This window comes from Onychostruthus taczanowskii, unplaced genomic scaffold (genome assembly GCF_017590055.1).
Source record: "Onychostruthus taczanowskii isolate IOZ18803 unplaced genomic scaffold, ASM1759005v1 scaffold18, whole genome shotgun sequence".
Taxonomy (NCBI): Eukaryota; Metazoa; Chordata; class Aves; order Passeriformes; family Passeridae; genus Onychostruthus; species Onychostruthus taczanowskii.
In genome coordinates, this window is record NW_024499017.1 from 5,012,596 (window position 1) to 5,080,758 (window position 68,163).

The 68,163-nt window shown below is 40.4% G+C and overlaps 3 protein-coding genes across 5 annotated transcripts; 2 read left to right on the top strand and 1 right to left on the bottom strand.

Annotated features, from left to right (window-relative positions):
* Window positions 1-8,656: 8,656 nt before the first annotated feature.
* On the top strand, window positions 8,657-20,929 carry LOC121333991 (galanin receptor type 1-like). The gene is made up of 3 exons (XM_041400846.1): window positions 8,657-9,368; window positions 10,238-10,303; window positions 20,574-20,929. The coding sequence occupies exons 1-3, from the start codon at window positions 8,661-8,663 to the stop codon at window positions 20,889-20,891; spliced, it is 1,092 nt and encodes a 363-aa protein (XP_041256780.1). The 5' UTR covers window positions 8,657-8,660; the 3' UTR covers window positions 20,892-20,929.
* Window positions 20,930-22,785: 1,856 nt separating this feature from the next.
* On the bottom strand, window positions 22,786-25,437 carry DDX28 (DEAD-box helicase 28; the record flags this gene model as incomplete). Its single annotated transcript, XM_041400845.1, is given in 6 exon segments — window positions 22,786-24,436; window positions 24,438-25,062; window positions 25,065-25,310; window positions 25,313-25,396; window positions 25,399-25,417; window positions 25,420-25,437. Coding segments are annotated over 6 exon segments (1,869 nt in total), but the record flags the coding sequence as incomplete, so codon positions are not given.
* On the top strand, window positions 25,032-40,487 carry DUS2 (dihydrouridine synthase 2). Of its 3 annotated transcripts, XM_041400844.1 has the most exons (16): window positions 25,032-25,158; window positions 25,481-25,620; window positions 26,520-26,565; window positions 27,188-27,279; window positions 28,089-28,132; window positions 28,818-28,878; window positions 29,971-30,018; window positions 30,613-30,678; window positions 32,259-32,329; window positions 32,725-32,811; window positions 32,917-33,085; window positions 33,986-34,107; window positions 36,707-36,850; window positions 37,997-38,084; window positions 38,715-38,788; window positions 39,981-40,487. In XM_041400844.1, the coding sequence occupies exons 2-16, from the start codon at window positions 25,498-25,500 to the stop codon at window positions 40,216-40,218; spliced, it is 1,473 nt and encodes a 490-aa protein (XP_041256778.1). In that variant the 5' UTR covers window positions 25,032-25,158; window positions 25,481-25,497; the 3' UTR covers window positions 40,219-40,487. The 3 variants fall into 3 exon arrangements, with proteins under 3 accessions (XP_041256778.1, XP_041256775.1, XP_041256776.1); XM_041400841.1 differs by lacking the exon at window positions 25,032-25,158 and having other exon boundaries at window positions 25,228-25,620; XM_041400842.1 differs by lacking the exon at window positions 25,032-25,158 and having other exon boundaries at window positions 25,228-25,620; window positions 27,191-27,279.
* Window positions 40,488-68,163: the final 27,676 nt, after the last annotated feature.

Consider the following 68,163-nt stretch of genomic DNA (forward strand, 5'->3'; position numbering starts at 1 on the left):
ATGAGCCATACAATGAGTTTCTTCTATAATTTTATTCCAATAACCCTGGATTAGTGTTAGCAGCTGTTTGTGTATTATAATTCTTACAATGTGGCATTTGTGATGTGCATCCTTCCTGCAGAGTTCATCTGGCAGGACTAGTCTCTTGATAAGTATCCCAGGAGCTATCTTTATTGTCCAGAATGTTGATACACAGCTGTCTCTCCCTGATAATAGCTATCCCTCTGTTTATAGCATGTTTTATTCACCTCACACATATTTTGGAGCAGGCTGAGATGCTGTAAAATAACTGCAGCACTCACACTCAAATCAGCTGCTGTCAGGAGGCAGAGGGATAACATTATGTGTTGGAAGTACTTTTCCCACTAGGAAGGTTTGTTCCAGCCCAGAGCCTCTTCATTAATTTCAGCACTTACACATCCAAACCACTGATAGATTTTACTGCCAGCACAGATTGGGCAGTAGATGACTGCAGCTGGGAAAGTAGGACTTTGCACATGCAGATGCCTATTGCAGCAGCCATTTCTAACTGCAATTTTGTCTTCTGTAAAATTCTTCTCTTCTACCAGCTCCTAGCATCAACTACACTACATAACAGCACTTTAGAATTTGGGATGGATATAGTTTTGTGTGTCAACCAGCATCAAAACCCCATTGCAATTGCTTAGGGACAGGCCACATTAACATAGTATTGAAAGTCCTGCTTATCAAGTATTCAAACTTGCTGTCCTACCTCTATTTGAAGATTACAATCTCCAGGGCAGTCAGTTTAGCATTTCTTGAGGGCAGGTATCAGTGTTTTAATTAGAAAATGTTACAACATGTTAGGAAGAGGAAATCCTGTGTATCAGGATTTCAGTTTGCATAAAAATAGCAATACAGGCAGAATTAACTATTGCAAATTGAGTTCCATCTGTTTCTTCTACTCATCACAGCATTAGTTTCAGGTCCTAAAATGAAGTGCGTTCACACTCAGAGGGGGTGGTGATGGGAGGTCCTTTGGTAATTTTAATCTGTTTAAATCAGTGTGGTTGCAACATATTTCTTAGATGAGACCATATGAGAAATATTCATCTTGGGAGATCAAAGAGGTTAAAAAACAAGTCAGTAAAAAACTTCTTTTTGCCATGTTGCTCTGCTTTGGGGGTGCCTGAAGCTGCCCCAGTTTCATGAATAATTTGACCAACATCCTGAAGGCAGTTCAGAGGGTGCCGTACACTCTCAGGACATGAACACACAGAGCCACATCAACTGGCACCAGTTACCAAACACTAAAGAAACAGGAAGTACCAAGACAAGTTACTCTCTTCACAGAGGAAAGCTCTCACGAAGCACATGAAGATATCACCAAAGATCCTTAGATGAAATCTAGAGCTGAACATTGCCTATAGCTGAAAGCAAATAGTCCAAAATGAATGCAGATACCTTACAGGATGAATACAAATTAGTACTATTCTGACACCTATCAATGTGCCTTGTCAAAAAGTTTTTTTAAAAAGTTGCTGTGGATTCTCCTGGCTCAATACTATGACACAATTAATTGCTGTACTTTCTTGGAAAGAAAGATGGAGAAACCAGCAGTGGAAAAAAATAGCTGCAACAGCTTATCTAGTAATTTATATTATGTTTATTTTAAAATAGCATTAATATTTACAATTGATAATGCCCAAATGGCAAAGCAAACCAAGCAAGGCTTCTGTTTGTTTAGCTATACACTTGTTCTACAAAGGTGTCAGGTATCCAGTATAACTCGTTTGATTCAAGCAAGGTGAAAGTTCTTGCCACGAGGTGGCAGGAGCTTCCCCATTAAAATAATACCCAGTCTGTGATCTGATAACAGATTGCTAATTGGCAGGACTGGAGACGACTTGTGAGAAGCAGGATGTAAACCAGCTTGCTTCAGAGAGGTGGGCTCTTTTATTCGGAGGTTGTTCCCCCATCCAAGGAAATAAAAAGAAAAATCTTTTTTGAAAGGCAGTTGAAGAGGTCACAAAAGCCTCAAGAACAACACAAGTTGTTGCCTACTCAGTTTAAGAATTTTATCTGAAAAGGCTTCCAGGAACACTTAAAAAAGAAAAGAGAGGGAAAAAAAAAAGACTTTCATGTTTAAAAGCAGAATTGTCAAAGCTCTATTTCTGCCACTTCCCACTTCAATTTTTCAGGAAGAGCAAAGCCATTCATTTCTATTTAAAGCAGCTGCTGCCCTTGTGGCATTAGGCACCCACAGCCAGGCAGGGCTCCACTGAATGCATGTTTCCTGCTTAGCACAGGTTTCTGAGAAGAGCCAATCATTTTGGTATCAATGAGAAAATCCCATTTAGAGCAAGTATACTTAGCTTCATTTTTGCCACCTAATAACGGGTCCATTTTTTTCCTTTGTGTTTCAAAGACTTTGCTTTGAGTTTTGGAGGGATACCTAAAAATTGCCATCCTTGCCTGACGTGGTATCCAGGTAATCCTTGAGCAAGGCCTGATTTCTTATTCATTCCTATATTTATGAGCAGAATCTCTCAACCACTTTTAATTGCAAGGATATTAGAAGAGTGTAGGTTCTTATACCAGCTTTCTAAATAATCACTTGTGTGCCAGTCTCTTCCTGAGCAATTCTGAAAGACTTAAGCAATGACTTCTCTTTGCTGTGTATCTGCAAACACCTGTGCTCAGCACACATACAGGTACTGTTTATTTTCCTACCTCAGAAGCATTATGAAGCTAAATGGAGCATGGAAATAAATTGACTGGTTCTGTCTCTTGTTCAGACTACATTGAACAAACTGGAAACTAAGTGAAGTTGCTCATTCAGACTGTCAGAGACTTTCAGAAAAATCTAAAATTCACTGCAATTGTTTTGAGTTAGCTGACTCAGAATCTGACAGGAAGCACAATCAGATGCTTTTAAACATTCAGAGCTGTATGGAAATAAGATATCCTAAGTATTTTATTTTAACGCAAGTGTTAAGAAACTTCCAAGTACTTTTGTCTTGGGATGTTTTTATTAGACCAGAAAATTTATCAACATAGGATCCATTATTTCTCAATGATCCATTATTTCTGAGGTGTTTTTTCTCAACATATTGTGATGCTTAATAAGAGGTTTCTTTAATTGAGGAATTTAGCAGTAATTTCAATGAGGCAGTAGACAGAAATTTGCCGTGGTTCTATTGGAAAGAGAGCTCCCTTGCAGCAATGAGAGCAAATCACCATGGAAACTTTTTGCTAAGATGGTATTAAAGCACAGCATGTACACTTACATCTCTCCTTTTGTAATAGACAGCATTTTGTGATACAGTCTGGAGTGGCTGAGTAAAAGGGTTATTTGTACATGAGGCACCAGGACTTTCCCAGAACTGTTGCAGGATTTTGTCATGCTGCAGAGCTGGCCAGCTGACAGCACACCTTGTTACACATAGAAAAGTGTTAAGAGATGAGTGGACGAGTGATTTCACTCAGTTTGGTACAGTCAAGCTGATACACACACAGGGAAAACAGATTTGTGAACAGACCTTAAATCAGTTTATCACCATAAGAAGCTAACTAAATGTTCTCATGTTGTCACGGAATGATCTGCTTTTCAAACCAGGATGGACCAAGCTCACACACTCCATTGAAGCTGTAGTACCTCCTTACCTTCCTTCTCATAAACACCAGGTCTGGTACTGAGCAGGGAGCAGCACCTCTCCAGGGTGACATTGTGCTCCTGGCTCCCACAGCACAAGCGTGTCTCAGACCCTGCCCTGGAGTCTGGCTGTCCTTTGCATAGAGGCACAGATACATTTATGAATATATCACATCAGGACCCACATAAAGACATCTTGTTCTTCTGTGTTAAGGCCAAACTGTGAGGGATCACTCACATCACTTTGTCTCCTCTGACTTCACAGAAGAGCTGTGCACAAAACCACAGGAGCACACAGGAAGAGATGCATTGTCTTGAATCTGTTGACATAAGCCAGAACACGTTCCTTATTCCCTACAGAATACTAAACAAGTATCTACAAGCATCCTGTTTTGAGGTTCATTATGGTTTTGACATATTCCTATCCTAGTTTTATATGAGTCTGCCAACACTGTATGCCAAACAGACTTCTCTTTTTGTAACTTTTTTCCAACATAATTTCTGTTAGAACCAGAATCATGATTTTTTACTCCGTTGGTCACAAATGAATAACAAACTTTGTTAAACAATTTTGCCTGCCTTATCAAAAATTATAGTGCAGAAGAAAGTTTGGAAACAGTGTGGATATAATGCTTTTGGCTGTTTAAATGAAGTTGTTCTATTTTTATTATAAATTATAGGCAAGGCAAAAGGAATTTGTAGGGCATTTGTAATCAGCTACCTGTCCAGTACGGACAACACAGAAAATCATGTGAGGACTTGGTGGCCAGAGTGAGGTACATAAGTTCAGTTTTGATCCTTCACTGAAGAGACTCAAATGTTACAGTTGACAAAAGGTGAAGGATTTACTTATTTCCATCATAGCTCCTCCATGAGCAGGGCTACCCCGTACAGCTTGGCTGGGGGCCTGGTGGACAAGTAACTTCTAGGGGGATGAAGATTTCAGTTCCTTCAGGAGCTGTCAGAGGCAGCTCAGGAAAAGGATTATGTGGAGATGGAAAGGAATTGAATCTGGGCTCTCGTTTTTGGGGACAAATATGCAGAGCAGTCAACAGGACCTGGTTCTTCTCCGGGGGTCACACTTCCAGAGGAATGGCCACTGCACCTTCTCTTTCCACTCAGGATCACAACTGGAAAGGGCTGGCATGAGCCAAGTGCAAAGATTTCTGACCTACCACTGCTTGTTTCCCAGTTGCATCCAGGTAGCTCATTAGTCAGCTTAAAGGGCTTTTCAGCCTGAATCAGCTTTTCAAAAAGCACCAAGAGCTGCTGAACCTAAAGCCACAAACAGGCTTTTGATCTGGATGTTTGTTTTTCTTTAAATGGATCTGAATCTGAGATGTAACCCACATTCTCCAGAGAGAGAGAACAGTGTGACAGTAAAGTTCTTGCTTGCTGTTATGCTTCAGTACCCTCCTTCCACTCCAGAGTCAAGAGGCTTGGAGAGCTAATGCACAAGTATCAAAAAGCTGAACCATGACTATCAAAACAGTAGGAGTGGTTTACAACATACCTGATATTCAGTGCAATTAGGAGCTGAAGCACCCATTAGCAATCAGAAAATGGACAAATTATTTTGTACCTAGACAAGCTAAAAATGTTACCATTTAAATACTACTATTTAATATTTTGGGGGTTTTTCCCCCCCCACCCTTATTCTTAGGGTTGACATTCTCCCACCCTTCTCCTTACCCTGGGACTGCAAATTTGTTCATAGAGGTCCAGTACTATCCTCTCTCAAAAAGCCACATCTAATGCCTGTTTAGTCAGGGATGAATATCCAATGCTTTTAGCCCAAATCAACTCAGACAAAAGCAAGAGCATCTGACCTCCAGTTTATTCTTGATCTTGATCATCAGTGATGGCTGCCAGATTACTTTTTTTCCTCTCACAGAGATTATTCAGTGTCCTTTTGCTACATCCTCCCACTTGTGTTTAAATATTTGTTATCTTTCTCTAAGAAGCAACAGAGTTTCTAAAGAACAGCAGAATTTTTACAGCTGAGATATTTCATGCAGCTCAATCCACAGGGCATTAATTGTTTCAAATTTCCAGATGAAAGAAACACTGAATTTTAAAATATGACACATAATGTGTGTGTTCCCAGCAAATCAGACACTACAGGTTCGCTTGCTGTTTATGCTCCTGTACTTATTCAAGACTTGACCTTCTGATAGTTGGACTAATGAACAGGTCTTATGGCAAGTATTTTGTCTTGGCATGGTCAGTTCCCTTCTGACTGTATTTGGATTGGGAATTCTCAGGGATAGGAGATTTCTCACTGTCAAAACCAAATGATTTAAAGCAGTGGAGAAGTGGCACAATATAAAAAACAGAAGAAGAAATATTTTCCTCTGTGAAACTTTTGACTGCCATGGTAAACATACGTTCAGGATAAGTTTTCAGCAAAGCATGTAAATTAACACTGGAAATGACTTCCTTGTGAGTAAGGCCAGCCAGGAGTACTTCCACACCAGCCAAACTACATTTGAAATCAGATTTGCAGCATCTCAGTTCCCTAATGAAAACAAGCTGAGTTCCTACACATAGGTTTCTGGATGTCTAATTCAGCAGGTGACTGCCACTTTTTATCCAGAATATTCACCTTTCTTCCCCCTGCCCCAGTTATAACACTTTCACAGAACTGGAATATTCCTTCTGTAAGAATTTAGGTAATTGATTTTTTTTTTTAATAAATTGAAACAATTCTATGATCTGTCCCTCCTCATTGCCAAAACTCTGCTATTTTCTGCCCATATTCTGCTTAACATGCCATGAGATCTTTCAGATCTGCAAAGCTGTGTTTGTTCTGCAGGTGACACATACAAGCAATTCTTAAATTCCTGCCTGCATTGTCTCAAATCCCCTGCAGCAGAAACCACACATTCTGCAGTTTTTATTGTTTTTCTCAAACCCACTAAAAGACTAAAATGCATGTTCTCATTTGCTGTGATTGTTACAGGTTCTTTTTAAATAATTCTTTCTGGTATGGCTGTCCACTAAAGAAAAGAGGAAAAAACAAAACCACAAAAACCTCAAGCATCGAAAATACAAAGATAGCCATTGAAATCACTTTCAATAGCCTTTTCTAAAATGCTACATGTAGCATATGAGTAATATGACAAGAAGTAACCTTACAGTGGTCACATATTATCACAAAAGGAAAAAGGAAAACATATTTAAGTTTGACGATTTAAGGGGGTGGGGAGTGGGTGTGCATAAGGACGAGAGAGAACCACAGCAGGCAGAGGTGAGTGCTGAGCTGACAGTCCTTGAGGGAAAGAATGGAGCTGCCCGAAGGCGGCGAAGGAGGCGAAGTGTCAGCAGATGGCACTCGGGCTGCAGCGCAGCCCCACGGCTTGCAGAGATCCCAGCAAACACACAAAACATTCGGGAACTGGGCGACTGAGCGGTGTCTGAGGTCCTGGGCCGCTGAGAGGTGTCTGAGGTCTGCAGGTGGCATCAAGTCCAGCCACGACTATCTGCTCATGACAAGGGGAGATAATTTTTTCCACTGCAGCTCAGACATCTTTCCCTCCCTGGCATCACCCTGTAACTACCCCAAAGCTGTGAGGGAAATAAGGGATTGAACTCCAGATCAGTTTTAAGCAAGGGCATGATCAGAGCAGGCTACAGAAGGCAGCACTGTCATCTCTCAACAAGAGCTTAAGAAAAAAATCACAAGGCAGAGCAACTCTCAGTTCCTGAATTTCATTCCTAGAATTAAGGGGCTCCCCCCAGTCAAACCCTCCCATTCACAAGAGCCAGAGGTGCCCCACTCTGACCAAGTGCCTGGAGTTGTAACCACTGAAAATAGAGGTGGGTATTCTTTTCAGGCAGCTGTGCTGCATCCATAAATTACTGTGTGCAGATACTGTTAATATTTGTCTAAACTTTGTTCCTTCCTCACTGCCTGAAGAATCTCTCAAGAAATGAGAGGAAACAAACCATTAGAACTAACCTGCTTATTACCTTCCAAAACATATGTGCTGTTTCTATAAATAAGCATTATAACCACAGTAACTGAGCCATTAATCTTAAATAAAACTTCTGTTTAAAAAAACCCCAAACCTGTCTCTGTTCCCTGACAGGGAATAGTACAGCTGCTCTCAGCTACTAAGACTGAACATTTCCTTTTCCAGTGCAGATGCTGTTGGCATTACTGGGCTGAACCCAAAATGTCTTCGAAGCTATATCAACAAGGTCCATGAATATTCAGGCACTAAGGAATTTGGGCACATATCCCAGAAGTGGCAAGACCCAGTAGTGAATCTAAAGCTCTCCCAGCTTTTTGTGTTGGAAACACTATTTATATGGCTTTATGCTCTAATGGGAGCATTGAAGACTATGAAACAAATAAACAACTAAAATCATTCTCTGCTGATTAAAATAAAGTGGTTTAGCTTATTTTTCAGTCTTATACAGCCAGTAACAGTTCTGCCCCTCACAGCACTGCACACACTGTCGTTCAGCAGCTGCTGCTTATCCATCCCTTTGGACGAGAACTGCTGCTTTGCTCTTCCCCCTCGTGAGCAGTAATGCATGGGGACAAAGCTGGCCAGGGGTTGTTTTCTGAAGGGCTCAGGTCACAGACAGCATTTGTTCTCTCTGCCACAGCTCAGGGTGGAGCTGGGAAAGCAGGTATGACAGGCACAGATGAAGGCAGTGTGGGAGGGAAGCAGAAGAGGAGGAGCATGTGGAAGCTGAGCTGCTGCTGCTCCGCTGCTGCTCCAAGCTCCCAGGGCAGCCTCAGCCTCTGCTCTTCTGGCACAGACTTTTTCTCTGCCACACCAGCACCAACTGCCAAACCTGGATGTCACCTCTTGGAGGACACAAATTCCTCAACTCCTTTTTTTTTTGCCAGTCTCTGGAATAAACTGAGCCAGAGACAGAGAGAACTCAGAAGAATCACCTGAAGAAAATTACTCCTCAAAGGAAAGACACAACATTGGAAAAGGCAAAAGTTCACCTCTGGCCACCCCTACCAAACACAATCATAGCTGTCAGCAGTCAGGGCTGCAGTGACTGTTCCTTGCCTGGCTCCATGGAGGAGCAGGAATACAACTTTGTGCTTTCCTTTGGAGCCAACACCAGCAAGTGCAGCCTTGAGACCAACCAAACAGAGGCCCCAACATGCTGGGCAGGAGCAACCAGGGGCGGCCCGGAGGTGGTGATTGTACCAGTGCTTTTTGGGTTGATTTTTCTCCTGGGAATGGTGGGAAACACGCTAGTGTTTGTTGTTTTGGGGCGTCTCCGGCCCAGGGGACGCCCATCGCGCAGTGCCACCAACATCTTCATCCTGAACTTAAGCATCGCAGACTTCTCCTTTCTGCTTTTCTGCGTTCCCTTCCAGGCCACCATCTACTCCCTGCCAGAGTGGATCTTCGGCGCCTTCTTTTGCAAGTGGGTTCACTACTCGGCCATGGCAACGATGCTGGTCAGCATCTTCACCCTGGTGGCCATGTCTGTGGACAGATACATTGCTGTGGTCCACGCCAAACGCTCACCCTGCATCCGCAGCAAGCGTAACGCTGCCCTCGGCGTGGCTGTCATCTGGCTGCTGTCCCTCCTCATTGCCATCCCCGTGGCCCAGCACCAGGCTCTCATGAGTGGCCATCAGCAGGCACCCAACAGCTCTTTCTGCTGGGAGCACTGGGCAAACGGCTCCACAGCCAAGCAGATGTACAAGATTACCATCCTGCTGGTGGGATACCTCCTGCCCCTGCTGCTCATCACCTGCTGCTATGCCAAGGTGGGTGCCAGGGATGGGAATAAAGCTTAAATGGAGGGAAAGATCCCAGATCTTGGTGGCTTGTGTGTGTACACAACTACACAGCCAACCCTTTTCCATATCCTCTACTGGGACAGAATACTTTTTTTTAGGTGGGGGGAGGGAAGGAAAACAGAGAATGAAATTACACCAGCTCGCAGAAAGGATTACAGCTACCAAGATTACACAGCCTGTCACCCAAACCCCCTAAAGACTCTTGCTGTTTTTCATATTTATCATTTTGTTCTTTCTAAATAACAAACGTTTGCTACTGGCAAGAGGAAAAACCTATGAAGGGATAAACATTTCCAGGTTATTGCTGTGCTGTAATCAGGTTTCAAAAGCTACATCTAGATATTGTTAGCTGAGAATTGCCTAGAGTGCTCCAACACTCCTTATGACCCTCCCTCTGGAGGGTGACCCACTCCTACCACTGCATTTGTTTGTGCTGCCTCCAGGAGTGACAAAACAGTCCCCCCAGGGTACAGGACTGACAGCCTGCTCTCTGCCCATGAGTATCATCAGCCTAGGGAATAAATGAAGACAATCTAAGGCTCAATATAAAATTCAAAGTCCATCTGAAAACTCCTGTGGATCTTAGCATGGTGCCAGCTGAGCTCTTAATATATGCTGAACTACTGAAAGCCTAGCAGTTTTAGTGCTCTTTCCAAACCTTTTTTCTTGAAAGAGAAATTGGAGAGCTTAGAATTAAAAATTTGAAACACCAAATTCATCTTTGAATCATGTTAAAACAATTACTTCAAATTTTTGGTGTTTGTATGAGGAGTTCAAGTAATAATACACAAATTTCAATTTCCTGTTCAATATATTGCTCCTTTTTTCCCCCCAAGGTTTTATACCATCTCCATACGAAAGTAAAGAACATTTCCAAGAAGTCAGAGAGATCAAAGAGGAAGGTAAATATCTTTGGTTTAATCTGTATATTGACTATAATACAATAGATATACCAGGTTTATAAAGAAATCAGCCTGCTCTGTGCTGATTCCAGCTGATTTAGAGCTGTTACAGTTTCTGCCAGTCCTTTTTGCCTATGAATCCTAACCAGACTTAACTGTATATGTAGTTTCTACTGGTTCATTACATTCACAAGTATACACTCAGTTTTGTTTGCAATATACTTATGACAACCAATTCGTAATTGTTCTTCATAATTCTTGCACCTACACTGTCTGTAAGGATACAATTCAACAGGTATTTGCAATATTATCTCATAACACAATAACTGTCAAAGTTATAATACACCATAAGCAATATTTGTTAGACAGGTGTTACTTACCCTTTCCTCTCAGAGTGTTTTGAACGTTTTATGTGTTCATCTAACTTCAAGTAGGTTCTGATAAACATTCTTTTCACCACTTTTTCTAAAGCAACACATTATGCAGCAATGAGCTGCTGTGTATTGCCTGCTGCAGGAACACCACCAGTCCCAGATGGAACAGACTACCTTGAAGAACACTGTGTCTTATTTTGCCTACTGACTTTTTGATAAATGCTGATGCTGCAGCAGATAAATTGTGAATTACAATGTCAAAACCAGGAGCATAATTTCTGGATCAATAGTGTAGACTACAAGCAGAAAGCAAAGTCAGAGTTTTGTGTGTTTAACAGCTACTATGAGAAAAGGCAACCAAGATGTGCTGGCAATTTTGATAACATAAAATGCAGCAAATAAAGTGCTGAAAAGAATGACACTGTCATTCAATATAGAATCATTTCTCAATTTCACAAGTTTGAAAAATTGCTTTAGGTCTCAAAATTACCAAAATATCCCTAAACTGGTTGGTTTAAATTTCACTCCAGAATTTCCTTACTTATGTATGAATGGCACACTACCCATTCGGTTGCTAATTTTTAAGAGAATGCTACCTTCAGCTGAAAAGAACTACTGTTACTTTCCTGTAAAGAAGTTAAGAATTTCATTTATTACATTTTTCAAATGTATCCACTTGTTTTATTTTCAGATTTGCTCTGTAGAGTTTGATGAAAAAATAGCTCTACAGTTTTTTTCAGTCTCAACTTTTGGTATTAGATATTGCCAAGAGGACCAATTTTAAAAACACCTTTGATTTTACCTTTTCAAACAAGTTAGTGGCACTTCTTCCTCTGTCCCCTTAGGTATTTCCCTGGCCATAATTATGAAACACCTAACAGCAATTCTTGTTCCATGTAGCACAGTCAGACCTAGTTAAATAGGTGATCCTTTCAGATAGAAGAAAAACTAAATACATTCCTCTACACACACACACATCATCCTTCACAACATGTCTTCTTCCAGCCCTGTCTGTGTAGAAATTGTCCATCTAGCCTTCCTGCATGCCAAACATCTTCTTTAGTGTACTTACTTAAAGGTTTTTTTTGTTGCAAACACTACTCAACCTTTCTTAAGGAGACTTCCTTGTGTTGGTTGCAGACACACTCAATTCTTGTATATGCTTTCAAAGTATACTTGAAACACTAGAGTGAGAGTCCGTTTTTTAAAACACATCTTTGTGAGAACACTTTGCTTTAGAGCCTAATGGGAAGCTCATAGATGGCTGTCAGGTCTGTTAATCTAGCTTCCTTCATATGTACTTAGTTGGTCCACTTGTGAAGGTAGTTGTGTTTGAGTTTAATTCATAAACTTCATCAGGGATTAAGTGAACAACTTTTGCTTATTTAACTGAAAAATGTTTGACAAATGAATCTTGATCCACATTTGGAAGGTTAATTTAGTAAATACAGAACACTGAGTTTGTTCTGAAATAGGTGTGACTTCAGTGCCTAAACCCTGATTGCCTTGAGCTATGAGAGAAAGTGTAGCACAACAGCCAAGTCTTCCCACATGAGGTGATAAAATTGCCTGAGTCACACCTGTTAATTCACAGTGTGCATCTTCACCAAACTGATATGGAAAACAAGATGTCATATTCATAAAAAAGAGGATAGGCTGAAATTATGGCCATGCAGTTCCTGCTTCATTCCTATAATTTCAAGAAAACAGGGCATTTCAGCTACTATCCTCCATCTACCTCTAAGAGATTGGGGGTTGGGTTTGCTCTTTTTGGGTTTTCCCCTTTGAGTTTGGTTTGGGTTTTTTTCTGTTTGGTTTGTGGGTTTAGTGTTGTTTTGTTTTTAAACAGTTAAATAGCAAATTTTGCAAGCAGCTTTTTGCTCTAATCTCCCAATGCTCATCTGGACTCCATACTTGAGTTAAGGTCTCAAAGGAATCAAATTGCAGACTCAGAATCCTTGTTGAACAAGATTTTCCAGTGAAACCATTGCCAACATTACCACTGCAAACAGTTTGCTCTGTCACTCAGCATTTCAGAAGCGATAAGAAGTCTCCTCAAGATTGAACACTTCAAGATAAAGCATAGTTAAGAAAGAAAGCAAATGACATATAGCTCAGGGAATGGTCTTGCCATAAGCAGCATTTCACATGCTGACTGGAAACACATTGCTATTATTCTCCATTACAGGCTGCCTCTGAAAAAATAGCATTACCAGGTAAGATTTTTTTTAAGTGTCAAGGCCTATTTCAGGATCTTTAGCTTTTATTGACCTTGCTGGAACCTTGGTGTAATACCAGTCCCTCCTCCCTCCCAAATCCTATAACACTGATAACAGGCAGAAGAGACATCATTCTTACTCACATTGTTTGAGCCACAGAACACAGTAAGAAGCATTACTGGGACAAATCCAAGTTAAAGCCACCTGAAAGGTCATAGAGGAGCTGGTATTTTATCTGCTCTTAGTACACCCTGGAAATCTGGAAACAGCATGTGAACCTCAGTAAGACAAACATTTACAGAACAAGTGGGACACTGCTGGATGCAGACCTAAGGTGATTTCTAAAGACATGATGATGGCATGGCCAAGTGAACAGTCCCAGTGCTGTGTAAGCATGATTTTCCTAGCTGCACTGCTGTAGCAAAGTAAGCAAAATAATCCTGTATTTAACTGACTTGAAGTATGTGAAGCATATTACTGGAGCCCAGGTACTTGATACTGTACCTCAACCTCCCCCTTTAAAGGTTATAGTGTACCAGTAATTTGTACCTATGCCTTTAAAATGAAAAAAAAAAAAAAAAGAAAAAAAAAAAAAAAAAAAAAGCCTTTTTTGTTTAATAAATCAAACCCATGGAAACAGGAGACAAAGCATAATGAACTGCAGTATTAGGAATTCATTTTTCCAAGAAGTCTCTTGCTTGATCCTCTACTCCTTTCTGCCTTTTTGTGCCACAGCATGGTTCCCAGTGCCTGCTCCCTCCAGCAGTGCTCCTTCCCTCCCTGGTGTGTGCTGCCTACTCCCAGCAGAGCAGCACCTGCTGCCCAGAGCCCTGCAGAGCTGCAAAGTGTGTGATAACTCTGTCTGTTATCACAGGATGGAAACAAAACCCAGCTAGAAGTGCAAGCAGGGGTAGGGGTTTGGCTATCCACACAGTTAAGAGGAACTCTGACATATACACCCACAGAGTGGCACTGCCACCCCATTTCCTCTCAAGGAGGTCTTGTCAAGAAGTTCCCACCATGTGCTATATGAAGCATCTTCTCTAAACAAAAGTCTCCAGCCTTCATTTCACCAGGATCTGAAGGCCCAGCTGTTGTCTCCCAGACCACGGTGCCACAACATATAGCTGGGCTTTCAGTGTGGGTTTTATTTCCTGTATGAGGTTTGCAAAGTCTCTTTTCCCTTCTCTTCCATTACTGGGGATCTTTCTACTGTCTGTCTCTGTCCCATTTGCCACAACATTGTACTCAAGGTCTGTTACTTAATGACATGTAGGAGCTAAAAGGACAGCCTAAGAGGGCCCTGGTTTTTAGGACAAATTACTCATGGGCAATGTTTAGACCCATTATTGTAAAGTCAGTTACAACCAGATTTTGTTTGAATGGGTCCAGTTTATGAATAATCCAGAGAGCTCTGGCAGCTGTCACCCTCTCCAAGTCTCAGTGTTCAAACATCTGCTGAAAAGAATAAGTTTGTCTTTAGCAGAATCCTACATATACCATACAGGCACATATCGCAAAAAAAAAAAAAAAAAAAAAAAAAGAAAAAAAAAAAAAAAAGAAGAAAAAACAACCAAAAACCACAAAAACAAAAACAAAAACCAAAATCAAACAAAAGGTTTTGTGTTAAGCTTTTAAGTTACAGGATGGTTATGTTCAAACAACAGCAACCTTTTCAATTTATGCACACATGAAACTTTGCAAAAAATTTCCCTTGCACAAAGTTTGCTGCATCCTGACTTCACATTCCATTATCAGAAGAATTTGACCCTTAATTCAGATTCCCGCTTTGAAATGTTTATATAACTTTGCCATCTACATGTCAAATGTTGGACATGCTCAATTTAAAGTGTTTTTCCAAATTTAAAGTGCTTTTCCGTTTGTATCATCTGTGCATTACAGCAAGGAAGATGGTTAGAACTTTTTGCATGCCTAGGCTGAAATTCTTCATGATGAACTAAGACTGTGCCTGCAGAAGAGAGACATGACTGGCTGCTTCCCCATTTAATGCCATACTAGCTGTACAAGTTTGCCTGCCTTGAAAATCAGATGCTGGGATGCTGCAGGATTCTCCTTTGAAGTTTTGGATAATCGTTTTTTTGAGGCCAGCCAGCAAGACCACATGCTAAGAAATTCTGTGCATCCCTCTATGACAATGAAGTATATTTCAGTTCTGTTACCTCTTTTCTCAGCTATGCAGAGTACAGCAAGTCTGTAATTTGGCCCCAAAGAAAGTTAACAGTCCCTGTCTGACAGTGTTGCAAAATGTTCCATAAGAGCCCAGCCCCAGGAACTCTGAGCTTACATCTGCCTTAAATAAGATGATTTAATGACGGAAATTAATGCAAACTAAGGTCTAGCATGGCCCTGTGGTGTTTTACTGGCCTCTGGAGCACACCAGGGTTCCTCAGTGTTTACTCAGTTCTGTATTGTGCATATTTAAAGAATAAATAATGAGCTTTGCAAACTGAACAATCTGAAATTCTTTTCCAAGTTTAAGAACGTGTCTGGTGATGTGAATTTCACAGCTATTTTGCAAGCTCCCTTGACAGGATAGTAGGAGCTGTGGCACCTTGAGGCCAAAAGCTTCAATTAACAGACTAAATGAGCCACTTAAAGATAACAAATTAGTGCTATGCTTTTCTATTGATTAGCTACAACAGAAAGGTGAGCCCTGCCTGCCTGGTGGGTAAGCAAATCAGCTGTTCATTGCTTCCAGAGCTAAGTAAACACAAAGCCACACCGAGTTTATTTGGGACACTCCCTGGAGTGCTGCACTTTGAAGGTCGTACCAGAGCCTGAGGTAAAAGATACAGAATTCCTTCAAGGTAGATGGGTATTCCTGAACATCTTGGCCGAGAGAGGCAGATAAAAGTTGCTCTGTGACTGCTTTCCTGTAGCTGAACGAATTATTTGGCTACTGTTCATGCAAATTGAAGGTTTTCATGTAGACAATGAACGTGATGTTCCAGGCCTTGGCATTTGAACAACAGTAAATATAGCAAAGGAACATGGAAGATCCTGGGATCCATTGAGCAGAAGAATATAATTCAGAAGTATCATCCTGCACATTGTTTGGTTAACAGGAGCCCAGGGCAGCAGGAATTAAGAGCATCATTACTAATTAGGGAGTAATAGAAATATCACAATGCTCGTACACATTTATGAATAGAAAGTAAATAAATTTCAAGGGCACCAACAGAGAAGATTAGTGGCATAATCCCAGAATGAGAGATGTGCAGATGAGCAGCTGGAACACTGCAAGCAAGCTGCTGGGAAATGAAGAGTGCCTCTTAGCACATAAAGCAAGTAATCAAAATGAGCTGATAACATCTGAAAATATATTTACTTCAGTCCCTCCTCTTCTTCATGACATTCAGCTGCCACCTCTGGCTCCAAGAAAGAAAACAGAACAATAAAAAGGAATACTTTCAGCGTGCACTGAAGAGTAGAATTAGACTCAAGTGTAATAAAAAAAAAGAGCAAAGGGGAACAAGAAGTTCTTCAGTAGTAATTAAAAGATGTGTGTGCTCTGAAGTAGAGACAGCTGCTATCCAACATTTAAGCTACTAAAGAATAGGTATGCCATTTTCTAAACATTTTGCATTTATCACTTAGCTATGGGAATATTTCTGGAGATCAGACTGTGCTTGGAACCTTTCTGTTAGAAATTTATGTGCAAAGAGGAAAATAATGTTTGCAAATCCATCAGGGGAAGTTAGATTTGCCAAGAAAGCAAACAAGAATGTGGCACCAGGAGTGAAGGAACTGGCAGTTTCAGTTTGCATGCTGGCTCACAGCTGGACTCTGAGCAAAGGGATGTTCTCCATTGGGTATCCCTGAATGTAAAGCCACAGAAATTGTCTTCCTCAGAGGTTGTAAGTTCCTCCAGCAGTACAGTGGTATACTGCACTAAGCCACATGTCTTTCCTGGGCACTGACACTGGGTACCTGCAAAAACAAAAGCTTAAGGCACGTGGGTCACTACACAGTTTCTAAGTCTTCACTACAGTAAATTACAAGATATGGTGAAGTCTGTAACTCTAGTTCAATGAAGTCTGGGGCAGTAAAAATGTGCACCAATTGTCTCTGAAACTTTAAGGAAAAGAATCTACAACTTAGAGACGAGCATATCAGGAGAAAAGATTTATCAGTAATTCACATAATCAGATATCCTCCTATAAAACAGTAATAAAGGAAGTGTCAATTGTAATTTGGTGATAAGAGAGTGTGGAAGAACTGGCATAGGCTTCTTTATGCTTCTTCATTTAGAATTACAGATGAAAAAAGGAGGAAAAATAATCTCACCATATTCAGGAAACAGCAGTTGTCTCACTAATGAAGCCCAATTTGTCTGCAAGCCAGTACTGTTTAATAAAAACCTAATTGAATGTTCTTTCCCATTTCTGTGTGGCTGAGGTACACAGTAGAAATGGATGGTCTGATCAGCTCTGAAAAATGATGTGCAGCTGGGCTGTCTCCAACTGGGATGAAATTAGGAAAGTGACAAGCCCTCTACCCCTCTAGACTGTTCTGTCCACTTTATATTTTAATCTCAGGAATGTTTATTAATCTAACATTCAGGTGGTTCTTCCTAAAATGTGTAAATCCATGGAATACTTGAAGCATTTGAATTAATACAGGCAATCTTAATTTTGCCCTTGACAAGGTGCCTGACAAGTTGAAGCAAGAAACTTCATTAAAAGCTTATCAAGGACAAAAGCTCTAAACACAATTAAATGTTAAAGACTTCATCATCCTCGTGAATGAGGTATCTCGCCCAAAATGTTTTTTAAACACATTTTCCAATGCTTTTTGAAGGATGGGGAAAGGCTAAAAGCAAGAAATAGCTTGTCCAGGGCCAGGAGGAAAAGTAATCAAAGGGCAAAACTGACAAAAAAAGGCTGGAAAATACAAATGAGAGGCAGATGACCTACAAAGATAACAAATGAATAAGCAAGTAAATTCAACACAATCTGCACACGACTGATGATCAAAAGTTCATCTAATTATCTGACAAACAAAAATATCTCCTTGTCTTTGTCACCATGATATTGATTCACTGTATAGCTTCAATGCACTTTGCCTGTACAACAAATACACTATAAGTTACATCCTGGAGCTGCTTGCAAGACTTCTAGGAGTAGTAAGAGAGACTTAAGTAGCCAGTAGTGGCCATTGTACAGGTCTATTATGGACCCAGAAAAATTTCAGTCAAACCAGAAGGTTTGCATTAAGTGGGGACAGCTTGATCAACAGTAATGCAATAACTGTGCAAACTACCCCAGCTCATGGAAGAAGCTCAAACAGTACACAAACTATTTGGATCAGTTCTTCACAGCTGGTCACAGTCTACAGTAACAGTAGTTTAAGCTACAGCAAAGTTACCACGCTAAAATCCAAACAGTGTTTTGTTTCAGTTTCCTCTGTCTTAACTACATATTCCTTAACTTGAAAAAATAGACACAACTTCCATTTCCAAAACCTGTTTCTTGAGTCATGAATTATGTACCTTAATGCTCTAGTATTGTCTGTGTTTTCCATCTGCAAAATCCCAAAAAGCTGGACCCCAGAAACAGCTTTGTGCTATTACACAGCAACTGCAAACCCATTGTGTAATACTCAGCCCTACGTTACATGCACTGTTTGTTATTTCACAATGGGGGGGGGAAGCTAGATATATAAGCCTTATTCAAAAGCATATTTCAGTGCTTGTAGCCCCCTAATTTAAGCAGATGGATGTTATGAAAGGTTGCCTGGGTAACAAGCCTAAGCTACTTAACATTGCTAGAGGGTAAAGAAGTAGCACCATTATTGCTGGTGAAAGCTAATGATGGGACCTGTTTATTAATAATTTTTTTGGTACCCATCATACCACAGCGGGTGAGCCAGACCCCACAAGACCACTAGGTCTGTGTCTTTCAGTGTCATCAACTTGTAATCATTCCAGTCTATTTTTGAGGACATCATCTGGCTCCCAGCACGGCTGGTTTGAGGACACTTGGTAGGGTAGTTTGTTCACTCTTAGGGGAACATCATTGTTAGCTCAGCTGTCTGACAACATTCTGGTAGGTGAAACAAGGAAGCACCTGGAGCATGCCAGGTACACAATGAACCTACAGGTTATTGCCTTTCAAAGTTAATAGAACCTTATTTGAGAGATCCATTTGACAGAAATCCCTTTTTTTAAATTGTATTGTAGTCTTGATCTAACGTAATAACATCTTCCTTGGAGAGGTTAATGGTTTAACTAAATGTAGCCATGATAACCACTGACTAAACAAATTTCTGTTCACTAGAAAATTATCATTTTTCTAGGAAAGAAACTTTACACTATTCACTTGAAATCATGCAAGGGAATTATTGACAGAAACATTGACCTTAACTAGTAAGGCTGTAAATCTTGAGCTGAAATGAAACCCGAATTTTAATTTTTCTCCATTGCTTTTCTGTTACTTGTACAACAATTTTCCTTAGGGGAAGGATATCATCTGCATGTTTGCAAGTTGTTACATTTATTAATATGACAAAATAGAAATTAGAAACACTAAATACCAAAGTTAAAAAGCAGACATGCAGAGAAACAAGTAGGGTAAGAGGAACGAAGTCACCAGCTGTGCATCTGCTACAGAACCCCAAAACTGAGGGATTAAAAACAAAGCAATTTCTCACTTTGTATTACCATTTGTATTTTTGAAAACTCATGAAGACAGGTGGAATTAGCCCTACAAAAACATCAGGAAAGGATCTCAGGGTACCTGAAGTCAGTAATCTCTGAGACTTGCTAGGCATTCACTGAGTGTTCTAGAAGTAGAAGGTGAGAGAAAAGCAACACTACCAGCTTTCCTAAACTTGGAAAGTGCAGTCCTGCTCCCTCAGGCCTTGGGGTCTTACAGAAAGAAAGTTGAAGTGAGTTACAGCGTGATTTTATTTACTGTCACTGTTAACCTTCATTTTGTATGGAGATTTCAAAGAACACTCTTTTCAGGAAAATTTAACCTCAGGTCAAGCTTTGGGACTTACAAATGACAGACTGTGCCAGAGGCTGGCCAGCTAAATGGAGAGCAAGCACTGCAGGGACACGCCTCTAACCCAGGCAGCACAGGCTGGGTCCCACAGGCACAGGGAGCCTCCCTCAGGTCATCACCCAGCTAGGAATGTGTCTAACCAATGAGCACTGTGTATTAAAAAAAAAAAAAAAAATCCTCTGTGCATTGGTTTTCTGAGTTTCTTCCATAATAGGGACAATACTGGAAAAACCTTTGTCCTCAGGGCAGCATTTGTTACTCCTCTCAGTGCCGTGCTTACTTGGAAGTTGTTTTCCCCTGCAGTTATTTTCAATAGCCTCTATGTCCCTCACCCTCCAACTGTTACGGATTATTATTTCCACTCTTCCTTGTAACACAGTTAGCATTGTTGCAGCTTTTGGACTGCTTGCAGTTTTACGGGCACTACCTCAACTGTCTATAGTTATTTGCTTGAGCCAAAACCAATCAGTCCAAGTTTACCAGGGTTTTTAGCATCCTTTTTCATATTGTCATGATTTGCCCACCTGGCAGCTGTCAGTGTTGCCTGTGTTATGCTGCCTTCAGTACTGACAGAGGAAAGCAAATTCACTCATTGCACAGACTGGCTTGCTCACTGTGACCATTTAACACACGATCTTCTCTTCTCCAGACAGCGCAGACAGTGCTTCTCGTGGTTGCTGTGTTCCTGCTCTCCTGGCTGCCACACCACATCATCACCATGTGGGCAGAGTTTGGTCACTTTCCCCTGAACAACATCTCCTTCACCTTCCGCATCATCTCTCACTGCTTGGCCTACGGGAACTCTTGCATCAACCCCATCCTTTACGCTTTCCTCTCGGAGAATTTCCGCAAGGCCTGCCGCCAAGTCTTCACCTGCAAGCTCTTCCTGCGGCCGGCAGCCGCTGAGAAACTGGCCAGAGTGCGCATGGAGAACTTCTCTACCACCCACTCCACCACAAACGTGTAAGCTGGGCTCACAAAAACCTTTCAGGAGGAAGAGGAGGGAAGAAGGTTCTGTCTGGGGAGAACATGCATGCAAGTGTATTCCAGGGAGCAGTGGAGTCTGCAAAAGTGTGGACTTCGCCAGGTTACTGGAGTGATAGAAGACGTATTTCCTTCTCGCTGTGATGACATGACAGAGCCTGTCCTAGGGTACCTTGCTAGACACTGGGCTATGTGCAACAGGATTACCTGAATGCCCATAAGATAAAGCCCAAATGAAGTTGTAGTCATGACCATAGGATCTAAAGCAAGATTTATACAGAGGGTAGAATAAGTACAGACAAGAAGACAGCAGTGAATTACATCTGTAGACATCTGTTCACCTCTCTCATTGAGAGGTGAACAAGGAGTGATGTGAGAGCAGTTTGGGAGAAGTCAAACTAAAGTATTTGGATGTCTTTGTTTCTTCAACAAATTTGACCATGTGTGAGCTGCATACACATTTAACTCATTACTGGGAGTAGGGTCTCTAAATCCCCTTGAAGGCTTTGTTGTAGCATTTACTTATTGGGCAACTACATCTTTCACATGATGATGAGTCAGTGCTGTGGCTGTCTGCATCTGGTGGCTCTGTATCAGCTTTTACATCCTAGAGTGAGTGTCAGTGTGCTCCTGTGTGTAATTACTGCTTTAATCACTGGCTCCAGCGACTGTCTCTTGGTGAGCAACAATACGAAAGTGGTATTTCTCAATATATGCTTAAAAAACTGTGGCTTTTTTTGAAAGTACTGTCTAAAAAAGGTTTTGTTGGTAAATACAGTATTCTCTTCAATCTATCTACCCAAGACCTTTAATCACTGGCTCCAGTGACTGTCTTGGTGAGCAACAATACGAAAGTGGTATTTCTCAATATATGCTTAAAAAACTGTGGCTTTTTTTGAAAGTACTGTCTAAAAAAGGTTTTGTTGGTAAATACAGTATTCTCTTCAATCTATCTACCCAAGACTTTATTAGCCACTTTAGTATATAAATGCCTGAAATTTGTGGTGAGGGGTTTTTTGGGTTGTTTGGGTTTTTTGACAAACTATTGTTATCAACTAGTGACAAACTAGTGTTATCAAAAGGTAAGGGCATTTGTACCATGTTCAAGGTTATTACTTGTAACTATATGAAGTGCATATTACTTCAAAAGTAGGAAGCAAATGGCTGAAATAATTTCATTATTTCACTGTGTTGTCTAATTCAGTATTTCTATGTCCTGCAATCCAGACTGATGTGTTCATAGACTGTAAAAATGTGAGTTACAGAAGGTAAACTACAAATTATTTGCTGTCCATGCAATGAATGGGTTTCCAGTCTACAAATGGATGACTCTTGCACTATATTTCTAAAACTTGGGAGCTATTGTGTTAAGTAATTTACTGCCGTTTGTAACTTCCTTTAAGAGCCCCTAACGGTGCAATATGAACAGAGCACATGTACAATAGGATAAAGTCACTGCCTGATCCTTGGATAACTATCTGTGCAAATATTCTGTTTAACTTTTATTCTCAGTATACTGAGAGTAGCTCCAGTGAATTATTTCCTTAAGAACTAGATTAGATCCAATGCTGTAATCTTCTCATTTACCATAGTGTAGAAATCAACTATTTCTACATTCCCAGTGATTGCACAGCCTAAAGTGGAGAGCATGGGAAAAACAGCCACCAAAAGAAAGGGTTGTGGCAAATCACTGCAACAGAAATCAAAGCTAAAATGCTTATTTGTTTGACTATTTACCATGGATAAAAACTAGCAGCTAGAAGTGAAAGAACCTCAGCCTCACTTCAACTCTCTTGGTTGGAAGCAAAATAGGACAAAGGCACAACATTAAAAAAAAATCCTACACTCACTCTGTTACGTGAGAGTCACTAGAACCTGTGAGTCAACACACTTCTTTTATTTAACAGAAGACATCTTTCAGTGTGCTGGGGTTGGGGTTTTTTTACAGTCAGTTCAGAAACCATACATGTCACTACAATAAGCAGAAAAAAATGTAAAGGAAACACTTTAGGGCTTTTTATTTAATATAACATGAAGGAGCAAGATCCCATTTCTCAGTGAAAGGTAACCATAAAATAACAAATTAAGGCCTTGAAAGAGCCTCAAGCCTTATTGTGTCTTCTCATTCCCACTGGACTTTACAGGTATCTGGTCTAGAATTCTCTAAATGAACTGCTACAATCACAAGATCAAGTATCCTTTGTCCTTTAGTCCTTTGTGTCTGTAACTGGACAGGTTTTTTCTCCTGCCACAGTAGCAATTTTTCAGTTTTAATAACGAATGTCAGCTGATGGTGGTGGGCAGTAATGAAATGCAATAGAATGGCATATCATACAAACATACTTTAATTTGGAATTGAATTTAAATTATGTCTCAAAATAAGTAAACCAAATCAACTGATGAAGTAATTCCTCAATATTCTCCAAAAGCATTCTGTTACTCACTTACTAGCTTACTTTGGGAAACCCACATGTTGTGATGACTTTGCAAATGAATACTGCAGCTTCCAGAATAGTGCACAAAGCTAACCTGATCACCTGGTTCTGAAACTCAGCTCTATTCTTTCCATCTGCCTTACACACAGCAGCTCATTCACTCTGCCTTAATGGCCTCAAGGTAAGCCCCTACCAGAGAATGCCTGGCATATTGAATCAGCCTCCTTTAGGTGAAGGTTTATTAATAGAGTCCATTCCTGGGAGACCTGTCCTTTTCCGGGCTGCAGTCTCTATTTTCCGTACCAGGTCCACGTCCCACCGATGGGTGACAAAACTAACCACAGCTCCAGGTGCCTTGCTCCCAACCCGGCCAACTCTCCCGGCCCGGTGCAGGTAGTCCTGCAGGGTGTCTGGGAAGTCATAGTTGACCACCAGCTGCACACTGCTGGTGTCCAGCCCACGCGAGGCAAGGTCAGTGCAGACGAGGACAGACACGTCACCCTTCTGGAAAGAGGCAAAGATGCCAGCTCTAGCAGCCGCTGACATCTGCCCCTGCAGCCTCAGGTGCTTGATTTTGTGGTCGTCCAGGATATAGCCCAGCCAGTTGACAGTGCTGGCACTGTTGCAGAAGATGAGAACAGCCCCGCCAGATGATGGGCGCTCCTTGAGCAGCTGCAGCAGCTCGGGCAGCTTGTCCCGGCCTTTGAGGCGGACAAACTTCTGCTGGACGTGAGGCGGCAGGCGGTGCAGGCTCTGGGTGCTGAGGGTGACGAACCGGTCCACGTCAGTGAACTTCGCCAGCGTCTCGCTGAGCCCCGCGGGGAAGGTGGCTCCGACCACCACCACCTGCGTCCTCTCCTCGTCGGGACCGGCTGGCCCGGGAGCGCCGGCGGCCAGCGGCGCGTGTGCCAGGACCTCCTCCAGCAGCTCCATGAAGGACTCGTCCATCAGCGAGTCCGCCTCGTCCAGCACCATCCAGCGCAGCCTCTCCAGGGCCAGGAAGCGGCGCCGCAGCGCCTCCCGCAGCGCGCCGGGGGTGCCCAGCAGCACGGCGGGGCCCGGCGGCGGCGCCCGCAGCTGCCTCCGCAGCCCGCGCCTCCGCCGCCGCCGCCTCGGGGCGGCCGAGCAGGCGCTCGAGCAGCGGCAGCAGGTACGCCAGAGTCTTCCCGCTGCCCGTCTCGGCGGCGCACAGCGCGCTGCGGCCGCGGCGCAGCGCGGGGATGGCGAGGCGCTGCACGGCCGTGGGCCGGCTGATGGAGAGCCGCTCCAGGCCGGCCAGCAGCGCCGGCTGCAGCCCCAGCTCGGCGAAGGTCGGGCCCTGTCCCGCCTCAGCCGGCGGCGCCTGCAAAGCGGGAGCCGCCTCCTGCGAGGGCTCGAGCTGGAAGTAATCCCCGTACGCCTTCCGGTGCTTCCAGCCCGCCGACACCAGCGGCGGCTGCTCCCAGCGCCCCACCGTCTGCCAGCGGGGCTGGCTCAGCTCCGGCCGCCGGCTCCTCAGCAGCAGCTTCCCGGAACGCGGCGCCGCCGCCTCCCTCTGCTCGCGCCGCCGGCGCTGCGCGCCCCGCTGCAGGCGCTGCCGCAGGGCCCAGGGGACGCGCACCACGGCCCCGGGGGGCTGCGGGCTCCCCGCCGCCGCTGACCCGCTGCCCTCCGGCCGCCGCGGCAGCAGCAGCGGGAGGGCGAGCGCCGGCCCGAGCCGGCCAAGCGCCATCGCGACCCCACGTGGGGCGGTGGCGCTGCCCGATGACGCCTGAAACAGGCGCTGGCCCCGGTTCTCCCCGCCCCGCGGAGCCGCGGCCGAGCCACGCGAGGAGGGTGAGTGCGGCGGGCGGTGCCGCTCCCTTCTTTCGCCTTTTTCCGCTGCCGGCTGAGGGCTTTCCCAGCGCCGCCACCGCGGGAGCGGTCGCGGCCCTGAGGGGCTCCGGCAGGGGCGGCGCGGGGCCCCTCGCTCGGGAAGGAGCCCGTGGGGCGGGAGCATCCCCCGGCGCCCTCACGCCGGGTGAGCCCGGTCCCCGCTGCCCGGCGAGCCCTGTCACAGCCGGCGGGGCACCACCGCCCCTTCCCGGCAAAGGACACGCCTGTGTTTGCGGGTGGGAAATGGCACTCCGTGGCAGTCCCCCTGGGCTCTCCCTTTCAGGTGGTACCGCAACAGGAATGACGGTGAACACACCGCTGTGCTTCAGAGGAAAGAAGATCCTGGCTCCGATGGTGCGGGTGGGGACACTGCCAATGCGGCTGCTTGCTCTGGACTATGGTGCCGATATCGTGTACTGTGAGGTATGGAGAAGGAGCAGATGAGGCTTTTTCTGATGCCTTTATTAAGGAAACTACAAATGTACTTTTTTCATTGTATGACTTATTCTTTTTTACACATAGTTTTCCATTAAAAATGAGGAAAGGAGAATCTCTATATCTTGAGGCATTTCTCTGAGCCGTTCTCAAGTTATGACAAATCCATTTTTTAAGGCTGTTCACTAACTTTAAGTAATTTAGACAAAACACCATAGCAGTTTCCTCAAGTTGTACTTTTATTTGCATTTGGGGGGATAGGTTGGTTTTTGGTTTTGGGTTGGTTTTTTTTTGGTTTTTTTTTATTTTGTTTCAGTAGAGTCAGAACTTTGAAGGAACTTTGAAGACTGACTTCATGTCTCATCTGGTTAGTTCTGCTATACATCCATGTATTTCACTCATAGCATTGCTCTCCTTGTTTCTTAAACACTTTTTTTTAAGCTGCCTGAAATTGAGGTGTGGGGTCCTCAGCACAAGAACTATTGGACCTGTTAGAGTGGATCCAGAGAGGCCACAGTGTTGATCAGAGTGCTGGAGCACCTCTCCTGCAAACACAGGCTGAGAGAGTTGGGATTGTTCTCTCTGGAGAAGAGAAGGCGCTGAGGAGACCTCGTTGGGCCCTTCCAGTACTTAAAGGGAGCTTTTAAAAAAGAGGGAAAGGAACATTTTACAAGGACAGATAGTGATAGGACCAGGGGGAAAAGTTTTAGACTAAAGAGAGGAGAGCTTGAGATTAGTAAGAAGTTCTTTAACCAGAGGGTGCTGAAGTACTGGGACAGGATGCTCAGAGAAGCTGATCTCTCTAGATAATTACTTAAGAAAATGAGCAACTGTTTAGAGCTGAAACAATTAATCTCACTGAGATTTATTTGATCCTTTCTACTCAGGAGCTGATTGACATAAAGATGCTGCAGTGTAAGAGGGTTATAAATGGTAAGTATGGCATTTCTTTTGATAATACCTGTAAGTCTCTTTTCTAGGTAAGAGAAAGGGTAATTCTTTTTCTGAAGCATTTTTCTAGGGATTATAGTGAAGTATCAGTACATACAATCTCACTGAATTGTGTCTAGGGGCTTACAGTAAGCTTTTGAAGTGCTACCCTAGACCTGTCTGCTGCTCTAGTTTTTGACTTCCAGTTTGTTTGGATGCAGTAGAGACAGTTTCCAGTTTTCTTTTTTTTATGTGTCTTTTTAAATGTTAGCTGTTTGTGTCATGATAATACACACACCCACATACAAGACCTCACTGTTTATCATTCATTTATTAACTTGAAGTCCCTGGGCTGGCCTTGGAATAACATGATTGTCACTTAGAAAGGTATCTTTGAGACCTGGCCCTGTCTGAGTGGCATAGAAACAGTTGTTTGCAATGTCCCTGCTGGGAAACAGAAGTTCACTACAAATCTCCTCTCTCCTCCTGCCCCTTTCCAAAAATAGTACTGTTCATTCTGGCTGAGTCATCACTGGGCTTTGGTACTTTTCAAAGAACCAATGTAAAAATTTTTTACATTTGTACAGAATTTTTGCCTGTTTTATCTGTTTCTCATTTCATACAGAAGTACTTGAAACAGTGGACTTTGTTGCACCTAATGACAGAGTTGTTTTCAGAACTTGTGAAAGGGAGAGAGAGCGTGTTGTCTTCCAAATGGTAAGGAACAAGATATTCTTCTAATAACATAGTTAAATGAGGTGGTTTCACACCAAAGGTGTTGCAGAATTTCTAAGCTGTTGGTACAAATCAAGATTCTACATTGTAAGCTCTCCTTAGAGCTGCTTTCAGAAGAGGTGGTTAAGATAGCAGCTTGGTTTTGTAGGAGGTATCTTAGATACTTCTGTACTTATGGATGTGGATATAAATTGTGCTGATCTCTGATCACACATTGAAGTTTTGCACTGTCCTGTAAACAGTCTCACTGGAAAGACTGAACAAGGCAGCATTGTTTAGTATAGATAAGAGAGGATTAATGTGTGCATTGGCATTGCACAAATGGATTAAAGATTCTCTGTGCTGAAGAGAAGAAGACAGTAATTTGCTCTTAGAGACCACTCTGTGTAGGACAAGAAATTATGGGCTTGGAGGAAGGGGGAAGCGAGTGGACTGCATTAGATACTGAAAAGAGCTTTTTCAGTGGTAATGTAGCCCTGTAGAGTCTGTAGAATTGTTGTTAGTGGAGCTTCTTAAGAACATTGAAATAAATATGTGTTGCTGAGGGGCTAAGAACATTTGATATTGCTGTAGGTGAAGAGGGCAGACGGATCCTTTTTTGTATCACCTTTTATCATCCAGTGGCTGACTCCAATATGTGCTGTAGGTAAATGTTTTAAGTATCCAGAGGGTCTCTGTCTGTATTAAATGTTCACAACAAATATAGTTGTACACGTGTGCAAGTAAGCACCTTGTTTTTTTATTAATTTGATCGTATATTGTAATTATAAATCCTCTTCTTTTACCAACAGGGTTCAGCAGATGCTGAAAGAGCCCTGGCAGTAGCTAAGCTTGTGTAAGTCATCTTCTCTCACCCCCTTCCCACCATGGGTTTGGGATTTTTTTTGTATAGAGGAATTATTGTAGAAGACAGTTTTTTTTATGATTGAGAGCATCAAGGTAGCTCTTGGTAGAACCAGGAAAAGTTCAGCTGCATAAATTCTGTGCTGGGATGGCTTCTTGCTAGTGCAAGTGTGTCCTTGATCTCTCCAGTATGAATTTCCCTGGGTGTTGCACAGCTGCAAGGCCAATACACCTGAAAATGTCCCTTACTGTTTGGGTTTAAAGCCTCCAGTAATATATTGTGTAGAAACTAAAAGTGGCTCTTAAAAAGGTGGTTTTAAGCCTCCATTTGTATAGATGGAAGTTTCAATAGGACTTGCTGTAGTGATAATGGTAAATTTAGTGGTGGATATACTTTATATGGGATTAAGTATATAGAAGGTATTTAAGACGAGTATTTGCAGCTTCTGCACAGCACTGGTTATTGAAACCTTTGAAGAATCTGATCTTCAGACCATCATTAAGATTTATATATTTAACTTAAATAAGTGAGAAGCTAAAAATTCAGAAGTTCAAATTTACCTTAAGTTCTCATTTAAGCCTTTATGATGATGGAACAAATTACCTGGCAAGATATCTGTTTCTTGATTCTTGTTCTAATATGCTAAAAAATAATTTGATTTTTCCTTCTCTTTCAGAGAGAGTGATGTGGCTGGTATTGATATCAACATGGGATGCCCAAAAGAATACTCTACTAAGGCAAGTGGATTTTGATTACTGTTAAATGAGCTTTTTCTATCTTGGCAGTATGGAGTGTAGAATACATGGTCTGGTTTTCAAATTCAAGCAGTAAAATTTTGATGAAAAATTAAATTTAATTGTTTGTAGTAAGCAGAACACTCTAGAAGGTGTCATGGCCCTAATACAGTAAAATAACATAGGCTGTTAGAAAATTAATTTCTTAAAGGCTAGATAAAATGAAGTGTTTAGGATTTTTTAATATTTTTCTGAAGTCATTAACTTGTTGGGTGAGTGAAATAAGTTCTGCCTAGCCTTAATAAAAACTGAAATCACGATTTGTCATCTGAGCAAAATTAGCAAAATAGAGTCACAGCTTAGCTATGCTGAATTCAGTTCTTTGTCAGTTTTAAATGGAAGGACAATGGATCACTTAAAACGTTGTTTGTTTGTTTTGTAATAAAGCACATGCAGTTCTAAATTAGTCTGTATCTGGGACTAGAACAGAGCATTCAAACTGGTTGTTAGGGCTGTTAAGCCACTTGGTGTAGAGATAAAGCATCAATAAATTGAACCATGGCACTCCATTTTGATGTCAAATGCTCCACAGAACCGTAATTAAGAACAAAACACAAAAATATCCATCTTGTACTAGGGTGAAAGATCAGGAGTACAAGTGCTGGTAAATGGTTATTATCCAACAATAGTTCTGGGTCAAAGAAATTTGTACAAAAATGTTGTTGGCCTCTGCATCTATGTATGCAGATGAAACAGTGTGGGAAGAACAGCTAAAATATTAAATAGTTCATAATTATGTTAGGGATGAAAAATAGGAAAATGGATGATTATGTTTGCTAAAAATAGCTTTCTGAAATCCTGTCTGCTCCCTAAAGTGATGAGAGCAAGTTGATGCCCTGAATTACTGCTTAATTATTCTGATACAGGTCTAAGAAATGTAGCATGAAGGTGTTCAGTAATGCTCCTGTATTTTACATTTTGCCATTTTTCCCTGAATATAATATTGTGCTTTTGTTGTGGTCTGCTATTAGGCAAAACAATTGAGTTGAAAAATGTGTTTGCATAGTGGGTAACAGCTTCTCTCTGTTTTGCCAGGGAGGTATGGGAGCAGCACTGCTGTCTGATCCTGACAAAATAGAGTCTGTAAGTGTCTGACAAAACAGTCTGTAAGTATCACCTGGTGGGATTGGAGCTGCCTTGTGCACTGTGCTCTACTGGCAGCAGGGATGAATTGCATAGACAACAAATTTGTGATTGCTTGAGTGGAACACTCAGTTTAGGACACTGGAGTTAAGGCTATAGATAAATATTCCTGATTTAGTTCTGGACTATAAAGCTGCTACTTTTGGGGTTTTTTCAGTTTAAAAACTTCCAGTGTAGTGCAGTATTTGTGAGTTTTACGTGTCTGCATATTTTTTAAAATCAGAGTTCACTGGTCACGCTATATTAAAAGCAGTGTTGAAACTCCAGCAGCTCTTAATTGCTCTCTAAAAATCCAGTTCAAATCAACAAAGAAGTGGCAGTAAAAATGTCTTAGACTATAAGTAGTCTTGTGTATCTACTGGATAAAATTGTATATTGAGTTACAGATTGTGTATGTCTGTCTAGCATGTAAGATTCTTTATAGAGGAATAGTAAACAGTGTTACATTATTCTAACTTACTTTCGAGAGAGAGGAAGATAGTTTCAATAATGCCACCGTTGTGATCACATTTTTGTCTTCTCTTTTTTTTTCAGATATTGACCACCCTTGTTAAAGGAATTTGCAAACCAGTAACCTGCAAAATCCGCATTTTGCCCTCAGTAAGAGCATAAATTGTTGTGCTGAAGCGTTTAGCTGTTAGTGCTCTGATTTACTATCAGTTAGAATATATGTTGTTCTAGTGTGTTCCACTGTATGCCTGTTGCTGTGGAATGGCACTTGGAACTTAAAATTTCTGTTTGGGATGCTGTCCCAGCCTAAATCTGACCTGCAGGTGCACAGAGACTGTGACTGTGTGCTTGTCAGTTTCTATGCTAGGCAAGGGCACAGAGGCTTTTATCTTCTAAATTTCCTAAGTCATTTTTTATGTCATAGAGGTACAAAAGGTTGTAGGACAGCACCCTTGAGCAGCCAGTAGATGCTGTTAATTCCTGTTTTTCACATGGGGTAGCCAATAGATGATTGTTTTCTGTTCTTTCAGACTAATTTTTCTTCCATACCGTTTTCCTCTTCTTGCAGTTAGAACAGCCAATGAAGTTATGGGGTGTGTCCTTTTCAGGATTTTTTTTTACAGCTGATGTCAGCTGATGTAGCTTTCTTACTGTTTTGGTTTTTTTTAAGATGAATGCTCTACATACTTTTAAACCTCCAAGAGATTATATGCCTTTTCTTTTAAAGACTGATTACTTAACAATTGAGTATTTAATTACTTCCCAGATACTATGATTGCTTATGACCTAAACAGATATTTCAGTAGGTGGATGAACTGTACCTGAGCCAGCTTTGTTCAGAAGTCATGTAGGTGTTGGGATAAACAAAAGAATCTTGAGTGAAAAGAATCAGTAACCTGGTCTAAGATAATTTTGGTTCTGAAGTATTAAATTAGAGAACTGGCACCTTATCTTAGAGCCTCTTCCTTTTTGTTTCAAGCTGGTTTTGCATAATGTCATCCATCAGAGCAGCAGGTGAGCTTCTGTCTCTGCATCTCTGCCAGCTGGCACATGTTGCAGTTTTCAGACTGAATCTGATATGTTTGGGATGAGGCACAGGTATTCCTCCAGCTTTTGAAAGGAAAATTTGCCTTTTTTTCATTCTCCCTTTCCCTAAAGATGCATAAGACAGGCTAGTGCAGCAGTGTGGCTTTTTAAGAGCATTTTATCTCTTTGAAGATATACTGGGCATGTATGAATATCCTTAGAATTTTTAGATGCTGGTTAAGTTTTTTAAGACACATCTGAGAGGAATATTTATAGTTGTGTGATTGCATGTTAGGTTGATTTCAGAAGGCATCCTCTTACTGAAAAGCATTTCAATTACAATTTACAGAGTAGTCATTAGAGAGGACTTGCTAATCAAATGTTCCAGTCATTTTCTATTGATAGTCTAAAAGCCTTTGGAAAATATTCTCCTGCTACAGAGATCCTGTTACCTGATTTGAGAAAGTTTGAGATTGGTAGGTTCAAGGAGGCATTGAAAATGGATTCTTTTTTTTTGGCCATAGTATATAGTTCTTTAACTGAAGTATATATTAAATGGTTGCATATGTTGTGCTATTGATGAAAGACAAGAATCATATCCCTCTTGATTAAAGAAGACTTCAGCATTTGTTTGTACAATGGTCACATGATAGTTATTCCTTTTGCTTTGAATTAAAATCATGTCAGGCTGTCTTATCCCTCAGGTGGAGGATACTGTGAACCTGGTGAAGAGAATAGAGAAAACTGGCATTGCTGCCATTGCAGTCCATGGAAGGTAAATTGATTTTAGGCAAGAAAGACTTAGATTTTTTTAGTTTGATGACTGTACCACAGTATGATATGACTGATATGAGTATACTCTATACTCTAAATGCAGTATGTGGTTCTGATTTCAACTGTTAACTGAATTGGTGTTCTAGGAAATCCAGTCAGTAATTATGGAATTAAACTGCTTGCTGCTCTTTTCCTAAATATTTTTTCTCAAAGACCAAATAAAACTAAAATTATCTTGCATACTTTGTATCTTAAAAAATCAAATATATGAAATAAATAAGCTGAAACGAGTATATCCCAATAATCCTTGTGTCATGTCTGCTGTGGTTTAGAGACAAATTCCACAGGAAATCTTTGGTCTTTTCTTTTTTTTTTTTTTTTTTGTTTGTTGGAAAGGAAGAAGGAGGAGAGGCCTCAGCACCCTGTCCACTGTGATGTGATCAAGGCCATATCTGAAGCTGTCTCCATTCCAGTAATAGCAAAGTAAGTTGGACTAATTTGCTCATTCTGGTCAGATGCTTCTACTTAAGATTTCCAAGTGCAGGAAAAAGAACCATGATTAATTTTATTAGTGTTGTTAATTTTTAGTGGAGGATCTCATGACTTCATTAAGGAGCATGCAGACATAGAGACTTTCCAGAAAGCAACAGCTGCCTCATCAGTCATGATTGCTCGTGCTGCCATGTGGAACCCCTCTGTCTTCAGAAAAGAGGGGTTTTGCCCCTTGAAGGATGTCATGCAAGATTACATCAAATATGTATGTTTTCATGAAGATTTTACTTGTAATTAACATTGTTTAGAATTGCTAATTCAAATCCTACTGCAGCATCTTAACTCCTCTTCATTTCAAAGACTTGGTTCTGGGGATATTTTAGCGTAGTGCATGTTACATGATCCTTGCAAATCAATCCCTGCTTCCGCTGTTTGATTTTGTTCAGAAAAAAAAATGTTCAGAAAACTTGTTCTTGGGAACATTTATGAGGCTTATCAGTCTATCTAAAAATGTAAAGAAATCTAAAAATATGTAGTCCAGCTCTTTCAAAGTCACAGCTGCACAAATTGAGCAGATTATTATATACAGATTATATAAAATTATATAACAAAATCAGTTGCTCCTAGATTCACTTTTAGAAATTAATTGCTTTTCACACATACTGTCAAGAAATATTTGCAGTAGGGAAGCAAAGGGAATGATTTGCCAATAAAGTAATGCTGTATTGCAGTACTGTAGCTCCATTAGCTAAGTAATCTAATATATAAAGTTTTATCCATTATTCAAAACCAATATTTTAATGATATCATAGGAAATTAGTCAGAGATCTGTAACTTTGATCATGTCATCAATTTGATTTTTTTGTTTTAATTTAAGCTTGCTATTAATGAGTTACTTACTAAAATATCAGTGCATTTCTAGTCAGTGATGTAAACAGCTCAACTCTTTCTTCAGAAGTATATAAGTCAGTTGAACTTTAATTGGTGAAGTCATGCCAAAATAATCAGACTATAGTCACATTCATGGGTAGTGTTGAATATGTTACTGAAGAAACTGCACTGTGGCTTACCTTTCAGAAATGGGTGTGGAAGTCATCAATACACCATGTGCAGTATAGAAGATAAATTTGTTTGGTGTTTTGAATTCTTTGTCTCTTTCCATCAGGCAGTGAGGTATGACAATCACTACACCAACACTAAATACTGCTTGTGTCAGATGTTAAGAGAACAGTTGGAAACTACTCAGGGTAAGAAGCTGCACGCTGCACAGTCCACACAGGAGATCTGGTAAGCATGGACTTCAGAAAAGGAGTTGTGCTCTGTCAAACTTGCACATCACTTCTCTATCTAACACTGCCTGGCATTTCACACTGTCAGAAGTTGCAATAACCCCAAAAAAAACAGATGGCAGATGTGAAATATCAGAGTAAACTTGTTCAGGTTTCCTCCATGCTCAGATCTTAAATCTTTAACCCTAAAACTCTCTATATTCAGCACACTAATTTGAGTGGTGCTACACTGAATGACAAGCAATTATCCAGTATTTACCTGAAGTGATTAAGAAAAATTTCAGCTTGTCTGAAATTTTGTGGAACTTGTCTTCTTCCAAGGATTTGATTCAGCTTTCCCACTTGCATGTGAGGTTTATAATGTTACTGGAATATTTATAACATATTTGTTTTAAAATGAGCACTTAGAAATTCAAAAACATATATCGGGGTTGTCTGGTTGTATGGTACTTTAATGTAATTTTTTGTGCTGCTTTCATTCCTGGTATACCTTAATGAATGATGGCAGCCTTTTTGAGGAAATATAGTGGCTTTAAAGAATCTTATCATCCTGCACATCTGAAACAGACTGGATGAAATTTCTCTGGGGGAGAGACAGAAATGAAAGAACAAAAATTTTGAGAGAAATCATAAAATAGGCAGATGAATAAAGAATTTGGACAGAATTAGGGGAATTCAGATTTGGACACATCTCAAACTGAATAAAATAAAGCTCTGAGCTTGCATGTGTCATATCCATGTTGTGTGGCTTCTGATAGAAGGGAGGAGAGGAGTCTCCTTGATTTTTATAAAAAGAACAGTCTGAAATTGTTTGATATCTAATGTATATGAAAATGGATAGGAATGTTGAAAGCTTGAGTTATTTTGAAAAAGAATGTATTGGTTTCTAACAAACTCTAATCAGCATTCTTTTCATGTTCAAAAGGAAATGCCTGCAATCCTTTTGCCATTTTATTGCCTTTTACCAATTTTGGCTTTCTAGAAATAATTCTGTCCATGATTACTACATTAAAGTACAATGAAGGGAGTTAGCATTGCATATATGAAGGGAGCTGACTTCATTATTCTTAAAGGAGCAGTGGAATCCATGAACAACATTTAAACTTTGCAAGTTGCTTTTCACTTTGGCAACTTTAAGAGTTTGACACGTTTTAGTATGCTAACACACTATCTATTTTGATTATAGATTTTGAGTTTAGGAACAAAGATAAAGTATAGATTAGAACTCAAATCTTTTGCAACTTCAATAAAGTCTTAGCCCAGAGGGCGGTGGTGTTTTCTGCTGCATGAATAGCAATGCATAGTATGTAAAACAAGTACTGTGAAGTGACAGTTTTACACAGGTAATCAGAGGTGTCACAGTTCATACACATAAACACTGGATAGAGATCTAGTATAAAACTAGGGGGTTTATGTGCTATGCCTAACAATTCTTTAGGGACTTCCAAAATCAAACTCTCTCTTTTTGTACATGTGATGCAATACCCACTTCAAAAGTCCATGTGTGTGCAGGAGATGGGGACAGAGAGAGCCATTTGGAAATTTATGAAACTGCTTTCTGCCAGCAAACTTGGTCTTTTAACCCCTGTTCTGAACAACCTGTTTCATGTCCAGATAACTGAGGAACATTCAGTTTTTTAAAATGCAGCAGTTTATCTTCAGACAATTATAGTGCATAATTCTGCTGTCTCCTGGTGGTGAGGATAGGTTACAGCCATTTGAGCTTTAACCTCAGTGCTGAATGCAAGAGAACAGCCTGCTGCTCTTCCCACAAAACATTTATGTAGCAGTATGTAATAAATTGCCTTCCCTCAGAAGCATAAGTTAGTATTGTTCAGCTTCATTGCTTTTTTGCTTGGAGCATTGGAGATGGCTTTGTGGGCAGAATCCATTTTGTCATTGAGCAGCCCTGTATCAACCAGCATCTTCATAACAGAAAGTAAAAGTTTCTTTTATGCTGCAGGTTTTATTGCCATTATCATCTGCAAAAAATCAATAGTCTCAGTTTTTCAAAGTAGATCCAGCCTGCCATGAGTTTGAAATTTAAAAGGCTTTGAGGCTTTTGCCTTTGACTAAAATCCTGGTTGCTTCTTCTCTTTATTTGGGCTTGTGAATGATACTCTGAAGTCAGAAAATTTGATATGTTGAGAGGTTTGGATGCTATAGGGTTTATTGCTCAGAGTATTTTTAATCACTATAATTAGAATAAGATTCTTTTTCCTACTTTTTGCTCATATTGCCTTTGTGGAGCTGATGCACCAGGAGTCACTCTGAGATGCTTGTTTGCTGATTCATCCAGCTGCAAGTTATTAAATGAACTAATAACTTGAACAGTGCAGGACTGTATTTCTGACTGATTCTTCCTTCACTTCCAGGCTACAAATTGCATATGTCGTGCTGGAAATTAGAATATCCTTTTCCTACTTGTAGCAGTAATGTAATGTCACTGTGCAGAATACAGCCACACTTCCACTTCATTCTCTGTACTCTTAACTATACTGTAAACACAATTGATTTCTACATTTTCTTTCTCTGTCATAATGTGATATAAAAATTTATAAACTAATCTCTAACATAAAGGAATTCTGTTTGAATAGTGAAGCCTTTGAAATGGGTGACTTCTATGAAGAAACCACAGCTATTTTTGAAGCAAAGAAAACATCTTTAGTAACCAAGGTGCAAGATGAAGATGACCAAATGGAAGATCCAGATGTAATAAAAATGGCTGTTAGATTTGACAAGTAAGCATGCAAATCAAATTTTTCACTGTCTTGCATCTCTGAATAATAACTGTGAGGTTCATTGTCTTAACAGTTTTTTTGAAAATGATGATTTGCAAAACAGCACTTACTGGGTGAATTCCTATGAAGCAGTAAGTGAATTTCATTGCATAATCACCACTTTTCCTGTGCCATTTGGATGTTGTAGGATGTTCTTCAGTTCCAGGCTTCCTGAGACTGCTTAATTCCCTCTCTAAACTTTCTGAAAGTGCTGAGTGCTCTAAAAGAAAATATAAAAAATAACATCTCTATGTAGAAAAGTGTATTACAAAGATGTAGAGTTCAGTTATTTTTAGTGAAACTTGACTAAAACAATTTTTCTATAAGAAGTCCTGAACAAACTTCTTGATACTTTTCTAAGCAGAGAAGATGCTCATCTGAAGTCTTCTAAATGTGTTCCACTCATAAGCTATTCTGTGAAAAATTAATTCATGGAGTTGAATTCTATTTTATATAATTTTTAATTTTAATCTGTGAAGCCTATAGAATTGCTGTTACTTTCCATGTTAAACTCATGTTTGCTGGGTTTGCTAATAGGCCTATCAAACAGCTCAAGAAGAGTGTCATATGTAAAATCCTCGACAAATGCAGTCATAATGCTTTAGTATTTAGAGGATATATTACCTGACTCCTTGAGAACTGAATACAGATTTTTTAATGGCTTTTTTGTGCCATGTGTGAGGGTCTGTAATTCTTTGTCAATAACTGACTAAATTCCTGCATTTTCTACGCTTTTTTTATTTGATTACTGCTTCATAACAGAAGCAGCTTCTCCTTTTTTCTACTGGTGTTTAATTGGTGCTTATAATAAGCAGTACCAAACTGTATCTCTCTTCTGTGTCACCTGTTTAGTTAGAATCTTTTTTCTCCTGAGTATCTCTTCTCTATCTGTATTACTACAGCAAGTAAATGTTCGGGAAAACTTTAGAGTTTATTTTACATGTTTTGTCACAGCTTTTTCTTGCTTCTAATGAAGAAGCATCTTTTTCATAATTTGAGCTGTAAAATTAAACTTCAAGTAACTGGTAGAAGTAATACAATAAGCAGCACTGTCTTTTTAAAATAGAACTTTGTGCACAGTTGTTGACCACAAATTTTTCTGTCTAGGCGAGAATATCCACCACAGATCACTCCAAAAATGTATCTTCTGGAATGGTGTAGGAAAGAAAAACATCCCCAGCCTGTTTATGAAACTGTGAGTCAATGAAAAACCCTTTCAAACCTCTTCCTTTGCATTGTATATGAAACTAAGTATTTTAGGACTCAAGGTAGTGAGAAATTCTGCTTTCCAGTCTGGTGTAGCTCTTTCAGAAAGCAGCTGCAGAAATGGTAATGCACACAGGTATGACAACAGGAACTTATTTTATTAGAAAATAAAAAATTAAAAGTCAGACCTTCATTCTGCCTTTGATTCATTTGTGATCATTTGTGAAAGAAGTTGTTGGTCATTATATAGGAGCCCATGACTGACTTTCTTTTACTGCTTCTGTGAAGAATTAAATCTTGGAATGTTTTCTCTGTTGCACACTGTTACAGATAGGAACTGTATGGGACAGGAGCAGCTGTTTGGTTACATGGGGACATTGTTGGATTACTTTTTATTTTTGTAAAGCAAAAATATTTGTAGCTTGGACAATTTCTTAATTTTTTTAATGTTGAATATATATGGTGAAATTGGTGGTGTGAATTAGAGTAATTTTAAAGTTATGTTACTTGTTATTCTTTTCTTTATACCTGTGAAGGAATGTTGATGATGTTGTTTCTTCTGTAAATTACATGACTGGTATTTGACGGCCCCTTCCCTTTTAATTCTTTTTGTCTACAGGTTCAAAGACCACTGGATAGATTATTCTGTTCAGTAGTGACAGTAGCTGAGCAAAAATACCGATCAACTCTGTGGTAAGCCATCCTTAATGGGTTTTTCAGCTGGATTTTTGTTTCTGAAATGTTGCTTAAAAACTTGCATTAAAAGGGTATTCCAGTTTATTCCAGTTGGCTTTGATAAAGGTCAGCTGAAAGCTACCTCCTAAAGCTACTTCTAGGAAGGAGAAAGGATTAAAAACTTCTGAGAATTGAATGTGACAAGAGGAAGTAAGCACTGGCATAATCAAGTAAACGGTTACAGATTTGAATTCACTTTGTGTTAGTCCACAAGTTGTATTGGAATGGGAACAAATGGGTGACCCAGTTCCATTCTGTATGTGATGAGTTCAGAGAGAAGCCAAGGGAGGCAGAGGGAATGTTGGAGGTTATGTCTTCAGCCACTGCAGCAGATCCATTCCCAATAAGAGGTCAGGGCTAAGTGAAAGCAGAGGACGGTGCACTGAGTTCTTGGAGATCACAGTTAATTAGCAGCTCTATCCAGGCCTGCTCTAAAGTTTCTTGGTGGTATTTTATACAATCAACTATTAATACCAGAGTTGATTTGAGGCATTTGCACCTAAGGTGATCTTGATTTAACTGCAAAGCTAGAGCTCAGCATTGAACATTTTAAACAGGACAAGTGCACACAACTGCTTTGCAGCCTTCCTGTTCAGAGACTTTAGGAAGTTATGCTCAGATGATATGAAATTTTGAGAAGAAAATGTTTTCGAATACTGACTTCCACAAATGTGTGATGGATAGTCTTTCTCAGAAATGGCAGAATTTTTATTATTACGGAACAGTTCCTGCTTTTGTCAGCATCAATGAACTTGTACAACTGACAGAGAGTATACTTATGCCTGAGCCTCTTTCAAGAAAAGTGATACTTCATAACTCAGTTTTGTTTAGTGATCAGATTTGTAAAAGTTACCTTTCTGTGGGCCAAACACACATTGGCTGTGTACCATTGGCATGGAGAGTGTTCAAGAGACAAGCCCTGATAGAGTCAGATTTTCTAGGAATATTGCATCAGGAGCAATGCATCAACACTTGACACCTAGCAAGATTGAAATAATTTCTGGAACTGACGTGGTTTGTTTTTCTGCTGTGAGATGACTACAAATGCTGTTTGTTTCATGATGTTGCATCAGAGACAGGAAATTGTCCCTTGGCAGTGTAGAGACCTCAGTTTCTACTTTCACGTGTGCTCTGTGTGCTTGCTCTTCAGGGACAAGTCCAAGAAGCTGGCAGAGCAGGCTGCAGCTATTGTCTGTCTGAGAACGTTGGGTGTCCCAGAGGGAAAGCTCTGTGAGGGAGAAAATCACCTGATTAACAAACGCAAGAGGGGGGACCAGGAGCCCTTGATTAGCAGAGACCATGGAGAGGACCTTGCTGAGCCTTCCCATAAAAAAGCTAATTTTATTGAAGACACTTCTGACATGAATGTGCTGAAGATGCCACGGTAGCATGGAATTAATGGAAGTCAGAGGTTTCATGCCTATGCAGCTACAATTGAGCTCCTGTTTGTATATCTTGCTGTTCTCATTTCATTTGGATTCTCTCAGAGACAGATAAATTTCCCAGTTGTGAAAAATGCCACTGAGATGTTTACTGTTCACCACTCACTGTCTCTATGGTGCCTTTCAGATGATAACTAAGAACTTGATTTTAAAGAACATGGAGAAGGTAATCCTCATAATAAACTTTTTTAAAATATCAGGTATTTTCAAAGCAATTTTGTCATTGATTTCGTTACTTGCTTTTTTATTTTTAATAAGTCTACAGTGTACAGGTAAGAGATGTATTAATACATCATCCACAAACAGAGGAATGTAACTGTGTGTTGGAGCTGTGTAGTAAGTCAGAAAAATCAATGTAGGAAAATAATTAGTAGTAAAGTAGACATGGTTGTGTCAATTGAGTTTTATGCATATTTTGCAAACTTTGTTTACACGCCTCGTATCAAGAAAATTTTTTTTTTTCAGAAAGAAGGACTTACAATTTTTAAGACAAGCATTAAAATAACATTCTTCTGTGGTAACTTCTACTACCTTTTACCTTCAGAAATATTCAAACTTTGTTTACACCCCTCATGTATCAAGAAAAAGTTTTTTTTCAGAAAGAAGGACTTACAATTTTTAAGACAAGCATTAAAATAACATTCTTCTGTGATAACTTCTACTACCTTTTACCTTCAGAAATATGGCAGTAGAATTAACTGTCCTTTCCTGGTCTTAGGTGTTAACAATTGTGTCTTTCCAGTAAGAAATTGGAGCCAAACCTGGTAGCACTGACTTTGTCCTTTTTGTCTTTTGAACTTGAAAGTCCTCGTAAATGTCTGCAAGTAGATTACTTGCAGTAATGGCCATCCAAATATGGCCTTGTATGTTCTTGAAATGTGACCTTGTTTGTCTCAGTAATCAGCTGTTGGTGATACAGGGGTCTTGATCAAAGGCCCATGTTCTCTTCTTTGTTTTCAACATCATCACAACTTCCTATTAAAGTAAACTGTAAGTAAATGATGTATGCCAGGAGAGGATACAGACCCTGTCTAATTCATGGCAACTCAGCTGAGCTTGTCTGACTCAAATTAGAGCTCTGAATCGGCAAAAGAATGCCAAAAGAATTCAGAGATATTTGTTGTTAACAGTTTATTGAAACAGTGGCTTAGTTTCCCTCAACAGTGTGAAGGATCTTGAGATTATCAGCTCTGGTCTGAAAACAAATTGATGAGGCTGTATCATGCCATGATCTCTAAAGTACTTTGTATAAAGAATGTGTAAGATATGATTCATTTGGTTGTAATTCATAAAGAATCTTTCTATTTAAAAATTCTATTTTTTTCCTCTAGTGGTAGTGCCACATTAAACCATTCTTTTAAAAAGGAAGAACAATATCTTAACAGATAATATTCAGGATTGTGAAGTTCAAATGTCTGCTGTTTAGATAGGAGTAATTTACAGTAAATCTATACAGTCTAGGAAGAAAGAAATTTTTCTTGTTCAATTTGTACATTACAGTAAACACACTTTAATATGTTTACATTAGATATTATTTTAGTGCTACAGTTTTGCTATGATGCACTAAAAAATTTGCAGTATTAATCAGAAATTTCAGAAGTAACCCTTTTCCTATTATAAATTCTATCTTTTGTGAGAACTATTTGAAGCCACAATAATAAAGAAAAAGTCATTTTTAGGTCCTGCTACCAGTGTCATTTGCAGGGTCTAATGTGATAGAATCATGGAATGTTTGAGTGTGGAAAGGATCTCTGGAGACTGTGTGGTCCAAACCCCATGCTCAAAGCTGGCTGAACTAGGGCAGGTTTCCTAGGACCTTGTCTAACTGGGTTTTGCAGATCTTCAAGGATTGAGACTCCACAAGCTTCTTGGCAAGCCATTCCAGTGTTTGACCACTCTTAAGGTAAGCAAAAGTGGGTTTTTTTCCTTCTTCTACATGGAATATCCTGTATTTCAATTTGTACCCATTGCCACACATCTGGCTTAGTCTTGTAATCATTGTCTGTCTAAAAGGAAAATTGAATCTTTGGGTAATACAGGTGGTGGTGCCTAAGTACAGGGCCGCAATTACTGTGGATCAGTGGAAGTTCCAGTGGATTGGGATGAGTTTATAGATAAGTCAGTCATGAGAAGCATGTTATTTCTCTTTTGACCCAGAAAACCCCAAAAAATTACTCAAGAGAAAGTGTGTCACTACTGACTTGAACTTCTTACAGAAGTCAGGTAGGATAATTGAATTTAGGAGCCAAGGCCTTCATAACAGTATTTGTACCTTGGGGGTGTTACTTCTGGTATTTTGTCATGTGATGTGAATGTGCCTCCTCCTGCCTCCTTAGTGAGGTACAGCCTGTGCAGACTTTCCCTATTGCTTCCTTCCAGCCAGTGCCTCCATGCAATCCAGAGCACAGGTTTGTGGTGAGAGCTTCGTGTTCCAGTGCTGCTTGAGGAGGTGTAAATCTCGGGTTCATTTGGGTTCTATTCTTCAACTGTAGTTGAAGATAGATACCTTGACACAGGTTGCATGAATACCAGCCTGGAGGTGCTTTATTGCTGATATTACAGAATATATGCCTTGGCTTGGTTGATTGAGAGAGCTGGATAAACTGGCTGCATAGTTTGCTATGAGTGAAACAAATTCTATGTTAATACTTGCCTGCAAAGTGTGTTTATTAAATCAAATGGCTGCTTGCACAGGGATGTTTCTGTTTTCTAATAACCTCATGTTTTCAAATTCTTCCTGAAATTATTACGTGGTTGCCCATGTTACACTTCTCTTAGCTGTCTGCAGTGGTTGTACGCAGTGATGGGGTTGTCTGTGCTGTATCTATGGACAGGCCAAACAGAGCCTGTGAAAATCAGAGTGAGGTGTCACTCTGTTGGAATGAGCTTTTAATGCTAAATATAGAAGGGCTGTAATTCTGGCAAATGGCTAGAAAATGTAACATTTGACACCTTTGATCAGTTTCAGGAAGAACCAAAGAAATGTTGCACTTGTATATATATATCTATGTGCTTGCCAGAATGTTGTGATTTAATGACTTTGTTACATACTTTCATTCCTTGTAACTCTGTTACAACTAATGTGTGACAGCTTTGATCATTGAATTCATCCTAACTAGTTCTGCAGATAGGATAATTCTATTTATTGTGCGTGTTCCCTTCTCAGCGCTGGTGGGAAAGTAATTACTTCAGTGACCAGTGCTTTCCTCCTAGAAATCCTTACATTGACATTGCTTTTAAAGAGCAACTGGTTACTGTCTGTGAGTTTCTGCCGTGCTTCTCTTCCCTGCTGTACCTTCCAGAAACAGAAGGTGGCAGGTATTTTTACTGTTGGCACAAAAATACGCTGTCTTTTGCAGTATTTACCAATCCAGCCATTGCACTTCAGCATTCTTGCATAGGGTGGCAATTGAGACCACAGCTGGGTTGCAGGATATTTAGCTTCACTTTTCAGAATTTTTTTTTTAATTTTAATGTGGTGTGCATATTAATACTTGGTCAATACTGATGAAAGCTGTGCTCTATTTTAAGTATTTGCTTAGTGAAAATGTTTCACAGCTAATCCTATGGAACTCTGTGAAGCAACTGGAGGGGTTTTTGTCCTAGGGGTACCATCAGCCAACAAAAGAGCATTTGTATTTTTTTTACTTGATAATGATGCTGCAGAGAGTATTTGTAATGATACCTGCCAAAGTGTGGTCCATGGGTATGGGGAGAACTGCAACTTGTCCTCCCTGTATTCTGCTTACTAGAAATGTGAATGGGAACGCAGAAATATTTTTACCAGCCTTTAGCGTGGATGCACTCACTGAGGGTCTACCTCCAGGGCCTTGCTGGCTGGAATGCTTTTTGGAATGTCCCAGGCTCTGAGCCCGGCCCCGCCCTGGAATGTGAGGTTAAATGTTGGCGGCACAAATACAGAGTTTGAATATCAAAATCCTAGAGTTGCCCAGCACTGCAGTTTCAGAACCTGGCAAGTAAGCCACATGTCAGCTCAGCTGCTCTCCAGTTCAAAGAATAAGCATGCCTCGGGTTGCTGGGGAAGGAGGGGGAGGTGGGATGGGTTTTGTTTTGGTTTGGTTTTCCCTTACCCGTTATGACACGCAGAAGAACGTGCTTTTCAAACACGTCAGCTGGCAAGATTGTGAGAGGTCCCACACAGGTGTTAGGTGGAAAGAGTCTTCATTCACAAAGGGATTTTACTGCCATTCTGCAATCAAACCTAGGAGCTCAACATATTGCCTTTTTAAACAGGAACCTGCTTGTATTTGGACTCCAAGTCAAGGAGTGATGAGATGGCCTCTAAGGCTTAAGTTCCATCTGTGCCACCGTGCAGGAGGCTGATGCTTGAGGCTTTGAGTAAGAGGTGCTGATGACAAAGCTGTTGAAAAGCTAAACATGGAAAGCAAGCCTTTGGTGAGGAGGGAGTGCATCATGTATTGTTAAAAAACAGTTGTCTAGGTCAGTTAAGGAGAAGAACTGCTGAGCTCCAGGGGGAGTCTGGTTCAGTCACCCGTATTCCAAGGAGCCTCAGTGGGGTTTGTGAGAGGAAGCTTAAAATATGCCTCACTTGTGGTGTTCATTTAGCTCCCAAATGAAACTGTGTTGCAGGAGCTAATGTGAATCAGCTGTTAAACATCTATCAGTTAAACAAATAAATATTTTTCCCTTGCCCTGGTGTGGTGGGAGAGGCTCCGTTTTCTGTTTTTAGGAAATTATTGTCTGCAAGAGTACGGTAGTACAAATCTGATACTTTACTCATTTTAACTTAATTTTCCTTGATAAACTTTGTACATTTGTTAATGCTTCAGTATGTCATTGTGTTCCTGTTCAACTGCCTTTAAAAACTATAGCTTGGTGATTGCACCCAATGGATATCATGTCTGTACAGTTGTGAACCTGCATTTTTTTATTAGTATTCTGTTGCATGGAGCTGGCAGAACTGGATTTGAATACAGATCTTCAGCCTACTTTTTAGCTGGTTTAAAACAGTATAAACACATTCCCTTTCCTAGTACTTTTCTTGTTGATTTACAAACTTCTCTAAGCAGTGTTAGGCTGCTGTGCATGCGTGTGCACTTGCCTGTGCACAGGTGTTAGCATGGGTTGTCAGCAGCTGGTCATGGGCCTTTGTGTTAAACTTCTTAAACAGAAACTGATAAAGTGGTTTCCCTCACTGTGCTCAAAGACAAGTGAGCATTATAAAGATATTTAATTAAAGTTAGTACCTTTTTACTTTTCTAATCTTAAGTGTTGTCAAAGATTATCTTTTTGAGTAAAAAAAAAAAAATCAGGCTGTAATTGAACTTCATTGAGAAGCTTCTAACTAACTTACCTGGTTTGGCTCAGTGTATGCTTATTTACTTAAGAAATGGTCCTCTGCCATTCTCTATAAGTTTTTCAGGCAGTGAAAGGGTGGTTTTTTGGGTGTTTGTATTTTTGTTTGGGTTTTTTTGTTTTGTTTCTTTCTGTTTGTTTTCTTGTTTTGTTTTGTTTTATTTGTGGGGTAGTTTATTGTTTCATTAGCTCTCTGAATTGCTGTAAAATTGAAAGCAAAGTATCTGGCCATCTGAGTATCCATTCTAGTTACATACCCATACTAAATCCCAGGCAACAAAAAGTTTAAAAGCCAAAGCCATTGTTTTCTTTTGTGCTGAAATAGAGCCAAATCCTGGACACCAGACAGAACACAAGTAAATGTGTGAGTGGAGGCACCTACGCGAGCCACAAAACCCATGAGATCTGAAGGGTGTTAAAAACAATATGAGGCAGTTTCACTTGAGCAGAAGTGTGCATTTATTTCCCCTGTATGGCATACAAAAGGGGTGTTTGTAAGGGTTGTTTTTTTTAGAAGTTAATTTAACATTGTGTATTCAGATCTGTAGGTGGAAGGGAATGGAAGGTGGAGTGTTCACAAGGGCATCAGAATGATACAATTTCAGAGAGGTGCAACATTGGGATTGCAGGATTCAGGCAGTAAATCACTGTACAGTTAGACCATGATGCCTACCTGTCACATCAGTGGCATGGTAATTATGTCATGCTGCCCTGTGACATTCTCTTATTACAGCTAATAGCAGCTTTCATGTTTTGCAGTGCCTGAACATGGAAAAGATTTGTAGTTCTTAGAAAGCTTTTAGCCTGTAGGCTATAGAAATACTGCATGATGAATGCTGAATTAATAGGGATTTAATAAATTACCTTCCCTCCCATTAACTTTTATCAGCATGCCAAGTGTTGCAATGTCGACTGTAAAATCAGTGGTAGTTTGCTCACTGGTGTGGGTAACATGCATGACTGTGCAGCATGACCTGACCATGCGTATCCCCTAATGGCAGCGATGCTGGCTGAAGGGATAGAGAGAAAAAAAATAAGATTAGTCACTGCTTTCTTTCTGTGCAGTAGTACTGGTACAGCATTTACCTATAGATTAAACATTTACCCCTTTTTCTCGTGTTCTTTTTAGTATTTAAAACTCACTTTTGTAGTAAGAGTCTCCATTCTTTATTAGAGGCAAAATGTGTAATACAGTGTTTATTGAAAGTGATGCCTTATGTCACAGAAGCAAACACAGCTCACAGTAGGATGGAGGGAAGAGTTTCCATTTAACTTCGAAGAGAAACTCACTGAAGACAAACAGATTTGATCCACCCACACTTTATTTTCTTCATACCTCTTCATTAAAAAAAAACAATCAATTTAGATGAAGAGGAGGTTTTACAGAAAAAGTTGATATATTTTCATGAAAGGAAGAACTAACCTCATCCTGTTAGAAAACATCTTGCATCTTCACCTATCACTGTCTGACTGCTGTTGTGTACTGCTTTCCTCTCAGCCCAGCCTGTGAATTCACGGGATCACCTGGTCTGAGAGAACATTTCACCCACACAGCTCACTCCTCTCACTTCCCCTGGCTGTAGAACCCCCCATGTCACTATACTGACAGTGCAGACTCACAGTGAGCAGCTAATTGTATTCCTTCCTGCATTAGGAATTTTATTGGCTGTTCTAGGACTGTGACTTAAATTGATTTTCACTAAATACAACTCAGCCCTTAGAGAAGAAGCCATCTGCAACTTTTTAACAGATTTTGGGATATTGACGAAAGCTGATCTTAGCATATTGATGGTACTCTTCACTCCAGTTTGTGTGGGTTGGGAAGAGGGTTTCAAATGGTAATTCAGAATAGCTTCTGCTGTTTTCTTAGCCTCACTAAACTAAAGTTAGCTTTTGTAAACACCTTTCTTTTCTTCCACTTCAGTATTTAGAGTAGGCATGTCAAGCTGACCAGTCTTTTTAGCTGAACATAAATAGGCACCTTGTTAATCCTGGAATTTCCATTGCAAACCTTTCTTGTGTCCCTGGATGAACTAAAATGAATTTGGGATGCAGCTGTTACACCTGAACAGTATTGTGCAGGTATTGACTTCCATTCAAGAAGGTTTTTAGCTGGGGTGACAAAAAAGTACATCAGTTGTTTCCCAGTCTTTGGTCTGCAAAGATTATTTCTGTAGTAGAGGTCATTACACAGCTTCTTCCTTGAGGTTTGTAGGGCACAGCTGGCAGCAGCCAACTGCTGCCAATGTTGGTTTTCCTTACATTGCTCACTCACACTGCAGCTGGGGTCCTCAAGAACATGTGTGTACGAAGCATCCTGTTGACAATCGCAGCACAAACATCAGTGGCAGAAAAAGAAAAGAGCAATTAAAGTATTTCTTAGTCTTTTCAAGTACAGTATGTCCAGGTCAGGACTCAGGTCAGTGATAAGGGTGCCTGTGGAATTTTTACAGTTACTGTCTGTAATGCAGCTCATCTCCTAAAAGAATGTAATAATTTTCATTCTTTGCCACTTCTGTGCAAATTAGCAGAGAAATTAGTGCCATCAGAAGATACAGACCAACAGATGCACTTTTCTCTTATGCTTCCTTGTGACTGAAGAGATGGAACTGGAAAATGTCTGGAAAATTTCTATCCACTATACTTCACATTTATTGCCTGGTCAATATTGTGCAGATGAGTTCATAAGCCTTGCATAGGTATTCAATTTATTCTATTAATTTCTATAGATTAATCAACGATGAGCAATGTACAGTATTGAGCTCTGTCAACAACTTGTATCCATATAACAGAAATACACCCCCAGTGCATGGTGAACTGCTGTAGATAACACTAAACTTGCATCAAGAGGATGTTCCTTGATAAGTGAGGAAGTGGCATGATCTGTCATTAGCTTCCTTCTAACGAGAAACAGGTATCTGCAACCACATCTTTAGACTCCCACGCCACTGTGGATATCAAGATGTTAAACTTGGTTTATTTTAAAGGTCATCGTATGAGATCTCATGCACAATTTCTAAGCCATAAACAAAACATAGCTCCATAAAAGGAAAATGCAGATTATCAAAAGTGAGTGAAACTTAACACAGTGCCTAAAAATAGGCTCCTACATTACTTTTCTGACTCAAAAACATTAGCAATTTTGCACAGGGTTTGGGTTTTTTTGGTTCATATGAGAAAAAGTTGAGGTCTGTGTGGAATATAGTTTTATCCTCTATATGATAACAAAATCCAAAGTAGGCCAAGTGTTAAGAGTATATGGAGTGTTTGCTGTGAAAAATTTACCATCTAAGAGAAGAAATCTGAACAATAGAGCAGACAGGATATAACTACAAAGGCTAAAAGGTAGGGAGGAGCACAAAGCTGACTGACCCATTTTTCACAAGAGTAGAGGAGAAGCTGGAGTACATATTTTTGCACTTTTTGTGCTCTGTGACCAGGATGGATGTGGTGAAGGAGGAGGAAGCTGAGGGACTCAGAATGGACTCAGAGTAGACTCATGGTATTATCAAGACAAAGGAGAAAGAAAACCATTATCCAAAGCAGCTTAAAGAATGTGTTGTGGATGAACTGGTGAGCAGAAAGTTAAAATAGTCAGGGATCTGGAACTGGGGTCACGTGAAGTAATATTAATGTCAGGGGAAAATTGTTTGCCATCTCCATGAGTGCTTTTATTAGTAATTTAGGTATGACTTCAAGATCCTGGGTGTGATGTCCTGAATTCAGATCTACCTAAAATATACATGAGAAGTATTGATGAACTTTCTTGTGTATGATTGTTGACAGGACATTGTTTAACATGGAAATCAGCATTTTTTCAAGTTTCACTAGTTGAATAGAAAGCTTTAGACTGAATTGCTTATAAAGGATGAAATGCTGGTTGAATTAGATGGATTACAGTAACATACTTTGGATCTAAGTTCTCACAAACTTAAAAGCTTTTTAGCCAAGGAATTTTGCTCCAAGCTCTTTTCTGTTTGAAATTTTTTAATTGTTTGCTAAAGAAGAAGGAACTGATATGCAGTAATTCATGGGGACTGCATGAGATTTTTTGTGAAATGTATTGTATTTAACTGAGATGGGAGGTGAACTGAAGAATGCCAAAAAAGAGTACTCAAATAAGGAAATTGGTACCATCAATTGAGGAAGTCGGTACCTGCCCCTGAGTCTTGTAAATATATTGGAAGGACACTGAACTATGTTGCCAGTATATTCTTGGACTAATTGTTCTTGAAACAACACACATTTCTCAGAGACACTCAAAGCTACTAAATAAACTCTTGTAGCATTGAATTCAAAGCTGTTAAATTCCTTCTTTCTTGAAAGGAAAGAGTGGAGATATAACCAAGGCAAGGGACTGTGAAGGCTGACTTGACATCTATTCTGAGCTCTTTAACCGACCTTTCACACTCAGCAGTCATTTCATGCCTTTACAGTTCCAGATTCTCTGTTACAATAGATGCACTATGTTAGCAAGGCTCACGTAAGAGGCTGTGGTTTGAACCAAGGTATCAAGTCCTTGCCTTCTGCTTCTTACTGCAGCCTCTTTTGCTTCTTACCTCCTCCCTTTTGCCAACAGACACTTGCTTGTGCTTGCTTTTATCTTTCAGCTGAATCAATTCCCTGATTTGTTTTACTCTGGGACCAAAGCAGTCTTGGTGGTGGCACAACAGCAAGGATGGCACCTCAGTGAGAAACAGTACCCAGGAGTGGAGTGTGCCCAAGGAGGGAAAATGGGGACTGTTGGGCAGCATTAGTCACCTAGGAAAGGTCAGTACAGCCAAAGCTTTATTAGCTTCAGGCCCAGAGAAATACCTCCCAGCAGTTTATAGGCAGTGTTCATATTAGTCAAATGAGACTTGTAACTTTTTTGCATCAAATTATCCCTAGAGATGATGGGAGTCATGGCAAAAGAGCCTTTCTGAACAAGGATATGGTACATGGGGAGACAGTTTGCTTTGTAAGTTCTGTGATTTCTGGGAGCAGTTAAGATAGATGTTATTTCCATGTAATTGAAGTTGTATTGTTAAAATACCAGTTAAAATGACTGACTACTGGCAGAAGAGCTAGACTGAAACAGATCTCTGGGCTGGCTAATAATACTTCTCAAGTATTTATTCAGTTTTGCGGAACATCGTGCACCCCTGCAATGAAATCTGTGCTGCAAGAGTTCTGCTAACAACAGCTGCTCTACAGCCAGGCTGGCTGTGCTTTCATGAGCTGTAGCTCTAAAAATGTCTACAGTGTCCCTACACTCTCAGACACACTGGGGAGTTGATGGGCCAGTATCTCCATTATTGGATGGTTAAGGTAGTTGTAGTCCAAGTGGGCTAGCCATTGATTTTGATGCATATGTTAGCAATGCAAGTTTGTGATGGAAATCTGCATTTCTGAGCCTAGATGGTGATTTTAGGCAAGACTGGATCTTTTAAGCTCTAGACATTTTATTATTTCTTGCTAGCTCTCAATAGAGATCATGGCAGCTGATAAACAATTCACTCAAGTGTAGAATCTAAAATTAAATATCTTGTTTTACCTCCTTTATCTTCCCACTATTGTTTCCTGAAAATAAACATTTTGAAATCATTACTGAATCCACACCCTGTTTGTAGATGTTTGCCTGAGGAATTAGTGCTGTGGAGGTTTGGGTTAGTGTCTCTGTAGGCTGAAGTCCTCTGTCTATGATTTGGATGCACTGTGGTCAAGTCAGTTTTACAAGTGTGACTTGTGAAATTCTAGAAGAGTAGATTGGAAATCTCCTCCTGCCCCTGCATCACACTCTCAGTTCTGCAAGTGCAGCTGTGTGTACAGCTATCTGGCCATCTTGACTGGGGAACTGATGCAGGGTAAAAAACAAGCTTGCAAAAGAAAGTGGGTTTGTTAGGTGGAATTTTTTGATAACAAAGGACCACTGCTGCCAGAAGAACCACTCAGGATCCTCACTTATTCCCCTCTGGGATGCCTTTGAACCAGGTTAAATAGTTCCTGGGCTACCCAGGGCCCCACAGTCCACATTACCAGATGCTTTGGACAATGTCTCAGTCCTAAATGAAAGATGAAAACAGATACCTTTTCAACACAGAAGTGGCAGCTGGAAGTACTTAAAGGGTAGATATATTGGCAACTACAAATGAGCTGAAATGGAAGCTAAGTGGATTCTTGTATGTCTAACAGACAAATAGCATTCTTGTACAAAGTGAGTTGTCTTTCCTGGCAGTAAGGCACTCAGCCTTGTTTCTTGACTGGGTGACAGATGCTGTGCCTCTTCTCTATGCTATGTAAGATAGCAGCATATTATATTTGGAGGGAAGTTAGTCTGCAGCAAAAAAAAATTGTGCCAATTCAAAGTGTGGACAAGAGAACAAATATATTTCATCTTGCAGCAGTTTTTGAGTTAACTGGTTTTAATTGTAAGAGATTATTTTTAAAATAGAACTGCCAGAGGCTAAACTTTGCAGATCATTAAATATAAATACTTTTTTTCCAAATGGCCATCAGTTCCTCTCTTTAAAGAAACTACTATACTGTTGCCTACTCCTGTGATATTTCTAGTGAGAGTTCACTCTTCTAAATCATGGTATTCATTCACTTTCTATCAAGGTATTAATAGCCATGGTAACCAACTGTCAGTGAGAACCTTGTCCGGTCCCAGGAGTAAGAGGAGCCAACAAAAAGGAACATTTTTCTTTAATTCCTTTCCTAGGGTTCTCTGATAGTTTGCCACAAAAAGCAGATTGTTGTGACAGAACCAGATTAGGGAGTGGCTCCATGTGTAGTTAGACTGGCAGATCTGAGTGGGTTGGCAGCCATAGGTGATGTGAAGGAGTTCATCCCTTGATACAGACCAGCTGCACATCTCTGACCATGTCCCCAAATTCAGTAATGCTTTGTCTCAGACCAAGGCAGGGGAAATGGAAACTCTGTTCTCAAAGTCCCTTGTGATACAGAGACCAAATAAATGTTCAGTTTATGGTCTGTATGATTTCTGAATGATAAACTTGAGGTTCTGATTGCTCTAGACAGGCAGATGAGTCTGATCCTTTGCTTTGCTTGACTGTGAATGAAGCCAAGGTTTGCAATCCTCTGTATTGAACTGCTCCAAAAGAGCATAAGGGATGAAAAAGCCAAGGGGAAGGAAAAGATCCAGGGAAGAGAATTGAAAGAAAGTTGTCCCAGGATCCACTAACATTTTTTCACTAGTCTTTGATGCCACTCCTGAGAATTTATTATTTTCTAAATGAATGAGGTGATGACATCTTGAACAATATGTCTTCCTGAGGAGTCCAGGTATTTCACAGCTGCTGGGATAGGTGACAGACAAACTACACAGTTTTCTGTGAGCTATGTAACATATGTCTAGGAAAGCATATAAACTTTTGGGACATTATTCACACTTGAAGGCAGATTGGCAAAAAGAATACAGTTGGCTCCAGTCTCCACGTTCCTACCACATCTATATAAGCCTAGATAAGATAGAAGCTCTTTTAAAAGGATTTATGCATTTGAGTTTTCTTCTGGCTCCAGATTTTTGTCTATAGATTAAAAAAAAACACATGCATGAAGGATTACCAAGAGTTGTTTCTGAAGGAAAAGATTTGGGAGGGGAGGAGCAAAACAAAAATGTACCTCTGTTCCCTAAAACAAAAGCATATTCTTTGGAATCTCGTTATAGAGTTCTACATAGGGAGCATATACCCTGGTCAGTGTGTGAAAGGTGCTTAGTCTAGTCCCACTGCCCTTCAGAAAATATACCAGGCCCTGGAAGTATCACTGGGGAGGCAGATACGACTTGTAAACAGACTAAGTGTTAGGGATTACCTCCTGCCTCATGGAAAAACAAGCACTTTATTATATAGAGTAATAACTCAGCCCTCTATTCATAAAAGTGGGGAATAAGCAGCTGCCTAACAGCTCTTTTTTGTGTGTTACAGAGCCTTTAAAATTTGGTCTATGAATTTTTACATACAAATACCTGTATTGTGTAACTGGTTTGGGGACAGCAAACGTACTGAATCTTGGAAGTTTGTACATTCATGTGGGGTTATAAAATAGTCTGCATATTTTAATTTTTAATTTTCCAATAAACTGCAAGAGTCAGTAACAACAAGCTTGTTCATACAAAAGCAGTGTGAAATTGCAACCTTATCCAGGATGGGAAAGAGAAGGAGAGACCATGGAGGGCTGTGTGTGACCCTCTTTAAGTAGGAATCTCCTTGGTCCTAATAGGGCAATTCTGATTTATAGGTGGATCAGGGAGCTTTTGCAGGTTAAAACCTGTATTCTCCACGTCACTTCCACCCCCCTCCAAACAGTTCCTTGAGGGCAACAAGGCAGAAAGAAAAGGAAGGAACAAGGAGCCTGGAGACAAGGATGGTTTAAGACAGAACTGCTGGCAGAAGCAGCGTTTGTCAGACTGTGTCCTGTAGATATTAGTTGCCTTTGTTGATGTGCATATCTGTGACATTAGAAATATTAAAGTCTTCCCAGCAGAGCTAGTCCAAGGAAATTTAAACCAAACCCTTTTGTTTCAGGACAAAAAAAAAACCCCTGATCTATCGAAAGGGAAAATTGCCATTATGGAAGAGATGTGATTTCTTCAGCTGCCCCTGGTGAGGCAGAGCACACGGAATTTATATGTACACCATGGCCCTTCCCTGCACATATGTGTATTTGTCATATAAAACTGTTAGTAGAAAAATTTCAACAAGTCAAAGTAATTTCAAATTTCAAGTTTCATATTCATGACTAATATTAGAGGCTACATCTGACTGACTTAAAATGAAAAAATTATAAATATCTAAGGCATTTTGGAAATGAAATGTAGTTTTTGGAGGTAATTTATTGATGGTAGACTACTCATTCCATTTGTTGCTAAGACCCAGTCCTACTGCTGTGTATGGTCAAGCTTCATCTCTAGGCACTGTCATAAGAACTTGCTGGGTGTCAGAGTTACAATTCAAGTCAACTGAGAGGCATTTTTGATTTTGTGCCATGTAACTAAAAATCAGAACAGAAGTTGTATTTCCAGTTGAATATATGGGGACTTTAAATCTTGTAAAATGAAAACAATTCTCTCTTCTTTAACTGCATGCAACATTTCAGCATTAAGGAAAGTTTTACATTACTATCCCATTGTCTCTCCCTCTCACAAGAGGCAAAGTGAGTTTATGTAGGATGAAAGTCTCACCATAATCTTCTATTTTTAGAACTGAACTTTTTCCCCACAACTCCTGAAGACAAAACACCATGTGTGATGTTGACTACTCTCATCATATTCCAGCTGAGAACAGAAATAAAAGAGCCAACATCACAAATCAAATAAGCCTTTTTCTCACAAGACTTACAGCACATTTTTTTCTGATAGAAAGCATTCAGATGAATTTCCAAACTCTTAGATGTTTATCTAAACTATACCCACATTTTTTAACCTTTTGTAACTTTCCTTATATCTGAGACTAAAAAATACATTCATCAGGGCTATGGCTTAGAACAACAATCATCCTTAGTGGATAAATTGTTTGTTTTCAGAGTTACTGCTATGAATTGTGAGGAGGGGAAAAGTTGATGAATTTTTGTCTAAGTGTTTTAAAGATTCTCTCTTATTTGAACTAAGCTTCAGCCTGTTTTTCCTTATTTACTATTTCATATACATCTTTCTGACAGTGATCCTTTAAGGTGATTATCCTTTTCTTTACTGCATGCAAAATGTCTTTAAAATAAAGGTTAACATGAGGAAATTGCTTAGCAAATAATTCAATAAACCTCATTATTTACTGTTCAGATTCACTTTCTCCAAGTTTCACTACTGATCAGCCTCATCACAGCTTTTCTTCTAAAGTCACTGCACAACAAAGTATTCCCAGCATTGATCCTGGAGGTGCCATCTGTTCATGCTTCATGTGCTTGTTCAGGGGGTTTTTCCTGCTCGTGGGGCTCATGGATGACTCAGAGCTGGAGTGTTTCTTTGGGGCTGCTGCCTGCCACGGGCATGGCCAGTGACCAGGGCTGCTCCTGTGGTTTTGTCTCATGACACGCAGCCCTTGGCAGCAGTACTAACTTTAGACATCCTCGCTGTGTTCCTGCTGCAGCCGCTGCCCCATCCCTGCATGGTGGTGCTGACACAGCTCTTTGTGGGGCCACGCTGGGGATCTGATCAGGGGAACTCACCCAGCCCTAGCAATCCTCCCCTCTCCCCCAAATAAAGCCCAAAGCTGGGTCAGTTCCCTTGGTCTGGCTCACAGGGTGGTCTCACACATGGTTCTGCTGAGGCAGCTGAGCAGATGGGATGCTTGCAGGGCACAGAGGGAAGGAGCAAACCATTACATTGGCATTGCCTAACACCATATTCTTATAAGCCTCAGAGTACAAACAGATGAAAATATTAAATTTATTTCCTAATACTTGCAGTTAAAAGTGCAATCTACTTTAATGGCTAAGTTGCTGATTTTAAGGAAGGAGGTTTTGAGAGCTAGGTGTTATAACTTATCATGTAGCCTAAATTAATTTATTGATTCAAATTGATTAAAACATTGTTAGAGAAAAATCCATAGTTAATACACCCCAGTTGGTATTAATGGCAGGCTAAGTAACTGGTATTGATCAAAGCATTGCTTCTTTTGCTAATTATTCTTTAATTACTAGGCTAATATCGCCTTTGGTTTGTTATCTGGCACAGTAAAGATACATGTTTAAAACAGCAACAAAGGTCCTGCAAATGGGGTCAGGTCTGGCTGTGTTCCCTGGACTAGAGTGTGCTCTGGCATTCAGTCAAATTGAACCAATTCCAGTGATTTCTGTACTGTACCTGACTTGGGCTGACTTTTCTTGCAAGTTTTGTAGGTCAGAAACCTGTGGTTATGCCTTTGCTGTCCTGCATTCATTCTTCATATATTGTTCTTTGATCAAACCTTAGATATCCCGTGGATTAAAAGTTGTTTTTTTTTCTCTCCTCACTCTCTGCAGTTTGACACAAGGCAAGCAATTGACAATTTCTGTTGGAGCAACAGGTTCACCCTTATTAGTACCTTATTTTTGAAACTGGATGTGTTCAGTTGATACAAATTGCCCTTTTGGTTTTAATTTTATGGAGAACGTGTGGAGACACAACAATAGAGGAACAGGAAAAGGTTACATGCAAAGCCCTGTCTTTTACATGTTTGTTGTGGCCTCATTGCAAAATTGGTGCATAATGAGAGAGCTCTGTTACACACCCATCAAATACCTCAGAGTTGGCTCTGAGGCATAGGCAGGTGGGCTGTTGGTGAAGAAAACTAAGGTGATAAAGTTATGACTGACATACAGGTTCCATCCTGATTTTCACAGGGAAAGATCTTCAGTTTAAGCTGTGTGGGTAATGTGGCTTATTTAAACAGTGACTGCAAGGCAGTGTCACTGAGTGAGCTGTGGATGCCTGGCAGAGGTCACTCCTTTCCCGAGCCATCCCACCAGGGCATGCATCCCCAGCCTGGGGAGGGAACAGCCACGGGCTGAGCTGAGTTGAGCTGAAAAACCTGCTTCCAAAGAAAATTACTCCATTCCCACCTTGTTCTGCCCCAGGCAGAAAATTAACACAGCAAAATCGAGTGAGACATTTCCATCCAGTCGAGTGAGTTTAGGCAGTTCTCACACAGGGGGGTCATAGGGAAGGAAATGTGTGGAAACCCCCCGTTCCACACAGGGAAATGTCCAGCTGGAGCAGCGATCCCACTGCACCTTTACTGTGCTGCTTCCAGCAAACCACTTCTAACAAGTCATGCTGGGCCATGTGTGACTTTTCTGCTGAAAGATGTTACCGTTCCCATGTTGGAAGTCCCAGGTTTGGTGAAGTTTAATTTACTACCTGTGTAAAGCTAATTACAGTTCATGTCACTCTGGGGCTCCCAGCAGGGTGGTTAACCACGGAACTCTGGGGGTCCCAGGGCTTTTCCAGGACCTCCTCTCAGACAAGCCTGAAGCTGAGCTGGCTGAGCTCCCTCCCTGGTGCCACTCACGCTACCGGATAATGAGCCAGGTCAGGGAACCAAGACAAAAAGTTGCTTTCTTTGGAGCACGAGCCTTTAGCTGGCTGAGCTCCCTGAGCTGCCTCCGTGCGCAGCGCTCACATCTGCACAAATCACCCAGCAGCACAGGGAGGCTGCAGGGCCAGGCTGTGGCAACTGGAAATTAGGTTGGCTTAAGGTGTTAGAGAAAAACACCCTGAATGGAAGCAGAAAACATTGAAAAACTTCCCTTCCAGAATACTGTTTTTCTTGAGCAATTGAGCCGCTACTGAGAAATGCGAGGATATTAAGTACAAAGGAATTTAAATCCTACATAATTCTAATTGAATTTTTAATTTTGATTAATATTTGGGCCAGTTAAGTTATAAATATTGAAGTAGATTTCCCAAAAAAGGGATTATTTCCACCCCTTCCCTTTTGTTTAAATACCTGTCATTCTGGTGACATTATGGGTTAATTAGTTTATTTTCTGAAATGTATTTCTGGAATATTTCCCCTTTAACTACTTCAACCCATAACCTCGTGTTCTGAGAGTTCCTTAACCTTTGGTCTTGTACAGTTCACTGTACAAGGAAACCATTCCTTTCCTTTTAGGATTTCTTATTTGTGATTCCCTTAGCAATATAAACCACATATAGCTACTATTTCCTAACATGAAGCCTCACACAGACAATTGATGTTACAGTTAATTAAAAGAAGAGTTTGAGATATTTCACAAAGTTATTGACACCAGAAATGCTGTACATTAATAGCAAATGCTTGGCATGATTTACTGTAAGAAGAGATTGTAATCTCAGATTAAAAGCATATTAAAAATTAGATCAAATTTATTTCCAACTAAAGGACTACTATAGGAAAAGTTAACATTGCTTGACTATCCTATATGTAGTTCTATGTCTTAATAAGTTTGAATTTCTTTCAAGTTCTGCTCTAACACTTACTGGCTTACAAATGTTTTCTACACTAATTTTAAAGCTAAATTTTAAACTCTTACAATCAATTTTATTACAACCACAATCTTATTTGTCAGGGAATCCCCAATGAGAAAAAGTCCAAGGAATCCAGTAAGACTATTTTTAATACTCTGAAGATATATAAATACCAATGTTGAAACTATTTTTAGTTTGATCTTTTGTCTGATTCACTGGTCTGTACCAATTGTTTTGAACCAAGCACAGTGAGAGCCTGGTAGCCAGTTGGACTGGGTTTACAACTTTGGAAGCTGCTCAGACAAATAACTTTCATGTACTGTCTTGACTGGAAAAGATTCATTTTCAGTTTATGGTCATACTGTAGCAGACATACCCCTCCCTTTGTGATAATAAATACAAAACTGCATTCTGTGATATGGATCTTTAATACACTGACTGTTTTTGGAAGGTGCTGCTGTAAAAAATTTGAAAGCATAAAATGCACTTTTTCTTAACAGAGATAAAACTTGTAGCAAGCAATGTCCCACTTGGTGCCTTTGGTGCTTTAGAAGGCTTTTCCTTTTAATGTTTTTTGAACAACTGTACAAACCCAGAGGATTAGAGTCTGCTACAGAGAGCACCAAGAAGGGCAGCTGTTGTTCTCTTCAGCATTTTTTTGCTGAGCCATCAGGACAGCTTAATGCTACTACATGCTAAGAAAGTCATGCATTACAGTGATTGTGGGTACATCCAGTCCTGCTGAGTTCCTGCCCAGCTGAAACCACTCCATGGCTGATTGATTGTTTCTTCTTTTTTAATTGTGCAAAACTGGAGAAGATGTGTATGTTTGAGTTAGAATGGAAAGCTAAGTAGCAGATTCCAGAGACCTTTTCTTATGTGAGTATATTTAGTTCAGCAAAAGGGTTTATTAAGTTAAAGCAAAAATTACTATAAAACTAGTTACTAGCACCTCCCTGTCTGTATTTTACCCATCATCATGGAAGTGACCTGTTTCCATTATCTTATATTCTTTGCCTCCCAAATGTTACTACCTGGATGTAACTACTATTATGATATTTTAGCCTAACAATCACAGAAACCAGAAGTGACAAATTTAGAGTGTAGTCTGAACACTGAGCAATTTTCTGATGATACATTTTGCAATTGTTGTCTGCTTTCTGATTAATCAACAGATTGTGAACCATGGTGTCAAAAATGCTTTATAAAAAAAAGTCAGACGGAATAAAAATAAAACTGAATAGTTATTTGGTTTTCCCAGGAGCCAGTGCAACTTTGAATGCTTTAAATGTTAACTAGCTAGCATTTTAAATTATAAAGGCACATGACATTTTGTAATAATCATATTTTCAGTCTGTCAAAGTCAATTATAATGCTCAAAAAAACATGCAATGAAATACACGAGAAAAAAGATTTTGAGCACTCTAAAGTATGTATCATTTTAGAATGGATGTATTCTGTATTTAGAATGGATATATTTTAACATGAATCACTCTTAATGTCATGGATTATAGAATTGTTTTAGACAAATTCCATTTTTTAATGGGAAGGTAATCTATTTAAGTTTGGTACAGACCTCACAGAATTATTTACCAATCAAATAATACCATAATGTTGAATTTAACAAGTTTAGCCTTTTCTCTTACTGGTTTTCTTAATGGGAAAGTATTTGTAGCTTATTGGTGTTATTTCTTCTTAATGTATAGGAACACCAGACTCTGGTCCCCAAAGGAGTAACCATTAGGCCAAACATTTTATTTTGTATTTGTAGACAGATGATTTGTGCATATTCAGGCATCTGTGGCCTTTTTGATAATGAAAGCAAAAAACTGATCATATGATTTGGTTTTGCTCGATGATTAAGTGACATGAACCCTTGCAGTGAGATTTCTAATTTGAATACATGTTAAAAATCCATTTTATGTGAGCAGTCATTTAAACTTTGTTGTTTTGTTCAATATAAATTACCAGCCAAACCATTCTTTCTATACATGTCTGATGAATACATATATAAGATCTGCAATACTAAATAGGATATAGGTATAATATCTGCAAATACTGTATAGGATACAGCAAAACTAAATTAATTTTAATGGGTGAACCTTTACTGAGTAATATTCTTCCAGAGCTGACTAGGATCACTTTATTAATTGAATAGATCATTCTCCAGCTAGGAAAAATACTGAGATAGTATTTAATCAGTTATTCCTTTCTGTGTTTTGTCTTTTCTACTTTCCATAAATTTTTAATATACAGCAGTACCTTTAGCCCAATCCACTCTGCCAATATATAAGGAGCTAGAGGATGCAGCTTAGCCTGTTCTTGGGAAGGGGTTAGGGTAGAAAGATAAGGATCAGGACCAGCAGCATATCAGATGACTGGCTGTAATGAGGATTGATTCTGTGACCAAATCGAATAGTTAAAGCTCCCAGCCCTTGCTCTGCCAAAGAAGAACCAACCCTCTTCCACGCTGCAATCTGGACATCAAGCCAGGCGGAAACTCAATCAGCTAAAACATGGAGAGGCAAGAGCAGCTAATGAAAACCACCACCTCTATCCAATGCAAAGGCAAAAATAAACGTCAGCCACCTGGCTGGCCTGTTTGACTTTAGACTGGGATGGATTACAGTAAAAAAGACACATAAGCACCTGCAACAGCTGGGGAATGGCAGTCGTGTTCCACATGTTACCTCTCAGCTGAAACCTGTTGTGTCCAAATTAAGATGTTGAGTCAGAAAGCTCATTAGGTACAGGCTAAGCAAGGGTGAGCAGATGTGCTCTGAGGACTGCACAATGGATCCACAGAGGAAAGGTGGAAGTCCGAGATCCAACCTGCCAGGGAGCCTTTCAAGTTTTCCGCCCCACTGGAACTATTGTTTCATGTTGGCTTAGCCTGGTCCGAGTCAAGGACACAAGAGTGCTTTGCACAAAGCTGACAGTCCTGCTCAATCAAGAGTGAGCCCATTAGGCTTCCTATGGAAACCTGGGAACAGGCACATCAAGGAAAGTTTAGTATTACATTTATTCTAGTTGCTTACTCTGAATTATGGTGAAAAGCTGTAATGAGGGAAAATACTATTTTTCTACTCCTGAAGATAATTAAAATATTGATGAAGAAACATTGATTTATGGATAAGCAAAGTCTATGTATCATTTATGAAATTACAGTATATAAGGAGGGATGAGCACATAAGACTGTGGTTATACCTAAGCTAATCAAAGGATGTCAAATGTATATATGAAATACAGAAAAACCATTGCACCTTCAACTGTGTGTGCATTACACTTGAACACAACAGAGCCATTTCACAGAAGGACCACAGTATTTATAGATCCTAGGACAGAGTAGCTAAAGGGTCAGGGACTCAGGTTCCATTTTGCTACAACAGTTCTGTGATGCTTCTCCTTGTCCACTACACAGAGAAATACCAGCCCAAATCATCTGGCCAGGCTGCTTCAGTGTTCAAATGGAGTGTATAAGAAGTATTCCAGACTTGAGAGTCCATACTCAGATGCATTTGCAATCTAAGTGAAAAGAGGAACAGAAGTTGTTGTCCCTCACCTTAGAGGGAAACGAAGGCAATGTTTTATGTCTATGTAAATAGCAAGTTACTTGTGCCCCTCTGAAGTCTGGAAATTAGACTGCACAAAAGGGGAAGCTTGGAATAGAGCCTGCATTTTCTATATCCCAGTACTGTACAAGAGAACTGTCTGCTGGCTAGTGAACAGTCAAAAATGAAAGTTAAAATATAGAAAAGTAAGTAAAATGCCATCTTAGTCTTTTTTTTTTTTTTCAAGCCTAAGAGCTTTTAAGAAACCTCATTTGAGTTTCCACAAATATTTATCTTATGCAAACATCACTGTGCATTAAAGGAGTTTGTTCTTGTTCTGGTAGCAATCTCGGTTGTCATCTGATTTCACTCACAAACCACTTTAGGCTTTGTAATAAGACTCTAAGGTATCTGTAAAAGCAATCATTTCAGAAGCAAGTACTTGTGCCTGGAGTGTCCTTATGTACTGGTATCAGTAATAATGCAGCTGGCAATTTTACTTTGCTTTCACTCAATGATCTGAGAGCAAAGTACTATGAATTTAAAGTCTGTGAGGAGAGCCATGCAGTTCAGTGCCAGATTTCTTGACCCTCTTAGTCTTTTCAGCATGTGTGATGGTAACCTCCAAATGGGAGGATTGCAACCTGCTCTGTAAAACTCTAGAAATATAAAACAGCAGCAAACTTTATGAAGTAATGTCTGCTTTACATGGCATGTTAAACAAACAATAAAGCAAAGCAATGATTGTTTAATGTAAAAGTATATTGAGGAGAAATATATTAAAGTGTATTTAATATGACTGCAGTAGGTTTAGAAGAGCGATGAAATTTCTTGGGGAAAACTGTAAAATGGTTAAATGAGACTGTGACCTCATTAAGTTTTTATGTGGGTATGTTTTTTCAACACACACCTTGTCAGCAATTTTTTTTTTTTTAACTTTGTAATCTTGCTATTACAAATGCCCCACTGATCAAACACCAAGCTCAAGATCTAGATAGGAGTGTTGTAACTAAGTCATACCATAGGAAAACTTAAAAGGATGACTGCAGATTTTCACTGAAAACTTATCAAAGTTCAGTCAAATTACTGTCTTGTAGTTTATTTTTTGCTACTGTGTATTCTAATGCCTGAATTAGCACAACTCCTAATTTTGCTAGAAAACTTTCCAGTGCTATGCAATCTACTTTTGTTTTTGTTTTGCTTTTAATTCCCCAATGGCAGAAGTTTCATATTTCACCCAGGCACTGGTAATTAGCCAAGGAAATTATTTAAAATGCCAGATGTCACATATTAAATATAAATAACCTATGACCTTGTGTGCAGAATGCAAGCCTCTTTCCTATATGACTGCTGAATTTAATCTTCTTCAACATAGGCTCTACACTGAAATATTATCTTTTCTCCTGCAGAACACCATTCTGCTTGCCTAAACAATGGATGTGCCGTGTTAGCTGGAAGAGACATGAAGGCTACGATAATTTTGTTTGCATGCCATTTGCAAATGAATTTAAGGGTAGTAAGTATACACATTGGGCAAAAAATGTCCCTTGTACTCACGCTTTCTTCAATAGCAGCTGTAAAAGGCATAATCATTGCTGCAGCCAAGGAACACTATCTGCTCAATCCAGGAGTCTTTCTCTGTCCTTTCTCATCTGCCCTTTCTATGCCACGCTGGTGTGTGTGGCTTTTAAACAGGTCCAGATTCAACCACAAACAGGAATGAGATCAAGCACATGAAATGCAACCTTCTGTGTTATATTCCTAATTCGAGGCTGTTTGGTTGGTTGAATCATGCAGAACGAATGCCTGACCATGTGTCTTGCAAAGCCTATTCTGGCTACAATTGCACAGCTGGCTTTGATTTGCTGCCCATAGGAAGGGGGGAGGAATCCCTATTACTCCAACACAAATACAGATCTGGGATGTGGCTGCAGATCCAGAATTCCTAGCTATCCAGCTTCGGATGATGTGTGGAAAATAAAACACAGCACAATGTAGCCCTCAGGTTTTTGGAGCCCAAAGTCACAACACGCCTAAAAAATAGCCACAGTTTGGAAAGGATTCAAATACCACAGGAAGCACGTTCCTTCCTTCTCGAGTCACATGCAATAACTCCAGCTCCTGACCAGATCAAGGTGTATCCCCATCTGGATGCAATAACACAGCCTAGAAGCAACAAGGACAGAAACCACCTATGCATATTAAATAAATGAATAAATAAAGGAAACTTGTCCTCACAAAACCACAAGTGAAATAAAGTTGCCCTTGTTACTGCCACGGTTTCATTTCTCAGTAGCCAACAAATGCCAAATCAGCCATCCATGCCCTGGACCTCAAGCACAGAGGTTGACATAATTCCCTGGAGACTGATGTGAGCTCACTCACGTCAATTGTTTTACCAACTCACTCCCAGTCACACCCCAATTGCTCTTTAGCTGTGAAGAAGAGGTTGGAAGGTGTATTTCTCTTTACAGTTTCAAATGCAGAAAGGATGTGCTTTTTGGTGCAGTACAACAAAGTAAGCAAAATGAAAGCTATGGTGAAGACAAGATAAAAAGAAAGGATGATGTTGGCAATGGAAGTACTGAACTCAAAGACATACATCTGCTTTTGAAATAAAAAGCTTTATAAAGTTCACTGTAAATAACTTACAATACCAACTTAAACAACTTAAATACTTAACTTTTACATATTCTCTAAATTCTTATCTTGTCAGCTAGGTGGTCATGTCATAACCAATTACTCTGTTTATTTCAGGACATATAGTCCATTTTCTTTTTCAGTTGACAGCAGTAGATAGGACTAAAAGCAATACCTAATGCCTTGCCTATGTCATAGCTTTCTGAATGAATAGTGCAGACAAGAAAAAGAGAAGACAAGATTTATTTCACAGTTAAGGGAAATTAACAAGTCATTAATATTAAAATCTTTAATTCAGCATATTCATTAGAAATACAGTCTGAGCATCTCATCAAAGAACATGGATCAAATACTTGTGTTCAAATCCACCCATATGAAGAGAACAAGTTTGATTGTATTTTTCACCGAGGACGTGCATAGTGAATAATCTTTGGTATAACAGAACAGGAAACTGCTGTGGTTGCTCCATTTGCTGTAATCTGACACAACAATTATTTAACAATAAGACAAAGTCTAATTCAGCTGCTTTGAAAACCAAAAGATTACCCCAAAAGTTTTTAGACAAAAATTAGCTGTTAGAAGTCATTTTATGTATAGTGTATTTTACTGACTCGTTCATCCTAGATCTGTTTTCATTCAAGAATGTATGAGGGTTTTTCTTAACCACAGTTAATCCAATTACACATACTTTTCCAGCTTGTCTTGCTACGTGACCTCGGATTTAGAGATAAAGAGAGGCTACAGGCCAACTGGCTCTGAGCTCCTTATAAAGGTTCAGGCTTCCTTCAGAAAAGGGAATTGTCTACCCTAAGAAGAGCATGAATCTTTGGTTTAAGTGTTGTAAGAACAGTAGCTGTAGCTGCTCATGTATTTTCAGTAAAGAAATAGCTAGTGGTGTGTGGGAAGTGATAATGGCAAGGACAGTGCTTTACAAGATAAGTAAAAAACATATGGCTGCTTTTGCACTAGAAGCAACTTCCCATTTTGGGCAAACTTAGGCAAACTCCTGCTATCCCAAGTTCTGCAAAGTATTTTTTAATATTATGCATTCTGTTTCCACTAGAATTGCAATGTCACAAAGTAGCTTTTAATTTAGCCTTGCTTTCTTCAGCACGGATTACTGATCTTCCTCAGAAGTGCACAGAGAGTGAGAATTCACAGAGAATTCACTGCACTCTGTTAAGAGCCTCTGGACTGAGGATTATTCACTGTAGCTAATTCCTCTTCATGTGAGCTTTCTTGTCTCACTTTCATTCACAGGCTCTAATGAGAACATCCAGGTACAAATGCATGCCTGGAATTACAACATGCCTGTTGGGATCTGTCTAAACAGCAACAAATATGGAAAGACCCTGTGCATGGAAACAATTAGAATTATTTCAGAATCAAACAATATTAATATCCAGATGGCCATAGAGTCACAACACACTAACTAGTTCAGATGATTTTTCAACTGAGTAATGAAGCCTTAGACATAGCAATGATATTTCTGGTTAATGAGTTTCACATCCCATAACAAATTAAACTGTGAATATTACATAACTGGCTATAAGCAAACTCGACTAATTGTGAGTAGTAGTTTAAATCCCATCAATGCCCAAGTTTCAGCACAAACCTAAAATCTTCCTAGATCATATGTATTAAGGATTAATATTTTACTAATTCCACAGCACACAGTGACTGTTTCATTAAGTTAGAGCCATAGCATAGACTCACAGAATCATTTAGTTGGAAAAGACCTCCAAGAAGATTGAGTCCAACCTTTGACCAATCTGCACCTTGTCAAGGAGCCCAGAGCACTGAGTGCCTTGTCCAGTCATTCCTTGGACACCTTCAGGAATGGTGACTCCACCATCTCCATGGGCAGCCCCTTCCCATGCCTGACAACCATTTCCATGGAGAAATTCTCCCTGATGTCCAACCTGAACCTCTCCTGGCATAGCTGAATACCATGTCCTCTCATCCTGTTGCTGATTGCCTGTGAGAAGAGGCTGACCCCCACCTGGCTACACCCTCTTTCCTGGGAGTTATAGAAGAGGGATGAAGTCACCCCTGAGGCTCCTCGTTCCCAGGCTAAACCCCAACTCCCTCAGCCTCTCCTCACAGGACCCGTGCTCCAGACCCTTCATCAATTCTCTGCCATTCTCTGGACATGCTCCAGCACCTCAGTGTCTTCCTTGAAGAGAGGGGCCAGAACTGGACACAGGACTCAAGTATTAAGCTCCCTCAAGTTGTATGATTTCTTAGAGTGCAAATTCCAGACACATCAGGACAGTTACAATTTCTATACTGCCATCTCCTGCAGGGAACACATGCTTATGCTGCAAGAACAAATTCTATTTTATTTTGCCCTTCTTTTTGTCTTTTCATCTTAGTGCAAGGCAAAACTATAGATTGTGGTAAGTTATCGTGCAGTCAGAGCATCCTGAAGCTTCTGTGATCTCCCTGCTGACTGCTGGGCTCCCTTCATTGACAGCATACATTGCTAAGGAATATTTTAATTAGTTTCCTTATAGTTAAAAACTTTTAGATGCAGATCTCACAAGATGCAAGACTGAGAAGACACTATTCCATGTTTCAAAATTCTTTTTGGAATAGGTTTCAGAGGAGAATTCCCCACAGTTCTACAGCCTTGGTGCAGCAGCTGTGGTGACCAGAAAGTGCATGAGCAAGTGCCACAGGGCAAGCCGGGGTGGCTGGGCACTGGAACGGGCTCCCGAAGGCAGCGGTGACAGCACCACCCCTGCCAGAGTTCAAGGAGCGTTTGGACAAGGTTCTCAGACACACGGTGCGGTCCTTGGGGTGTCCTGGGCCGGCCCAGGAGCTGGGGGATCCTTGTGGGTCCCTTCCAGCCCAACATTCTGCGATTCTGTGTTTGCTTGATTGCTCCCACTGAGCCGCAAGCAGCTAACAGCTTAGAGTCCTGGAGCCAGCATTTGTTACCCAAGCGACATCCCTCAGCTTACGCCATCCTACCTAATTATTCGAGCCATTAGTTGGTGCCAAGAGCACCACCTATTTACATGCGGTGTTTTAGAAAGTAGCGCTCCGCTTGCCGCAAGGGAATTCTGCTCCTTTGCTCTGACGTGGGGCCGTCTGCGCTTTGCAGGAGGGGTCACAGAGCGGGTCCGCGTCCGGGACCGGGAGCGAGCACGGAGCGGAGCGGGCTCCGTGAGGGCGGGCTCGGTGCGGGGTGGGCACGCCCGCGCGCCGCTGGCCGCGCCCGATTGGGCGCCGAGCGCCGACTACAACTCCCGGCAGGCCCCGCGGCGCGGGGAGCGCGAGGAGGTCTCCCTCTCTCTCTCTCTCAGTCCCTCGGTGGCACGGGCGGCAGTCACGGGGCGCTGTCGGTGCCGTGACGTCACCGCGGGAGGGACGGAGGGAGGACGCACGGACGGACGGGGGGAGGGCCCGGCGGGGCGGGCCGGGGATCGG

Coding starts and splice junctions, on each gene's coding strand:
- LOC121333991 (XM_041400846.1), top strand. CDS start 8,661: ATGGAGGAGCAGGAATACAACTTTGTGCTTTCCTTTGGAGCCAACACC. Junction 9,369..10,237: donor TCACCTGCTGCTATGCCAAG/GTGGGTGCCAGG, acceptor TTTCCCCCCAAG/GTTTTATACCATCTCCATAC. Junction 10,304..20,573: donor CAGAGAGATCAAAGAGGAAG/GTAAATATCTTT, acceptor TCTCTTCTCCAG/ACAGCGCAGACAGTGCTTCT.
- DUS2 (XM_041400841.1), top strand. CDS start 25,441: ATGGCACTCCGTGGCAGTCCCCCTGGGCTCTCCCTTTCAGGTGGTACC. Junction 28,879..29,970: donor CAAAAGAATACTCTACTAAG/GCAAGTGGATTT, acceptor CTGTTTTGCCAG/GGAGGTATGGGAGCAGCACT. Junction 30,019..30,612: donor ATCCTGACAAAATAGAGTCT/GTAAGTGTCTGA, acceptor TTTTTTTTTCAG/ATATTGACCACCCTTGTTAA.